This window comes from Rhinolophus sinicus, chromosome 18, assembly GCF_057876585.1.
Source record: "Rhinolophus sinicus isolate RSI-liver-muscle chromosome 18, RSI-T2T, whole genome shotgun sequence".
NCBI classification, from domain to species: domain Eukaryota; kingdom Metazoa; phylum Chordata; class Mammalia; order Chiroptera; family Rhinolophidae; genus Rhinolophus; species Rhinolophus sinicus.
The window spans coordinates 93,165,112-93,237,200 of NC_142518.1; the positions used below are offsets into that span (position 1 = coordinate 93,165,112).

At 37.2% G+C, this 72,089-nt stretch overlaps 1 pseudogene; it reads right to left on the minus strand.

Moving 5' to 3' along the window:
* Nucleotides 1-42,534: 42,534 nt before the first annotated feature.
* LOC141569740 (zinc finger protein 532-like) lies at nucleotides 42,535-46,415 on the minus strand (annotated as a pseudogene).
* Between the last annotated feature and the right edge of the window lie 25,674 nt (nucleotides 46,416-72,089).

A 72,089-nucleotide genomic window follows, 5' to 3' on the forward strand; every position in this document is an offset into this window, starting at 1 on the left:
CTTTATTTTGTCAATGGTTTCTTTTGCTGTGCAGAAGCTTTTAAGTTTCATATAGTCCCATTCGTTTATTTTAGCTTTTACTTCCATTGCCTTTGGAGTCAAGTTCATAAAATGCTCTTTGAACCCAAGGTCCATAAGTTTAGTACCTATGTTTTCTTCTATGCAGTTTATTGTGTCAGGTCTTATGCTTAAGTCTTTGATCCATTTTGAATTAACTTTGGTACATGGTGACAAATAGCAGTCCAGTTTCATTCTTTTGCACGTGGCTATCCAATTCTCCCAGCACCATTTATTGAAGAGGCTGTCTTTGCTCCATTGTATGTTTTTAGCTTCTTTGTCAAAAATTATCTGTCCATATTTATGTGGTTTTATTTCTGGGTTCTCAATTCTATTCCATTGGTCTATGTGTCTGTTTTTCTGCCAATACCATGCTGTTTTGATTATTGTAGCCCTGTAGTACAGCCAAAGTCAGGAAGTGTGATACCTCCATTATTGTTCTTTGTCCTTAAGATTGCTTTGGCTATTCAGGGTCTTTTGTGGTTCCAAACAAATCTGATGATTTTTTGTTCTATTTCTTTAAAATATGCCATTGGGATTTTGATGGGGATTGCATTGAATCTGTATATTGCTTTGGGTAATATGGCCATTTTAACTATGTTGATTCTTCCAATCCATGAGCACGGAATGTCTTTCCATTTCTTTGTGTCTTCTTCAATTTCTTTCAAAAAAGTCTTGTAGTTTTCAGCATATAGGTCTTTCACATCCTTGGTTAAGTTTATTCCTAGGTATTTTATTCTTTTTGCTGCAATTGCAAAAGGAATTGTTTTTTGTATTTCTTTTTCTGAGATTTCATTGTTAGTATATAGGAAGGCAATGGACTTTTGTGCGTTGATTTTGTAGCCGGCAACTTTACTGTATTCGTTGATTGTTTCTAATAGCTTTTTGGTGGAGTCTTTAGGGTTTTCTATATATAGCATCATGTCATCTGCAAAGAGTGATAATTTAACTTCTTCATTCCCAATTTGGATGCCTTTTATTTCTTTCTATTGCCTGATTGCTCTGGCAAGGACTTCCAACACTATGTTGAAAAGCAGAGGTGATAGGGGACATCCCTGTCGTGTTCCTGAGCATAGAGCAAAGGGCTTCAGTTTTTCTCCATTAATTATGAGATTAGCAGAGGGCTTGTCATGTATGGCCTTTATTATGTTAAGGTATTTTCCTTCTATACCCATTTTATTAAGTGTTTTAATCATAAATGGATGTTGTATCTTGTCAAATGCTTTTTCTGCATCAATTGATATAATCATATGATTTTTGTCCTTTATTTTGTTTATGTGATGTATCACATTGATGGATTTGCGTATGTTGAACCATCCTTGTGCCCCGGGGATGAACCCCACTTGGTCGTGATGAATAATCTTTTTAATGCATTGTTGTATTCGATTTGCTAGAATTTTATTTAGGATTTTTGCATCGGTATTCATTAGAGATATTGGTCTGTAGTTTTCTTTTTTTCTGCTGTCCTTACCAGGTTTTGGTATCAGGGTAATGTTGGCCTCATAAAATGAGTTAGGGAGTACTGTCTCTTCTTCAATTTTTGGGAAGAGTTTGTGCAGAATTGGTATTAGATCCTCTTTGAAGGTTTGGTAGAATTCACTAGTGAAGCCATCTGGTCCCGGACTTTTGCTTTTGGGAAGGTTTTGGATGACTGATTCAATTTCGTTACTGGTGATTGGTCTGTTTAGATTTTCCAGTTTTTCATGGTTCAGCCTTGGAAGGCTATATGTTTCTAAGAACTTGTCCATTTCTTCTAGGTTATTGAATTTGGTGGCATATAGTCCTTCATAGTATTCTTGGATGATCCTTTGTATTTCTGTGGTGTCCGTGATAACTTCCCCTTTTACGTTTCTGATTTTGTTAATCACTGTCTTCTCTCTTTTTATCTTAGTAAGTCTAGCCAAGGGTTTGTCAATTTTGTTAATCTTTTCAAAGAACCAGCTCTTTGTCACATTAATTTTTTCTATTGTCTTTTTCTTCTCTATTTCATTTAGTTCTGCTCTAATTTTTGTTATTTCCTTTCTTCTGCTGACCTTGGGTTTCACTTGTTCTTCTTTTTCTAGTTCTTTAAGGTGTAACATGAGGTTATTTATTTGGGAGTTTTCTTGTTTCTTGAGATAGGCCTGTCATGAGAACAATTTCCCTCTAAAACTGCTTTCGCTGCATCCCAAAAATTTTGGTAGGATGTATTTTCATTGTCATTTGTTTCTATGTATCTTTTGATCTCTCCTCTAATTTCTTCTTTGACCCAGTCCTTCTTTAAAAGTATGTTGTTTAATCTCCATGTATTTGTGTTTTTTCCCGCTTTCTTTTTACAGTTGATATCCAATTTCAAAGCCTTGTGATCAGAGAATATGCATGGTATGATTTCAATCTTCTTAAATTTGTTGAGACTGATTTTATGTCCCAATATACGGTCTATCCTTGAGAACGTTCCGTGTACACTTGAAAAGAATGTGTAGTCTGATGTTTTAGGATGAAGTGCTCTATAAATGTCAATTATGTCCATTTCATCTAATGTGTCATTTAGGGCTACTATTTCGTTATTTATTTTCTGTTTGGATGATCTATCCATAGCTGTCAATGATGTATTTAAGTCCCCTAGTATAATTGTGTTTTGGTCAATTTCTCCCTTTAGTTCTGTTAGTAGTTGCTTGGTGTATTTCGGTGCTCCCTGATTGGGGGCATAAATATTGATGACTGTTATGTCTTCTTGTTGTACAGTCCCCTTCACCATTATGAAATGTCCATCTTTATCTCTTGTTATCTTTTTCACCTTGAAGTCTGTTTCATCTGATATCATTATGGCTACACCTGATTTTCTCTGGGTACCATTTGCTTGGAGTGTCAATTTCCACCCTTTCACTTTGAGTCTATGCTTGGCCTTGTAGCTGAGATGTGTCTCTTGGAGACAGCATATGGTTGGGATCAGTTTTTTGATCCAATCTGCTACTCTGTGCCTTTTTATTGGTGAGTTCAGTCCATTTACATTTAGGGTGATTATTGATATGTGAGGATTTCCTGTCATTCTATCCTTAGTTTTCTGATAAGGCTGTGTCTCCATTGTTTCTTTGCCTTTTTGTTGTTGTCTATTATTTCTGTGTAGTGGTATTCTATGATGTTTCCTTCTGTTTCTTCTTTTATTTCAGTATATATTTCAATTCTGGATTTATTTTGAGTGGTTACCCTTAAGTTTATGAAAAAGAAAGTTTGATATTTAGAGTATTCCATTTTCTTCAGCACGCTTACTTTCTCCATTCCCATATTCCGGTTCAGGCCTTTACTCTCCCCCTTTTTGAGTTTTGTTTGCCACAAATTGTCCCTGTTGATGGTGGTCGAATAGCCTCCTTTAGTATTTCTTGTAGTGCAGGTCGTGTATTAGAAAATTCCCTCAGCTTCTGTATGTCTGGAAAGGTCTTTATTCTTCCTTCATATTTAAAGGATATCTTTGTTGGATATATTATTCTTGGCTCATGGTTTCTCTCTTTCAATAGTTTGAATATTTGGTTCCACGCCCTCCTGGCTTGTAGAGTTTCTGCTGAAAAATCTGATGATAATCTAATGGGCTTTCCTTTGTAAGTTACCGTCTTCTTTTCCCTGTCTGCCTTGAGGATTCTTTCTTTGTCGTTGATTTTAGACAACTTCAATACAATGTTCCTTGGAGAAGGCCTGTTGGGATTGAGGTAACTAGGTGTTCTATTTGCTTCTTGGATTCGAGGGTCCAGTTCTGTCCACAAATTTGGGAAGTTCTCATCGACAATTTGTTTGAATATATTCTCTGTTCCCTTCTCTCTTTCTTCTCCTTCTGGTATGCCCATTATTCTTATGTTGCTCTTTCTGATGGAGTCAGAAAGTTCTTGTAGAGTTCTTTCATTTCTTTTAAGTCTCAAGTCTCTTTCTTCTTCTATCTGTGTCATTTCCAGGTTTCTATCCTCGATGTCACTGATTCTTTCCTCCATCTGGTCAACTCTACTACCTAAGCTGGTTATTTCATTCTTAATTTCTTCTATTGAGTTCTTAATCTCCAGAAATTCTCTTTGGTTCTTTTTTAAAATTTCAATCTCTTTCGTAAAATGCTCATGCTGTTCTTTGATTGAGTTTCTGAGTTCATTTAACTGCCTATCTGTGTTTTCTTGTATCTCGTTGAGTTTTTTCAGAACTGCAATCTTGAATTCTCTGTCACTTAAGTCACATATTTCTGTATCTTTAAGTGCCTTCTCTGGAGACTTTTCACTTTCTTTCTGAGCTATCTTGTTGCCTTGGTTATTCATGGCGATTACTGGTTTACTATTTCTCTTCCTAGACATCTACAGGAGTGACTTCTGCAACAGGTTGATAGGAAGAGGTCTTTCTTTTGTTTTCCAGTACTTTTTGGTAGAATGTCTTATTATTTCTCCAACTGCAATTTATTTTTCTTCTCCCACACGGTAGTGCTGTTTTCTCTGCACTATTCCTGCTTCTCACACAATGGGGGGATTCTCTGGGAGACGGGCTTCTCCTCTGTTAATAGTTCGTCTAGGTCACAGGGCGCAGTGTCCCGGTGGGTATGCAGAGAGCTTTTGATGTTCGAAAGCTCTTCCAGCTCCTGATTCAGAGCCCGTATGTTTCAGCAGTTCTGTTTACTCCTGCAGGGATCCGCCCAGATAGGTGGGGTCAGGGGCGGGGTAAATTGTGAGAGGTGGCCCAGAGCAATGGCGGCGACCACCACCACAGCCGGTCCTGCTTCCACGGCTCCCTCCCCTTTGCCGGAACTAGTTGGGCTGTGAATTTGTCTCTGCGGCCCACAGTTTTCAAAACAGCAGATTTTCTGTTGTTTTGATCTGACACTGCTACTGTTTCGCTTCTAGCACCGGGCAGGTGGGGGCGGGGCGAGCTCTGGGAGGGTAGGGAGGGGCGGCTAGTCTCAGTGCCTAAGGCTCCGTTCTCTGCTCAGCAGTGTGGGCTTAAACCACCGTTTTCAGCCTTTTTCCCTCAGTCTTTTCTCCGAGGTCTCTGCCGTGAGCGTTGGGTTCAGCCGTGGTATATGCTGCCCCCTCAGCCCTGTGGAGCCCTGGCGGAGCCCTAGGAGTCCGAGTTCTTCCCTCTCCCGCAGCTGCGGTAGTTTCAGGAAGCAGCGAGCTCGGAGCACTGAGCTAGGTCTGCGTCCTGCGCCCACGCGGCTCCGTCTCCGCGCACTTCTCCCTCCACTCGCGCGAATCTCCCACCTGTAGGTGATTTCAGTTGGTAGTGGGCCTCTTCGTCTTGCCTGTCTGCTGTGCAGGGAGTCCTTTGTGGAGTTTTTGTTGTTCGATTCGTTGTAAATTCCAGGGGAGTTTTACAGAGGCTCACCTCACGCCGCCATTTTTCCGGAAGTCTTTTATTGCTTTCAGATTCACAATGAAATTATTTTTTTCTTATTTTATCTATCATATTCCAATGTCTGCCTTTCCAACTGATCCTTAATTATCATCTTGCTGTACTCATATCCTGTCTCCCATTTATCCCTCCGTCATCCCTTCTCATTTTCTCTTTCACTTTTCTCTTCATCCCTTTTCATGCAGGATGGATGCATTAATAGACAGACAGACAGATAATAGACAGTAGACAGATAGATAGATAGACAGATAGATAGATAGAAAGATATAGATATACACACACTTAATAACAACTTGGTCAACATTCTATTTTTACTTCGTATTTAACTAATTACCCTGGCAAAAATGCAATTCATCATAAAACTAAGATCTACAGTCTAGCAATAAACTGGGTTTTGTAAGTCAATTTGGTCACATCTCCAGGAATACCCTCTCCCTGGGGTGCACCTGTTTGCAGTAAAGCCAGTAGTTTCAGAGTTTTGCTGACAAATGCCTTGATGTCATCTTAATTGTCAAAGATTCTTCTCTCATATTCAGATAAGAAAGATAGCTTAGTGAATGGTTCACTTGGGGCTTCAGCTGGTAGTAGATCTTGCTCCAACTTTGTCTCTCTTCCATGGCAAGGCATAAGTCAGGTGTCAGCCCTATCTTTGCCTTGTGGAAAATCACTTGTTTTTCTTCTGAGCAGCTTGCAAGATGATTTATTTTTCTTTCCAGGTTAAGAAGTGTACAATTATAGGGCTGGGACTTTCAGTTTGAGGGGTATATTTGAATGGGGATCTGCAAATTCTCTCAGTATATAAATTGAGATCTATGTTTAGCTCTGGAACATTTTTTTCAATGATTTCCTTAATAATGGTTTCAAGATTACTCTCATTTTCTGCACCTTCAGGGATACAACATACACGAATATTTCACCTCCTTGATGTGTTTTTAAGATCCATCCCCTTTGTTGGTACTGTGAAGAGCTGTTTGCTTAAATTTCTTATCTTTTGAAACTGAAGCTCAATTTGGTCCTCATTTGTACTGATTCTCTCTTCCATGATATTTATTCGGTAATTTTCCTCTCTCAGGGTTTCTTTCAGTCCTGTGACCTCATTCATTGGTGTCCTGTAGTCTTTGACAAGCTTTTCCTGTGAGCTTTTCAAAATGTCCACATGGTCCTGTATCACTTTCAGGGTGGAAAACATCAGCTTCTTCTTGTTGGCCCTTTTTCTGGGTTCTGCCTGCTGCTCCTCCAGGCCAGCTAAATCTCTTGAAATCTTTGAGGTCCCTGGTTCTTCTACAGCATCACTGTACTTCTTGCTTGCTCCTAAGCTTGATGTCATCATTTTTCTCATTCTTTTTAAAGCTTAGGTAGGTTTTTTTTTCTTTTTCCTGCTCTCATAGCTGAGACTTCTGTTGGCTCCAAGTCGTTTCCGAAGCTCAGCAATTTGGTTCTGCACACAGCTGCTCTCTCTCTCTGTATTCTCCCCCAGAAGCTCATGAATTGGGGTCTTTTAATCAAAGTTCAACCCTATTTTAGGCTGAAATCCTCAGAAATACTATAGGAAATTAATGTATAATTAACTAATGTGCTCTCTTCTAATAGCATTGGGAGTAAATGCTTCATAGCCCTAAAGGTAAGATAAGGAAACACATTAATGCCTAAATAAAAAATAAACACACACACGTAAATATATAAGTACACTAAATATCTGAATACATAAATATATAAACACACCAAAAAACATAATATAAATGGAGGCATAGATACATAAACATGGAAATAAATATGTACCTAAAATGAGCCTCGTGTGTTCAGAATATTTAGCTTCTTCATGATTGAGGGTACAGAGAATATGTTTCTGGTCAAGCAGAAACCAGGTGCATTAGAATTATAAAGTAGAGAGTGAAAAGAGTTTATCTAAATGTTTTGGTGTTTGTGGAAAGAGATTTTGACTTTGTGTTGGGGGGCTTAAATTTCAGTCCTGGCATAGCCACTTACTAGCTGTTTAATCGTGTTACATTTGGCAAGTTACTGAATGTTATGTGAGTTTCCATCTCCTCATCAGTCAAATGAGTATTCAATAACTGTGAGTTAAATCTGAATATAGACCTTTCTGTTAGCCTCAGCCTAACCATGTGTTTGGTTTTTTTCAATGTCTCTTTACAGTGATATCTGGGATTTAGATGGGTGATGATGGTGCAGGTGGAGACAGGACAGTGATGGGGAGGGGAAAATTTAAATAGAACTCAAATGGATACTCTCTTGGGTCCCATGGCATCATCTTTCTTTTTGAACAATTAAAAAATATGCATTCAGCTTGAATATATCTAAAATATTGTAGAAAGTGATAAACTAGATGAGAAAATAAACTCTGCCTTCAAGATTATGATCTAATGGAAGATACATCCATGTTCACAGTTAAGTATAATATAATGCAAAGCATGGTAAGCTTTGAAAGACAGAGTATCAAACAAAGCATTATGGGAACATAGAAGGGAAAAAGTTAATTCTGATTGGTAGTACTTAGGAAGTTCTTCATTCAAGTTCCCAAGACTCAAGCATCATTAGGCATGGAGAAGTCACCTGTAAGGCTTCCTACTCCAAAACATCTGCCTCACCCACCTGATGCCTCCCTGACATTCTGCCACATAATTCACTTTTCTGGAATTCAGGACAAAGAAGTACAAAGTATGGCAGCACAAGGTGTGTGGAGAGTGGTTGGAAATGAGGTTAGAGACATGGGCAGCAGCCAGATCATTACTGGCCATATGTGCCCCCACAGCACTTTTTAGTAAAATCTCTTATTTGTGCAAAATTGAAAGGCTAGGTCATGATCTAGGTCCAAAGGGAGGGCTTCTAACCAAGCAGAAAATGACCTCTATCTCCTAATTCTCCCTGACATTATGCTATCCTGGGCACAGATCCTTAGTGACAGGGCTCAGAGGCCACTTTTTGAGCTGACAGTCCACCTGTCCCTCTAATTCAGACTCCTAGTAGTTCAGGTTTCTGTTTCAATAGAAAACAAAAAACCAGATTGTTTGCAATTAGAATTATGCATATTAAATACCGATACATGAAAAGGCCTTTTCAGAGGCCCGATAATTTTCAAATCAGGGTCTGTCTTAGACTCCAATGTGTACAAGCAGATAACTTTTCTTATTTTTATTTATTCATTTATTTATTTATTTATTTTAATTTATTGGGGTGATGGGCACAGCTCACAGTGGCCCATGCAGGGATCGAACCAGTAACCTTGGTGTTGTTAGCACAACACTCTAACCAACTAAGCTAACCGGCCATCCACAAGGACATAACTTCTAATGGGGTTGGGAGAAGGACAGTTGAGAGTGGGAGATAGCGTGTAGGAAGTAGAAAATCCAAATTAGATGCAGTAAATGCAAACGCAAAAGTTAATTTCATCTGATTCTCATCTGAATTCTCTGAAATACTCAAAATTGATATAGGAAATTAGTATAAGTACTGGATGGGATTTACCTAATAAAAACTAGAAAAGTTATTTGGTACCTCTGCATTGAAAACAACTAAAACATAGTCTTAGTGCTCATAGTGCTTAGGTACTATAATATCTTATGAGATTTATTCATTTGTGCATTTATTAAAAATATTTGTTGCACACCTACTATGCTTTCTAGTTATGAGGATACATCAGTGAACAAAACATAAAAAGCTCCACATATTGATCAATGAATATTTTTACTAAGTATATGGGTAAATATATTTTCTAATGCTTGAATATAAGAAGATATTTTCTTATAACTTTACCATTACTAAAGATACAGAGCTGAACTTTGCTGCAAACTTTGGCAACTGAATTTTTGGATGTCATTTAGTAGTGTCTGGGATTGGCTGTGTGGATGACTGAAGAGATTCTTTGTCCTATCAAATCTCCTTTCCCCAAACCCCTTTATTCAGAATCAAGTGAGCAAGTGGGGGAGGAAGGGAAGGGGTGTAGGAGAAAGATTACAGAAAGACTTTTATATGTTTAGAAAGGAGTAGAGGAAAAGGTTTGGCCACTTGCCATTACAGATCTTTTTAATTAACTATGTGACATTTACTTACAGAAGACTTTTTCTTAGTATTTTTAAAAAGATCTCCAGAAACTTAAGAAGACATAATTCAATGGGGAAATTGCAGTGCCAAGGAAATCTACACTACAATTGTCGTTAGGCACTATGATGTTAAAAATATATATTAACTAATGGAAATAGTGCTGGACACTAATTAAAGTATCCAAATGACTTGTCATTATTAATAACTCTGTACTTCACCAAGGAGCACTTGCTGTGTAAGTTCTGTGACTATCCTGGGCACAGCATGACAATATTTTAAAAATATGTACCCCACGAAAGAATCCCACTTGAAATAGCTGTGAGATGGTGCCAAAAAGTTACCAAGTGGAACTTAGCACAAACTCAGAATGAAGTGAAAATTTGTTCTTATGACTTCAAGAAGTAATTTAAATTTTATACTTTTGAAAATATATGAGACAGACTTAATAACATATGGTTTCCTGAATTTCAGATGGTTAACTCCAATGCTTATTCATAGCCAACATTTATTGAGTGCCCACTATAAACAAGGAACCCTCAAATATTTAGTGGTATAAGATGGGAGAAAGATGGAGGGAAAGAAGGAAGGAAGGGAGGGAGGGAGGGAGGGAGGGAGGGAGGGAGGGAGGGAGGACAAAAGTGTGCAAAACCTTTGTATGTGTGTTGGCAGCTAAAAGTGTAATAAAATATATTCACTGCCCTTGTAATAACTAAACGTCTAGAAATGGAGCAAAGACATGTAAACAAAAACAAAAGTACAATGTGCTAAAGTTTGATAAGAAAAGTGCAGAAAAAAATGGTCATGGAAGTTTAGTAAAGGGTAATATTCTTAATATTCTTTCCAGGTGAGGGGATCAGTGAAAGCCTTGTGGATAAGGTCACATTTGAACTGAACTTTGAAATATGGTTGGATTATTCTGGCAGCTGTAAGTACTAGATTGTTAGTTCTCCAAGTGTAGAGAGGGTGATTTACTCATGTGTGTATACCCTACGCCTAATGCAGAAATAACACTAAATAATTGCTACTATATGCCAGGCAGCATGTTAAGCATTTACTATTTGCCAGGCACCATATTAAGCATATTTCCATCCATTGTTACATTTACCAGCAGCAGCAGCAGCAGCAGCAGCAGCAGCAGCAGCAGCAGCAGCAGCAGCAGCAGCAGCAGCAGCAGCAGCAGCAGCAGCAGCAGCAGCAGCAGCAGCAGCGATATTTGTTGAATGTTGTGAGTCAGGCTCTGCTTTAACAGCTGTATGTTGCTATTAGTATCCCTTTCTTATACATGAGAACTGGAGGTTCAGAAAGGTTAAGAAATTTGCCCAAGATCACACAACTTAGTGAGAAGTAGAGCTGCATGTTAAATCTAGTTCAACTGATTCCAAAACCTGTGTTATCATAGTTCAGAACCTGTTACCTAGAAAGGAGTTAGGAATTTTGAGAAAATAAGTGAATGAAAATTGAAACAGGAAAGAATAGAGATATTATGAAGATGGAAACCATTGAATCTGTAAACTGTGGCAGAAAGAGTGAGAAGCAAAACTCCCACTGCTTTTTTTTTAGCCTAAGCTAAAAAATGTAAATAGTTTTCCTTCTAAAAGATGAGCTACCATATACTGGATTTTTAAAAAATGATTTTTATGAAGCATTTGAGAAATGTTATGATGTGTTTTACATATATATACATATATATACATATATATGTATATATGTGTGTGTATGTGTGTGTGTGTATATATATATATATATATATATATATATATATATATATATATAAAATGATATCCCATAAACGTTACATAAAAAAGAATTCAAAGAAAACAGGCAAAGTGTTCATGTAGTCATATTTTATGTGGTTGACCATTATTGGTGATGCTGTTCTTTCTTCTTCATCCCTGTATTTTCTACTGTGACAACAAGTAAATTATGATATTTTTTTTAAAAGTAGTGTATCATTTTAGGGCAGATTTAAAACATAATGAGAGTTCCTTATTGTTAGGATATACACACTTAAATATTTAGAGGTGACGTGGATAGTACATTTTCAACTTACTCATAAGTGGTTCAGAAAAACATATATATATATATATATATATATATATATATATATATACACACACACACATGTTTATATACTTATATATACACACATATATGAAATATAATAAAATGTCAAAATTTAGGGAAACTGAGAGAATGGTATTATCTAGGAATTTTTTATATTAATTTTGCAACATTTCTTTAAGTCTAAATTTATGTTTCAAGTAGAAAAACACACCAGTTTGAATAGATAAAACAAAAAAAGCCAAGAGGAAATGTGTGTGCATAGTGTGTGTATAGTTTATAGTATATATGTATATATGTATATATAGATATATATACACATATAATACAATTTTGTATATAATAAACACAATCACTATAATCATAAAATTTCTACTTTTCCTATAGCACTTATTTCTGTTGCCTTTCTTTTGGCACTTCCAACCTATCCTTTCTAAAGTTGCCAATTATACCAGAAGAAACCCATTCCTAGTTTGCACAACTGGCCATGTTACCTACAGTGTTATTTCAAAGGCTAACTTCTGTTCAACTTCTTCAAAATCATCTTGAGATAGTCAAGTCTCAATGTATTTTAACCATTTTTACTGAGCTAACTAGTTGTTTATTTGAATTTACTTGGGTATTTGGTTAAATAGACAGTTGATAGGGGGCTTTTGGAGAGTGAGGTGGAGAGAAAGGTTGGACTAATGGAGTAATTAATTCCAATGGTGAATCTTTCATGCAAATACGGATTGCCATAGAAACAAAACAATAAAACAAAAAGAAGAAGAAGATAGTTGTCAAAGGTTTGTGAAATTGCTTTCAGTTCTGCCGTCTAATTTCCATCAGGTCAGATCTGATGACTTATTATTTTTATCGTCTATGTATGGCACCATTGTTCCTTTCCTCCAATGTGCTCATAGATCCATTTTGTTCATTTGCATTCACAACAATGCTGTTAAATAGAGCTAAGATACATGGGACCAATGCTTATTTCTTAGCTAGCTCAATATATAGCAATTAATTGCATTAAAAACACTCTGTTCAGAGGCGATGGTAACTTTGAATGTTGACATGCCATATATAATATAGCTATTATAAATGATAATGGACATAACAACTTATGATATGTTTCAAAAATGTTTTTGAATAGTACTCTTCTTTGTAATTTATTGGGGTGACAATTGTTAGTAAAATTACATAGATTTCAGGTGTACAATTCTGTATTACATCCTATATAAATCCAATTGTGTGTTCACCACCCAGAGTCAGTTCTCCTTCCATCACCATATATTTGTTGCCCTTTACCCTCATCTCCCACCCACCTTACCTCTGGTAACCACTAAACTATTGTCTGTGTCTATGAGTTTGTTTCTCATTTGCTTGTCTTGTTCTTTTGTTGTTTTTGGTTTATATACCACATATCAGTGAAAGCATATGGTTCTCTGCTTTTTCTCTGACATATTTCACTTAGCATTATACTCTCAAGCTCCATCCATGTTGTCACAAATGTTCCTATATCATCTTTTCTTACCGCCGAATAGTATTCCTTTATATATATATATATATATATATATATATATATATATATATATATATATATATATACAAATACTTCTTTATTCATTCATATATCGAAGGACATTTTGGTTGTTTCCATGTCTTGGCCACCGTAAACAAAGCTGCAATGAACATTGGAGCACACGTGTCTTTATGTATAAATGTTTTCAGATTTTTTGGGTAGATACCCAGGAGAGGGATTGCTGGGTCATATGGCAAATCTATTCATAATTTTTTGAGGAACCTCCACACTGCCTTCCATAATGGCTGCACCAGTCTGCATTCCCAGCAACAGTGTGTGAGGGTTCCTTTTTCTCCACAGCCTCTCCAACACTTGTTACTATTTGTCTTGTTGATGATAGCCATTCTGACTGGGGTGAGGTGATATCTCATTGTGGTTTTGATTTGCATTTCTCTGATGATTAGTGATGTTGAGCATTTTTTTATATGCCTATTTGCCATTTGTATGTCCTCTTTGGAGAAATGTCTCTTCAGGTCATCTGACCATTTCTCAATTGGGTTGTTTGTTTTTTTGTCGTTGAGTTTCATGAGTTCCTTGTATATTTTGGATATTAGCCCCTTATCGGAGGCACTGTTTGCAAAAATCTCCCATTCAGTAGGTTGCCTCTTTATTTTGTCGATGGTTTCTTTTGCTGTGCAGAAGCATTTAAGTTTCATATAGTCCCATTCGTTTATTTTAGCTTTACTTCCATTGCCTTTGGAGTCAAGTTCACAAACTGCTCTTTGAACCCAAGGTCCGTAAGTTTAGTACCTATATTTTCTTCTATGCAGTTTATTGTCTCAGGTCTTATGCTTAAGTCTTTGATACATTTTGAATTAATTCTGGTACATGGTGACAGATAGCAGTCCAATGTCATTCTTTTGCACGTGGCCATCCAATTCTCCCAGCACCATTTATTGAAGAGGCTGTCTTTCCTCCATTGTTATGTTTTCAGCTTCTTTGTCAAAAATTATCTGTCCATATTAATGTGGTTTTATTTCTGGTTTTATCAATTCTATTCCATTGGTCTATGTGTCTGTTTTTCTGCCATACCATGCTGTTTTGATTATTGTAGCCCTGTAGTACATGCTAAAGTCAGGAAGTGTGATACCTCCATTATAGTTCTTTTTCCTTAAGATTGCTTTGGCTATTCGGGGTCTTTTGTGGTTCCAAAAAAATCTGATGATTTTTTGTTCTATTTCTTTAAAATATGCCATTGGGATTTTGATGGGGATTGCACTGAATCTGTATATTGCTTTGGGTAATATGGCCATTTTAACTATGTTGATTCTTCCAATCCATGAGCACGGAATGTCTTTCCATTTCTTTGTGTCTTCTTCAATTTCTTTCAAAAAAGTCTTGTAGTTTTCAGCATATAGGTCTTTCACATCCTTGGTTAAGTTTATTCCTAGGTGTTTTATTCTTTTTGCTGCATTGCAAAAGGAATTGTTTTTTGTATTTCTTTTTCTGAGATTTCATTGTTAGAATATAGGAATGCAATGGACTTTTGTAAGTTGATTGTGTAGCCAGCAACTTTACTGTATTCGTTGATTGTTTCTGATAGCTTTTTGGTGGAGTCTTTAGGGTTTTCTATATATAGCATCATGTAATCTGTAAAGAGTGATAATGTAACTTCTTCAATCCCAATTTGGATGCCTCTTATTTCTTTCTCTTGCCTCATTGCTCTGGCAAGGACTTCCAACACTATGTTGAAAAGCAGAGGTGATAGGGGACATCCCTGTCGTGTTCCTGAGCATAGAGCAAAGGGCTTCAGTTTTTCTCCATTAATTATGAGATTAGCAGAGGGTTTGTCATATATGGCCTTTATTATGTTAAGGTATTTTCCTTCTATACCTATGTTATTAAGTGTTTTAATCATAAATGGATGTTGTATCTTGTCAAATGCTTTTTCGGCATCGATTGATAAAATCATATGATTTTTGTCCTTTATTTTGTTTATGTGATGTATCACATTGACGGATTTGTGGATGTTGAACCATCCTAGTACCCCTGGGATGCACCCCACTTGGTCGTCATGAATAATCTTTTTAATGCATTGTTGTATTGGATTTGCTAGAATTTTGTTTAGGATTTTTGCATCTGTATTCATCAGAGATATTGGTCTGTTGTTTCCTTTTTTGTGTTGTCCTTACTAGGTTTTGGTATTAGGGTTATGTTGGCCTCATAAAATGAGTTAGGGAGTACCTTCTCTTCTTCAGTTTTCTGGAAGAGTTTGAGCAGGATTGGTATTAGATCGTCTTTGAAGGTTTGGTAGAATTCACTAGTGAAGCCATCTGGTCCCGGACTTTTGCTTTTGGGAAGGTTTTGGATGACTGATTCAATTTCGTTACTGGTGATCGGTCTGTTTAGATTTTCCAGTTCTTCGTGGTTCAGCCTTGAAAGGCTACATGTTTTTAAGAACTTGTCCATTTCTTCTAGGTTATTGAATTTGGTGGCATATAGTCCTTCATAGTATTCTTGGATGATCCTTAGTATTTCTGTGGTGTCCATGATAACTTCCCCTTTTTCATTTCTGATTTTGCTTATTGGTGTCTTCTCTCTTTTTATTAATCTTTGCAAAGAACCAGCTCTTTGTCAGATTAATTTTTTCTATTGTCTTTTTGTTCTCTATTTTATTTAGTTCTGCTCTGATTTTTGTTATTTCCTTTCTTCTGCTGACCTTGGGTTTCACTTGTTCTTCTTTTCTAGTTCTTTAAGGTGTAACATGAGGTTATTTATTTAGGATTTTTCTTTTTTCTTCAGATAGGCCTGTAATGATACAAATTTCCCTCTTAAAACTGCTTTGCTGCATCCCAAAAATTTTCGTAGGATGTGTTTTCATTGTCATTTGTTTCTATGTATCTTTTGATTTCTTCTCTAATATCTTCTTGACCCAGTCGTTCTCTAAATGTATTTGTGTTTTTTTCCTGCTTTCTGTTTGCAGTTGATATCCAATTTCAAAGCCTTGTGATCAGAGAATATGCTTGGTATGATTTCAAACTTCTTAAATTTGCTGAGGCTGATATTATGTTCCAATATATGGTCTATCCTTGAGAATGTTGTGTGTACACTAGAAAAAAAAATGTATAGTCTGATGTTTTAGGATGAAGTGCTCTATAAATGTCAATTATGTCCATTTCATCTAATGTGTCATTTAGGGCTGCTATTTCGTTACTTATTTTCTGTTTGGATGATCTATCCATAGCTGTCAATGATGTATTTAAGTCCCCTGGTAGAATTGTATTTTGGTCAATTTCTGCCTTATTTCTGTTAGTACTTGCTTGGTACATTTTGGTGCTCCCTGATTGGGGGCATAAATATTGATGACTGTTATGTCTTCTTGTTGTATAGTGCCCTTCACCATTATGAAATATCTGTCTTTGTCTCTTGTTATCTTTTTCACCTTGAAGTCTGTTTCATCTGATATCATTATGGCTACACCTGATTTTCTTTGGGTACCATTTGCTTGGAGTGTCAATTTCCACCCTTTCACTTTGAATCTATGTTTTTCCTTGTAGCTGAGATGTGTCTCTTGGAGACAGCATGTGGTTGGGTTTAGTTTTTTGATCCAATCTGCTACTCTGTGTCTTTTTATTGGTGAGTTCAGTCCATTTACATTTAGGGTGATTATTGATATGTGAGGATTTCCTGTCATTCTATCTTTAGTTTTCTGGTAAGGCTGTGTCTCCATTGTTTCTTTGCCTTGTTGTTGTGTGGTGGTATTCTATGATGTTTCCCTCTGTTTCTTCTTTTATTATAGTATCTATTTTAGTTCTGGGTTTGTTTGTTTTTTGAGTGGTTACGCTTAAGTTTATATAAAAGAAAGTTTGATATTTGGAGTATTCCATTTTTTCAGTTCGCTTACTTTCTCCATTCCCATGTTCCAGTCAGGCCTTTACTCTCCCCCTTTTCATGTTTTGGTTGCCACATACTGTCCCTATTGATGGTGGTCGAATAGCCTCCTTTAGTATTTCTTGTAGTGCAGGTCATGTATTAGAAAATTCCCTCAGCTTCTGTACGTCTGGAAAGGTTTTTTTCCTCCTTCATATCTAAAGGATATCTTTGCTCAATACATTATTCCTGGCTCACATTTTCTCTCTTTCAATAGTGTTAATATTTGATTCCACTCTCTCCTGGCTTGTAGTGTTTTTGCTGAAAAATCTGATGATAATCTAATGGGCTTTCCTTTGTAGGTTACCGTCTTCTTTTCCCTGGCTGCCTTGAGGATTCTTTCTTTGTCGTTGATTTTAGACAGCTTCAATACAATGTGCCTTGGAGAAGGCCTGTTGGGATTGAGGTAACTAGGTGTTCTGTTTGCTTCTTCCATTCGAGGGTCCAGTTCTGTCCACAGTTTGGGAAGTTTTCATCGACAATTTGTTTGAATATATTCTCTGTTCCCTTCTCTCTTTCTTCTCCGTCTGGTATGCCCATTATTCTTGTATTGCTCTTTCTGATGGAGTCAGAAAGTTCTTGTAGAGTTCTTTCATGTCTTTTAAGTCTAAGTCTCAGTCTTCTTCCATCCGTGTCATTTTCAAGTGTCTGTCTTCGATGTTACTGATTCTTTCCTCTATCTTGTCAACTCTACTACCTAAGCTGGTTATTTCATTCTTAATTTCTTCCATTGAGTTCTTAATCTCCAGAAATTCTATTTGGTTCTTTTTTTGAAATTTCAATCTCTTTCATAAAATCCTCATGGTGTTCTTTGATTGTGTTTCTGAGTTCATTAAACTGCCTTTCTGTGTTTTCATGCATCTCGTTGAGTTTTTTCAGAACTGCAATCTTGAATTCTGTGTCATTTAAGTCACATATTTCCGTATCTTTAAGTTCCTTTTTTGGAGACTTTTCACTTTCTTTCTGAACTGTGTTGTTGCTTTGGTTATTCATGGCAATTACTGATTTATTATTTCTCTTCCTAGACATCTACAGGAGTGGCTTCTGCAACAGGTTGATAGGAAGAGGTCTTTCTTTTGTTTTCCAGTACTTGTTGGTAGAATGTTTTATTTTCTCTCCGACTGCAGCCTTTTTTTTCCTCTCTCACACGTTAGTGCTATGTTTTCTCTGCACTCTTCCAGCTTCTCACACAATGGTTGGATTCTCTGGGAGACGGGCTTCTCTTCTGTAAATAGTTCGCCTGGGTCACAGCGTGCAGTGTCTGTGGGTGTATGCAGAGAGCTTTTGAAGTTCTAAAGCTCTTCCTGCACCAGATTCAGAGCCCGAATATTTCAGCAGTTCTGTTTACTCCTGCAGGGATCCGCCCAGATAGGTGGGGCCAGGGGTGGGTTGAGTTGTGAGAGGTGGCCCAGAGCAATGGCAGCGATCACCACCACACCCCGTCCTGCTTCCACAGCTCCCTCCCCTTTGCTGGAACTAGTTGGGCTGTGAATCTGTGTCTACTGTCTGCAGTTCTCAGAATAGCAAATATTCTGTTCTTTTGATCTGACACTGCTACTGTTCTGCTTCTAGCATCGAGCGGGTGGGGCCAGGGTGAGCTCTGGGAGGGCAGGGAGTGGGCGGCTAGCCTCAGTGCCTAAGTGATCCGTTCTCTGCACGGTAGTGAGGGCTTAAACCACCGTTTTCAGCCTTCTTCCCTCAGTCTTTTCTCTGAGGTCTCTGCCATGAATGTTGGGTTCAGCCGTGTTATATGCTGCCCCCTGAGCCCTGTGGGCCATAATCGGAGTCCTAGTAGTCCGAGTTCTTCTCTCTCCCACAGCTGCTGTAGTTCCAGGATGCAGCGAGCTCAGAGCACTGAGCTAGGTCTGTGTCTTGTGCCCGCGCGTCTCCGTCTCTGCACTTCTCCCTTCCCTCCTCCCCTGCTCGCACAATTCCCCCACCTTTAGGTGAATTCAGTAGTTGGCCTCTTCGTCTTGCCTGGCTGCTGTGCAGGGAGTCATTTGTGGAGTTATTGTTCTTCGATTAGTTGTAAATTCCAGGGGAGCTTTACAGAGGCTCACCTCACGCCACGATTTTGATGACATTTCCGTATTCTTACCATTTATAAAGACTAGACATAAATGGAAGATAACTGTAAATATACTAATTAGGCAGTGTAGGTTGAGAAAGTTTTGTTTGAATTTGTGTTCCCTCAGAGTTTAGGGAGTGACATGGAAGCTAACAACAACTTGAATTTTTCCTTAAAATGAGAAGATCATTCTATGATTTTATAAATCCATCACCTTATAACTTACTTAATGTTACCTGCTGGATAGCAATCAAATGGAAAACGTAAACAGAGAGGTTTTTTTAAGACTTATGTTTATCACAAGGTAATAAGATTAGACTGAGATACTTTAATATAATTTTAATTTTGTTTCTAAATAACTTCTATCTCTTCCAAGGTTAAAAACACAGAAAGTACACATAAACACAAAGTAAGATCTAAACATTTCTTGAAGTGCATTAACCATTCCATATATATAACAAATACCTTGCTTGTTTGTGACCATCTCAACATCAAACTAGATAAATAAATGCAACAATGAAGGGACTTTGCTCCGTGGTGCTGTCCATTGCCCTGCAACACGGGACTATGGTTTTTTGCAGGGTAGCAATATTTTAGGAGGCTGGGACAGTCTAGGCATATGCTATTTTTTCCACCTAAAAGTGAAACAGGCAGAAAAATGAAGAATTTAAATCCATTATTTGTCAACAGGTTACATTTGATGACATTTACATTTTAAAGATGAAGTTTGAAAATCTAAATGCCCTTGAAATCTTAATTATCTGTTCCTTCATTCTGAAAATTAATTTTCAGAATAAAAACAAAACAAAATATGATATTTACTTGACTTCAAAATTGATGAGAGTTATTGTTACAAACTCTGAAATAAGCTTAGTAATACATATATCAAAAGTAATTTTTAAATGTTCACAAACTATGGAATATAAATGTGAAATCTTCATTTGGGTCCATAAACAACCAGATGCACAAGCAAAGGATGAGATGTGGCTAAGTAGCAACACACACATACAAAAAAGATTTAAGGGTTTTCAGGGACTGTAATCTCAGTATTAGTCAGCTGTGTGTTGTTGCTGCACAAAAAACTAAATTCATCTTGATCTGCATTAATGGGAAGATAGAGTTGGAAACAAGGGGGGTGATAGTACAACCCAACTCTGTGTTTGGCAGACCTGTACTTGAAGTGTTGAATGAAAATAGCAGGATGGGAGGAGGGACATTTGTCCAGCAGCCACAAGCTAAAATGTGTCTAGAAGGGAAAGAACAGGATTCTAAAGACTCTGGAAACTGTGCTGGTGAGGGACTGCTGAGAGGCCTGGGCTTCATAAAACTGGAAATGAATTTTTTCTGAGGAGGAACAAGAGGTAGAAGTTGTCTTTGAATCCTCCTTATCTCCATTATCTCTTCCTCTCATCCTTAACCCCTTTGCTTTCCCCTTCTCTCCTCCTCTCACTTCTTCTTATCCTTCCTCTGTAAAGTTATTTCTCAAGCTAGTGATGTTCTAATTTCATTCTTTGACACTGGTATTATTTCCCTGCATACTGTAAACACCACAATTTCCTACAGCCCCTTTTTACTTCCTCCTTGTTTTTGTGCTTCACCACTCATAGCTAGCAAGACCAGACCACAGTTAGAACCCCCCCACCTCCACATTTTATTTTTAGGAAGGACTTCATGACCCTGAGAAAGGAAACAGAATATGAGTTAACTAGCACAGACTTTTAAGCCAAGGCCATGTGAAAAAGTGCCTAGGTACAAAAGGAGCAACTCTAATAAAGCTATAAAATGAACTTCTTTAGTCCACCTAATGCTCATTGGCATTAGACATGGGAATCTGAGCACAGATGCTCATGGGTGGGCTGAAAGTGCACCTGTAACACTAATCTAGGATGCTTAAATATCAGGTTCCTATTTAACGAGAAAAATAAAAGGGGAAGTTTGTTAATACAAAGGTTTGAACATAGAACACCACCTGAATGATTAAACCTATTTCAAAGTGCTGAAATACTAATGACTCCAATTTGTCAAAACATAGCAGTTTTAATGAGGGGGCAGGAAGAGTTGGCAGTGGTATGCAGCATAGGAATCAACAACTGCATACTTTAAAGCAAAACATAGCTCTATCAGACTGAAATTCTCAGAACCACTATAGGAAATTAGGTGTAATTGACTGATGTGATTTTATGTAATAGAAATGAGTGCTTAGCATACTCATAGTTAAAACAAGTAAATTAAGTGAATTGGCGGAACACAAAATGTTTATGATGTGCAACAGTTCATGAAAATTGGTTACATCCTTGATTTAAACATTTTGTAAATATAAATTTTTATGCTAGAAAATGATGTTGAAGGGAAAAGTTAACAGAAGGAAAAAGAGAAAGACGGTAATAAGGAACGGGAAGGACAAATAGAAAAAATAAAAAGTAAGAAAGGGAAAGAAGGAAAGTAAGAAAGGAAAAAGGAGAAAATAGATACAGAAATATGGGGAAATAAATTTAAATAGGGAAATGCAGAAAATGAGGAAGAGAGATTTGTATAGATGATGTGTTACAGAATTGTACACCTGACACCTGTGTAACTTTATTAACAATTGTCACCCCAATAAACTATATATATATATATATATATATATATATATATATATATATATATATGACTGCAGTGTATCTGTATTTACAAAAATCTTCAATTAAGTAATGAGAAATCACTGTTTTGTTTTGTTTTTTAACTTGTGGTCACCAATAATAATAACGTTATAATAGTACCAGTGAATTATACTGGATGGAGGAGGAAAGGATTATTAAGTCCTGATGGATTCTTGGTCCAACAGTGTTTTCCAAAACCCAATTCATCTCTTGCCAGTCACCTTTGCTCTGAGTTGAGGGACTAGGCAAGTACACAACCACTGCTACTTGAATGTTCACAGCAACTTTATTCATAATAGCTCCAAACCAAACATTCCAAATACCCATCAACTGGTGAATGGATAAATAAATTGTGCTACATTCAAAGTAAAGTATACTACTCAGCAGTAAAGGGGAACAGAATATTGATACATGTAACCAACATAGATGAATGTTAAAGACATATTATGCTAAGTAAAGTAAGCCAGACCTAAAAGGCTGCATATTGTATAATGCCATTTATATGGCATTCTAGAAAAAGTAAACTGTAGGTATGGAGAATAGATCAGTGGTTGCCAGAAATCATGGTTGGGAGTTTGGGATTTCTGAAAAGGGTAATGAGGGGACTTTTGGGGATGAAGGAACTGTTCTTTATCTTGATTGTGGTGGTCTATGAACACATGTCTATGAACATTTGTCACAACTCATAGAACCGTATACTTACAATTGGTGAATTCTAAATTATACTTCAAAAATGGCTCATTAAAAAAACACAAAAAATTTGTCCAAGGTTAACCCAGTAATAAATGTTGCTGCTTTGGCTTTTTTTCTCCCTTATTCTTCAGGAGGAACAGCGTTTAAGAAGCAGATATTTGGGAGGCCAAAGAATATATTTGGGGGTCAAAGCAGAGACTTAAACATGTTTGTTTGCAGAATTTCTTGTAGCCTTTTTCATTAAGCTGTAATTCTTTACTCTGACATTCAAGGTCCTCCATGTTCTGACTGCACTCTGCCTCTCCAAAATTGACTGCATATATATATGCTCTTGACTACTATCAAATAGCTCTGCTCACTTCATGCAACAGGCCCTCCCTGCTTATTCCCCTAACATACATATACCATGCTTATTTCAATCTATTTTCCTTTGATGATCCTGGTATAACTCCATGTTTTAGTATGCCTTATTCTTATCTATTAAACTACTTCTTGAGTGCCTACTATGTGCCAAGTAAAGTATTAATAACTGGATATACATTAACAAGACTGTTAAACTCTCTGTCTTCACACAGCTCACAGGCTAATAGAATAAAGAGATAGGTGAGCAAGTCGTCACTCTGTAGTATGGAAAGGGTAATATAATAGTGTAAAATACAGGATATTTGTACCACAGAGGAAAGGAACCAAACACAGATTTGGGGACGGAGTGGTTAGGAATGGTTTCTCAAAGGAAATAACATCTATGAGGAGACAAAGAAGATACAAATAAATGGAAACATATACCATGCTCATGGTTAGGAAGAATTAGTACTGTTAAAATGTCCACACTACCCAAAGCAATCTAGATTCAATGCAATCCCTATCAAAATAAAAATGGCATTTTCCCCAGAAGTAGAACAAATAATCTTAAAATTTATATGGAACCATAAGAGACCCCACATAGACATGACAATTCGGAGAAAGAAAACAAATCTGAAGATATCATGCTCCCTGATATCAAATTATACTATGAGGCCATAGTAATCAAAATAGCATGATATTGGCATTACAAACAAACGTATAGGTCAATGGAACAGAATGGAGAGCCCAGAAATAAATTCATGCCAAATATGGTCATTTAAACTATGACAAAGGATGCAAGAATACACATTGGGGTAAAGAGAATCTATTCAATAAATGGTGCTGGGCAAAGTGAAGTGGACAGACACATGAAAAAAGAGAAAGAAAGAAAGAAAGAAAGAAAGAAAGAAAGAAAGAAAGAAAGAAAGAAAGAAAGAAAGAAAGAAAGAAAGAAAGAAAGAAAGAAAGAAAGAAAGAAAGAAAGAGAAAGAGAGAGAGAGAAGGAAGAAAGGAAGGAAGGAAGGAAAGAAGGAAGGAAGGAAGGAAGGAAGGAAGGAAGGAAGGAAGGAAAGAAAAGAAAGATAAACTGTACCACATTCTTATGCCATATACAAAAATAAACTCAAAATGGATTAAAGACCTAAATGTAAGACCTGAAACCATAAAACTCCAAGAATAAAATATAAGAAGTAAACTCAGGTATTACCTTTAGTAATATTTTTTATTGCTATATCTCCTCAGGCAAGGGAAACAAAAATAAACAAGTGGCAGTACATCAAACTAAAATTTTTTTGCATTGCATAGAAAACAATCAACAAAACGAGAAGACATCCTACTGAATGGGAGAAGATATTTCCTAATGACACATCACAAAAAGGGTTAATATCCAAAATGTGTGTGTGTGTGTATATATATATATATATATATATATATACACACACACACACACACATATGTATATATATATATATACATATATATACATATATATACATATATACATATATATACATATATATAAACTTGTACAACTCAACACCCAAGAAACAAACAATCCAATTAAGAAATGGGCAGAGGATCTGAATAGACATTTCTACAAAGAGGACATACAGATGAGCAATAGACATGAAAAGTTGTTCACCATCACTAATCATCAGAGAAATACAAATGAAAACCACAATGACATATCACCTCACACCTGTCAGAATGACAATGATCAATAAATAAACAAAGAAGTTCTGGCAAGAACATGGAAAAACAACAACAACAACAACCTTGTGCTCTATTGGTAGGATTACAAATTGGTACAGCCACTATGGAAAACAGTATGGAGGTTCCTCAAAAAATTAAAAATAGAACTACCTTATGACCCAGCAATTCTACTCCTGGGTATTTATCCAAAGAAATCCAAAACAGTAATTCAAAAAGATATATACACACTTATGTTTACTGAAGTACTATTTACAATAGCCAAAATGTAGAAACAACCAAAATTCCCATCAGTGGACGATTGGATAATGAAATTGTAGTACATATGTACAATGGAGTATTACTGTGTCATAAAAAACAACGATATCTTACCATTTGCAATAACATGGATGAACCTAGAAGGTATTATGCTGAGTGGAAATGATAACATATAAAAGAGACAATAAACTTCTTGATAGATCAAGAAGAAATATTCAATCTGAAAAAAAAGAAAAATATTCAAGAAAAATGAACAGCCTTAATTAATTGTAATGCCAGATGGGCAAAGGTGCAGAAAATATATTTGGGAAATAATACCCCCAATTTTCCACAATTTGATGAAAGATATAAATTTACAGATTCAAAAAGTTCAATGAATCCAAAGCAGAATAAATACAAAGAAAACCACTTGTAGGTCTATCACAGTTCAACTGTTGAACAGCAAAACTATGGAGAAATATCTTGAAAACCACCAAAGAAACATGACACATCACATAAGGATGAACAATGATTCAAATTACCGTGAATTTCTGATCAGAAGCTATGGAGACCAGAAGATTGTGGGATGGCATTTTAAAGAAATAAAACAAACAAACAAACAAACAAAAAGCAAACAATCAACTAAGAATTCTACATCAAGTAAAAACATTCCTCAAGAATAAAGGCAAAATCAAAATGATTACATGCATAAGAAAACTAATCAATTAGTCATCAGCAGACCTACACTAAAAGAACTGGTAAAGGAATTTCTACAAACAAAATGGAAATAATACTGGTTGGAAATTCATATACTCAGGAAGAAATAAAGATTATCGAAAAGGGTAAAGATCTTAATACATATAAAAGAATTTTCTCTTAATTAAAAAATATAGGGAATTCCTGGTTTCAGCCTGAACAAGTAAAAAGCTTAGAAGTTGTCATTCCCATTCGAGAAAATGCTGGACAAATAACAAATCAATGACTTTTCTTGGACTCAGAGAATTGAGGTGGCAGGGCAAACAAACACGTTAAAATATAGAGTGGCAGGTGCCTCCAGATCTGCTTACCTGAAGACCTGCTGGAAGCCATTAACAGTAAGACTACGTAATTCACTAGTCATTATAAAAATAAAAAAAAATGTTAGTGGTTAAGTGTGGACTAGAGTGGGAGTGAAAAATTCCCAGGGGTCGCCCTATACTTGTTTAGATTGTTTTTCCCCAGGAATCCCTTAATATTCTCAAAGTGAGGTCAGAAAAAATCCTGTAGAGGCTCTGGCAGGGGGAGGGGAAAAACAAAAAAAATATGAAAAATCTATGGGACAGTAATAAAGGACTTATAATATACATGACTAGAATGCCAGAAAGAGAAGAGAGAGCAGAGTAGCTTATACTTATAAGTGTGACTATATGAAGAACTATTATAACTCAATAATAAGGCAAACAACCCTATTAAAGGCTTAGAGAATGATTTAAATAGACATTTTCCTAAAGAAAATAAACAAATGTCTAATAAGTACATGAAAATATACTAAATATCATTAGTTATTATGGAAATACAAAATGAAACCACGATTAAATACCAATACACAGTGTTTAGAACATATATTATGAATAAAACAGGACATACCAAGTATTGGTGTTGATATGGAGAAATTGAAACCCTAATGCATTGCTGATGGGAATGCAAAATGGTTCAGTCACTTTGGAAAACAATATAGCACTTTCTTTTACATTTAGCTTATACTTATAAGTGTGACTGAACAATTACACTCACAGGAATTTACCCAAGAGAAATAACAACATATGCTCAAAGACATGTAAAGCAATAGTCACAGCAACATTGTTCATAATAGTCCCAAACTGGCAACATTACAAGTATCTGTTAACTGATGAATGGGTAAAAATGATGTAGTTTATCTATACAGTAGAATGCTTTTTGGCAATTTAAACAGTGAACTACTAATATATGCCATAACATGGATAAACTTCAACAACAGTATGCTAAGTGAAAGAATCAATACACAAAAATTGCATATGTATGATTCTTTTCATATGAAATACCGATTAAAAGTAACTTTTTAGAGACAGAAAGCTGGTGAGTGGTTGTCTAAGGTTAAGATTAACTATAATTCTAGAATTACATAGGAGAGCTAGGATTAACTATAAATGGATACAAGGGAACTTTTTAGGGGAATGAAAATATTCTAAAACTGAATTGTCATAATGGCAGCAAAAATCTGTAAGTCTAGTGAAATAATTGAATTATTACATATACGTTGGGTGAATTTTTGATATGTAAATTAAATCTCAATAAAACTGTGAAAACAAAGATAATAAGAAAACATTATGAATAACTAAATACCAATAAAGTAAGGTAACATATTCACAGGTTTCAGGGAATTGAATGTGGACATCTTGGGAGGGGGCATTATTCTGCTTGCCACAGGAGGAATAGTAAAATAAAACCTGTAGTGCTGGATTAGAGTCAGAGATAGTTTAGATTCATAGTCATGTTAATGTACACACAGATGGATACAGAATAAAATACAGATATGTGTGTATATGCATAGATTTTCTTGCTCTGTCTACCAAGAGGGCCGAGAAATGGTAACACCCCAGTAGCAACAAGCAGACCTAGGCACGGATCTTGTTTTCTAAATACCATTCTATAATAAAAGCAACCAAAGCTCCTTGGAGAAATGGACGATTCTAGAGCTGCAGCAGGGAAACTATGAAATGAACCTGGAGTATCTTGTAGTGATAGAAAGTGCTTTTAAAAACCTGAAAACAATAGGGCCATGTGAAAAGAATATAAGACCCAACTTGAAAGAGCTCCCAATAGCCTAAGCTGGACAAATTGGAGCACAAACTAAATAATGGTATTCTTGTATTGTAACTCAAAGAATGAGTCATTGCTGACATAAAGAAATAATTGAATAATGGGGAAGAAATGGCAACTCTTTCTTACAGAAGAATTCCAATTAATAAAAGTAGAAGGAATGAAAGAAATAGAAAATCACCATTATGATAGCACAATAATTTCTGTAGGCAAGATGCACTGATGAATGACAAAATTAGTGAATGTAACCTAAAGGAGAAATGAAATATTTTGCATCTCCCTCAAATAGTATATGTTTCTGTGGTTAAGATACTTCTTTTTTTTTTTTTTTTTTAACAAATTCTTTGGTACTCCTCCCTCTAGAAGGCAGAGATTAATTCTCTGTTTAAATATGGGCTAGACTTAGTGGCTTGCTTGTATCAGAAAGACTGAACTATAACCGAGCATGCATGTATGTATGTATGTATGTATGTATGTATGTGTGTGTGTGTGTTACAGTAAAGAGTAACTTCACAGTAAAAAACCTAGAAGACGCTACCTTGACCAAGTGACCAAGGTTAACATCATTAGTGATAAATCCAGTGGATATATCATGTACCCCCTGATATGATATACTGAGAAGAGCACTTTGCCTATGTGGTATTGTTTTCCTTAACATAGAACCGCAGCCTAATCTTGAAAAAACATCAGACAAAGCTAAATCAAAGAACATTGTACAAAATAACTGACTAATACTCTTCAAAAGTTCCAAGGTTATAAAAGACAAGGAAAGACTGAGAAACTGTCATAGATTGGAAAAGTCTAAGGAGCTATGACGAGTAAATGCAATGTGGCATCCTGCATTTCATCCTGGGGCAGAAAAGGACATTAGTGGAAACACTGATAGAACCCTAATAAAGTCTGTAGTTCGGTTAATAATGTGCTAATGTTAATTCTGGCAAATGGATCATAGTTATGTAATGTGTTAACATTAGGGGTGGCTGGATGATGATTATACAGAAACTCTCCACATTATTCTTGCAAGTCTTCTATAAATCTAAAGTTATCTTAAAATATTTTTTTAGGGGACAAGAGCTTTGAACAGACATTTCACAAGGGCAAATATATAAGTGGCCAATATATACAAAAAAAGCACTCAATATCATTAGTCATCAGAAAAAGGCAAATTAAAAGTACAATGAGATATCAATGCACACACGTCTAAACAGTTAAACTTAAGATAACTTTCAACATCAAATGTGGGCAAGAATGTGGCGCAATCAGAACTTTCCTATATTTGGGTGGGAATATAAAAGGATACAAGTTTGGAAAATGGTCTGCAATTTCTTGTAAAACTAAATTGTCCTATGACAAGCAACTGCAATCTTACATATTAGCTCAGTATAAATAAAAATTGTATGTCCACATAAAAACTTGTACATGAAAATTCATAAAAGATTTAGCCATAATAGTTAAAAGCTGGAAATATATCAGGGGTCTATCGGTATGACAATGGATAAACAAACTTTGGTATATTCATAAAACTGAATATTATTCACAGTAATAAGGAACAAACTACAGACTACATGGAACAATATGGATTAATCTCAAAAACATTATTTTGTGTCAAAAAACCTTCACATATAAAAGTACTTACTGTCTTATTATATGCATATGAAATTCTGGAACAGACAAGATTAATCTATTGTAGGAAAAAGAGCAGAACAGTGTTTGCCTCTGGGGGATGGCGTAAGGATTGATTGCATTGGGAAATGAGAGAACTCTGGGATGATGGTAATGTTCTATATGTTGAAAGGTATTTAGGTTACACATATGTATGAATTTGTGAAAACTCTTCAAATGTGAATTTAAGGCTTTTACATTTCATGGTATGTAAAATTCATATCCAAAAAAATCTATAAGCAAATATTTAACTCTAATTAATTATATAAATTCTGAAAGATTTATGAACAAGTGTATTGATGTTTACAATTTACTGTGAAATGTATTAAAGAATAAGATGGATTGATGAATGGAGAGGGCCACTGATGTATAATCTGAAAAAACAAGTACAGTAAAATTTTAATGGTAGAATCTAGGTTGTGGAATTTTAGGTACTTATTTTTAAATATTTTGAACTTTGTGAAAAATATGAAGATTTTTACAATAAAATTTTGAAAATTATAGTTATGAAATTAACAATTTCAACTGAACAGTATCCATGGAACATCAAAGAAATGGTAATGTTCAGTACACGTCTTTAATAAAACAGAGTACATTATGGACATAATACTATTAAAACAGATTAAAGTAAAAATATGGCACCTAAAAAATGGTCAAGACAGAATCAAGAAAATACATACGACATGAAATGGTAACCAGCTGGATGTCAAAGGTTCGGTGTCAGAGTGACTGGTGGTGAGGGGATTTGAGGGTGGCTTGAACTTAAAAGGTAGCCAAAGATATTATGACCACTGGACAATATCAAATTGTTACCAAGCTACTGCTATGTGTAAGACAGTTGGCCTATCTTGAGAAATAAGTTATTTCATGGGTCAAAAAATGTGCAGAATCAGTGAGACAGTGATGAATTGGTAATGAATATTTGAGAGGATAAAATAAGACTAGAGTAGCATTTGAGGGAGCAAAGGTTATTACATGGTTGTTCGGTTGATATCACTATCAGGATCTCAACATTGTGTCTCAGAGTCCCCAAAATGAGTCACCAAAAACGTTGTAAAGACAGGGAATTCTAACCCATGGAGATTCCCACTTCCTAAGAAAGCAAGTTCCATGACTCTTAGAAGATTTGCCTTTCCCTTAGTAATGGGTTTCCACTAGAGTACTGGTTCTGAACTAAAGGAGTTCCATCCATTAGGATGTGTTTGAGAAATTGTGGGGACATTTTGGTTGTCACAAAGTTTGGGAAGTGCTAGTGACATTTAGAAGATGGAAGTCAGTGATGCTAGTTTTCTGAAGTTCATGGGATAATCCTGTATAATGAAGAGTTATCCTGTATCCCACACAGTTTTCAAATATTCCAATGAATCTTAATAATATGGGTGAGGTAAACACTATCATTATATGAACCCTGTCTTATCTCAACAGCAGCTTTTATCTTACTGCTTTCCAAAATATCTGTTTTTTATGTTTTCCGTTCTTATATGTAATGGCTCCCAATCCTCTTATTTTTTCTTAAATATAAACTTACTCATTTTAAGGTGGTGCAATCATTATGTATTCCATTGTGTTTTCTGATGTAGTCATGTCCTTGCATTTACATATTGAAATACACATTTTATTGTAAATTGCTTTTCTTTCATTTCTCATTTATATTTCAGTTAGGTCACCATAATGATTTTTTGAAATTATGTATGTAGGTAAGTTATATTATCTATGAGCATCATTTCAGAATAGTGAAGGGAGAGTCCCAAAATATTTGTTATAAGAAGGAGTATAAAATTTTTTCTGGTCAAGAGGGTGGAGCAGGTAAACGCTGTGCCTGCATCCTCTCATGACCACATCAAAATTACAACTAAACTACAAAACAACCGTTATTGAGAATTGCCGGAAGTCTAGCTGAACAGAAGTCCTATAACTAAGGACATACAGAAGAAGCCAAGTTGAACCTGGTTGGAGAGGCAGAGATGTAAAATGGCTGGTCCCACACCCACGTGTGACAGACAAAAATTGGGAGTGATATCTTGACTGTGGAGGTCCCTGCTGAAGAGTGAGGTGTCCCAGCACCACACACACCAGGTTCCCCAACCCAGGGTTCCAGTCCTGGAAAGAGAAGTCCCCACAAATTCTGACTGTAAAAAACAGTGGCAATCGTGGCTGAGTGAGACAGAGGGCTGCTGGAGTCCCAGGCGTTCCCGTTAAAGGGCCCGCACTTACTCAATGACAGACTCACTCGCTCTGAACTCCAGTACTGGGGCAGCAGCTTGAATGGCACCAGGGACATGTGGGGAGGAACTGAGTTGTCTGGATTCAGAGCAAGGGCTGGAGGGACAGCTTTCTCCCAGACAGATGTGCTAGCAGAAACTATTGTTACTTTGTTGAGCCCTCGCACCACTCAATGTGCAAACTCAGGCAGCTGCCATATCTAAGTCTTCATCAATATGGTTAACACAATTTGCCTTGCTCTGGTGATTAACTGAGACCCCACCTCACCCAATTTTCAGGCCCACCCAAAGCACTTCCAGTGATTTTTCCATACAAATGACCTCTCTTGGCTTATACTGTGGACTTCCCTAAAAACTCTCAAAGGTTCACAAGCCCCAAGCAAGCAGTGTCTGGACTGGCATGCCCTGTACCTGTTGCTAAGCAGCCCGAAGCCAGGCACTAATGGCAGCTGGCCTTGATTTGAGGCTTGGCCTTTACTAGGCACCTCCAAGCCAAGCACAGTGGCACCCTTCTGCAGATTGCTTTATGGCTCATTCCATAATGAGCAGGGAGCAGGCTTCACCTGAACTTGGCCTGTAGTGTGGCCTCTCCCAGAAGGCTCCAGTGCTGGCATGCCTAGTGGCCTGCTTTGGATTGAGTTTGAACACGATCCAGCTGGCTGCCTTGGTGGATGACACACCCTAAAGGCAAACTGGACAGGCATCAGGGCACAGCCTGAAACAGATTCTGCTCTGTAGTGTAAGCCTGTGCACAACAGCTCCTCCACTGTAGTTACAGCCAGTCCTCACAACAAAACAGCCTGAGGGTAAGTCCCTCCTATTGATGTTCAAAGAGCAACCAAGGTTCAACTACAATAGAAGGGAACACACAACCCACAGATGGGACATATTGGAACACTCAGCTCAGGTGACAAGGGAGACTGCACTACTGGGTCCCACCGGACACCTTCTACATAAGGCCAGTGTGCTAAGACTGGAAGACATGTGTCGTGCGGGGTGGCCTGCGGGGTCTCTGCTCCGGCTCCCCATATAAGAATGCAGGATATGGTGAGGCCAAAAAGGAACACCCATGGAGCCATAGGTAGGGGAGTCATACCACTATGGTCTCACTTGAGGATGGGTTCACACAACATGCGACCTGCTGTCCACTTTGCTGCCAACCAACCAACTCTCCTCGACTCTCCTCCGTAGCCGCAGCACTTATATTAGTGGCCAATGGCACAATTGTTACAGCTGATGGCCAACCAGCCACAGCTGACGGCCATCTACTACCCGAGCCAGCATCCCTCCACGTGCGGCTGAGAGCCTGGAAACAGCTCTCTGGGGCTCTGTCCCCAAAACATGGTAGCTCTACCTAACACATAGAAACAAACACAGGGAGACAGTGAAAATGGGAACACAAGGAAACATTTCAATTGAAGAAGAGAGAAAAACTCCAGAAAAAAGAACTGAAAAAAATAATAATTGAGACACGCAATCTACCAGATGTAGAGTTCAAAACACTGGTTATAAGGATGCTCAGTGATCTCAGGGAGAACTTCAACAAAGAGATAGGAAACATAAAAATGGAGATAGAAAACATTAAAATGAACCAGTCAGAAATAAAGAATGCAATAACTGAAATTAAGAATATATTACAGGGAATCAAGAGTACATTAGATTAAGAAGAGGATTCAATCAGTGATTTAGAAGATAAGATTGCAGAAAACACCCAATCAGAACAGCAAAAAGAAAAAAAATATCCAAAAAAATGGGGATACCTTAAGGGGCCTCTAGGACAAAATCAAGCATACCAACATTTGCGTCATTCATATACCAGAAGGAGAATACAGAGAAAAGGAATTGAAAAACAATCTAAAGAAATAATGATGGAATACTTCCCTAACCTGGTGAAAGAAATAGACATACAAGCCCAGGAAGCACAATGAGTTACAAAAAAGATGAACCCAAAGACACACATCATAATTAAAATAACTAAAGATAAAGAAAAAGATAGGAACTTAAAAACAACAAGATAAAGAAGTTAGTTACCTACAAGGGAGCTCTCACAAGTCTGTCAACTGATTTCTCAACAGAAATTTTGCAGGCCAGAGGGATTGGAATGAAATATTCAAAGTGATAAAAAGCAAGGACCTACAACTAAGATTACTCTATCCAGGAAAGTTATCATTTAAAATCGAAGGCCAGATAAAGAGCTTCCCACACAAGAAAAAGCTAAAGGAGTTCATCACCACTAAACCAGTATTACAAGAAATGTTAAAGGGAAAACATTCTACCAAAACCTACTGGGAAAAAAAAAAAGAAAGACATCTTCCTATAAACCTGTTGCAGAACCCACTCCTCTAGATGTCTGGGAAGAGAAATCATAAATAATTAATTGCCATGAATGACCAAGGTAACAGAGGCAGCTCAGAAAGAAAATGAAAAGTCTCCAGAAAATGAACTTAAAGACATGGAAATATGTGACTTATGCGACAGAGAATTCAAAAGTGCATTTCTGAAAAAACTCAATGAGATGCAAGAAAACACAGACAGTTTAATGAACTCAGAAAAACAATCAAAGAACAAAATGAACATTTTACTAAAGAGATTGAAATTTTTAAAAAGAACCAAATGGAATTTCTGGAGATTAAGAACTTGATAAAAGAAATGAAGAATGAAATAGTCAGCTTGAGTAGTAAAGTTGACCAGATGGAGGAAAGAATTCAGTGACATCAAAGATAGAAATCTGGAAATCACACAGATAGAAGAAGAGAATGAATTCAGAGTTAAAAGAAATGAAAGAACTCTACAAGAACTTTCTGACTCCATCAGAAAGAGCAATATAAGAATAATGGGCATACCAGAAGGAGAAGAAAGGGAAAAGGGAACAGAGAGTATATTCAAACAAATAGTCCACGAGAACGTCCCAAACATGTGGAAAGAACTAGATCCTCGAATCCAAGAAGCAAATGGAGAGACCTAATGACTTCAATTTCACCAGGCTTTCCCCAAGGCACAATGTATTGAAGCTGTCTAAAATCAACGACAAAGAAAGAATCCTCAAGGCAGCCAGGGAAAAGAAGACAGTAACCTACAAAGGAAAGCCCTTTAGATTATCATCAGATTTCTCAGTAGAAACTCTACAAGCCAGGAGGGAGTGGAATCAAATATTCAAACTATTGAGAGAAATTATGAGCCAAGAATAATATATCCAGCAAAGATATCCTTTAGATGTGAAGGAGGAATAAAGACCTTTCCAGACATACAGAAGCTGAGGGAATTTTCTAACATATGACCTGCATTACAAGAAATACTGAAGGAGGCTATTCAACCAGAAACAATAAAGCAAAAGAATACAAAACCATGAGTAGTATTACAAACAGACAGAAGCAAGAAATGGCAACCCCTATACCAAATAGGACACTATACACTTAAACATAATATACAGGGTACAGAAGGGAGAAAAAAAAAAACACTTAAAAAAAGAGGAAAAAGACAACCTGCAGCTGCAGCGCAAAAGTCAACTCACAGCATAAATAGGGATAATTTGTGACAACAAAAACATAAAAGGGGAGAGAGTAAAGGTCTGAACCAGCACAAGGGAATGGAGAAAGTAAGCATGCTGAAGAAAATGGAATACTCTAAATATGAAACTTTCTTTGACATAAACTTAATGGTAACCACTCAAAAAAAATCCAGAACTGAGATATATAACATAAAAAAAGAAGAAATAGAGGGGAAAATCATAGAATACCATCACACTGAAATAATAGGCAGCAACAAAAAAGCAAAGAAACAATGGAGACACCATCCTACCAGAAAACCAGAGACAGAATGATAGGAAATTCTTATATATCAATAATCAACCTAAATGTAACTGGCCTGAACTCACCAATAAAAAGGCACAGAGTAGCAGATTAGATCCAAAAATTAAGCCCAACTGTATGCTGCCTCCAAGAGACACAACTCAGCTACAAGGACAAATATAAACTCAAAGTGAAAGGGTGGAAACTGACACTCCAAGCAAATGGTATTGAGAGAAAAGCAGGTGTAGCCGTAGTGATACCAGATGAAACAGACTTCAGGAAAAAAATTGTAACAAGAGACAAAGATGGACATTTAATAATGATAAACAGGACTATACAACAGGAAGACATAACAGTCATCAATATTTATGCTCCCAATCAGAGAGCACCGAAATATACTAAGCAACTACTAACAGAACTAAAGGGAGAAATTGATCAAAACACAATTATAGTAGGGGACCTAAATACATCATTGACAGCTATCGATAGATCATCCAAACAGAAAACAAATAATGAAATAGCAGCCCTAAATGACACGTTAAATGAAATGGACATAGTTGACATTTGTAGAGCACTTCATCCTAGAGCATCAGACTATACATTTCCTAGTGTACATGGTAAATTCTCAATGATAGATCATATATTTGGATATAAAACTAGCCTCAGCAAATTTAAGAAAATTGAAATCATTCCAAGCATATTCTCTGATCATAAGACTTTGAAATTGGATATCAACTGTAAAAAGAAAGCAGGAATACCCACAAATATCTGGAGATCAAACAACATACTTTTAAAGAAAGACTGAGTCAAAGAAGAAATGAGAGATCAAAAGATACATAGAAACAAGTAAGAATGAAAACACAACCTACCAAAAGTTTTGGGATGCAGCGAAAACAGTTTTAAGAGGGAAATTTATATCATTACAGGCCTATCTCAAGAAAGTAGAAAAAAATCCCAGATAAATAACTTCATGTTATACCTTACAAAACCCGAAAAAGAAGAACAAATATAACCCAAAGTCAGCAGAAGGAAGGAAAGAATAAAAATCAGAGCAGAATGAAAGTAAATGGAGAACAAAAAGAAAATAGAAAAAAATTAATACAACAAAGAGCTGGTTCTTTGAAAAGATTAATAAAATTGACAAACCTTTGTCTAGACTCACTAAGATAAAAAGAGAAAAGACACAAATAAACAAAATCAGAACTAAAAGAGGGGAAGTTACCATGGATGCCACAGAAATGCAAAGGATCATCCAAGAATACTATGAAGGATTATATGCCATCAAATACAATAACCTAGAAGAAATGGACATGTTCTTCGAAATATATAGCCTTCCTAGGCTGAATCATGAAGAATTGGAAAATCTAAATAGACCCATCACCAGTAAGGAAATGTAATCAGTCATGTGAAACCTTCCCAAAAGCAAAAGTGCAGGACCAGATCCCTTCGCTAGTGAATTCTACCAAACATTCAAAAAGGATCTAATACCTGAAGAAGAGACAATACTCCCTAACTCATTTTATGAGGCCAACATTACTCTGATACCAAAACCTGGTAAGGATAACACAAAAAAAGAAAACTACAGACCAATATCTCTGATGAATACAGATGAAAAATCCTAAACAAAATTCTAGCAAATTGAATGCAACAATGCATTAAAAAGATTATACATCACGACCAAGTGGGGTCATCCCAGGGGCACAAGGATGGTTCAACACATGCAAATTGATCAATGTGATACACTGTACAAACAAAATAAAGGACAAAAATCGTATGATTATATCAACAGATGCATAAAAACCATTTGACTAGATGCAACATCCATTTATGATTAAAACACTTAATAAAATGGGTTTACAAGGAAAATACCTCAACATAATAAAGGCCATATATGACAAACCCTCAGCTAATATCAGAATTAATGGTGAAAAACTGACGCCCTTTGCTCTGCACATGCTCTCTATTGTCCTACTGAGGCTCTCCAAGATCAAGTGGACAAGAAAGTACTAGATATCCCCATCCTTCTCCAGAAGAATCAGCCTGTGAAGATCAATAAATGGGGAACTTTCAACATTTTTTGAGCGCTTCAAGCTGTGCTAAGAAATCAGAAAAAAAAAATAACACAGAAACCTTTCTCACTGTGAATTTCTAACCTAATTGGATACATAAGATGTATAATAAGTCCAAGTTTAAATTAAAGGAAGGGGAGAAAATGGTAGTAGCTGGGAGAACAGTAAGGATAGGTATGTGTGTGTGTGTGTGTGTGTGTGTCCCATTGTGTGCCATATGTGTCTGAAGGAAATTTCAACAAAGATTTACTGAGTGCCTACTATGTGTATGGCAAAAAAAGAAAAAGGAAAAAAAAAACAGGGAAAGAGAATAAAGACATAGTGAAATGCTGGGGAAGAGAACCAGCCCTTGAGGAGATGGGAGGGGAAAGGGCCAGAGAACAGGTAAAAAGGCATACCTATTTGTCGGAGGCCATAGGCCCAAGGGAGAAGAAGATTGCAATATTAAGAAAATTTGGGAGGCAAAGTAGGGGGGCTTCAGCTAGCCCTGATGTGCAAGGATCAGGATGAGGTCATTCTTATTCACTGAACAAGAATTGGAGAGAGGAGAGGGTAAGTTGAGAGACCAAGAAGAACAGAAAATGTTTGGGACAGGCTGTGGGGATGAATAAGGCCAATGAGTCAACAATAAATGAATAAAAGATTGTGGAGCTGCCTACAGGACTCTGGTGAAGTTAAACTGCAGGGATTTATGCATTTGTTGATTATCTACTTTGTGTGGTACACACAGTAAATATTCAACCCCAGACTGTCACCTCTGCAACTTCCACACTCTTAGCCCCCCAGCCAATGTTCTGTCTCATTTTTTTGTAAGTTGTGAGCAACAAATTATGAAGACAGAGCATACACATACAAGGTTTGCTGTTATAATCAAAATTTACAACTAAATTAACCTGACATATTTATTGATGTGCATAATTGTTATTGTCCTTGCTGGAAATTAGGCATAAATTGTAAACAGTTTACATAAATGCCTGTAATTAGAATTACTTCCATACAGTTAAACCAAATTCTGTTTCTTCCCTCAGTTTGTCAGCTCTTGTATATCCCTCATCTGTATCCACATTAGCAGTACAGATGCTGAGTTGGCGTTAATCATCACCTTCAAGTACCTGTTATTGCTAGAAGGTAAGATCTGGGGTCTTCTTGCCCAACAGTTATCTCTGGCTGCCATCCATATGGCTCTTTCATCTGAAGTGCCCATCAAGAGCCAGCCCTCTCTTATGAGGTCTTCTCCCAAACTCAGAGGGTGCTCCTTGCCCCCTTCCAAAGGATTTCAGTTGTGGACAAAGGAGATAAACCTGACTGGTGGTGGCAAGATAGGGGGAAAATGAGTTCTGAATCTCATTACCTGGAATTGCAGGGGCAAGTGGATCACAAGGTAGGAAAATGACTGAATTTAGGATACACCTACCCCCACTCCCTGCCCCAGATCCTATGAGATGACTAATATATAACCATCTTCACAGCTGTCCTTAGTGGGACAGATTCATACTAAAAAGAAAAACCTGCTTCCACCTATTTCTTGAAACATCTCTCCTCATTCAATGAAGCTATTGCCTCAAATGCCTTTAAATTCCAGACGTGTGTTGTTTTTTGCCATTAAAAATAAATGGTTTTAAAAAACTCGCAAGGAAGCCAGCATATTGATGGGTATACTTGTCAGTAGACTAAGCTTTAGAGTCAGAAAGACCTGGATGCTACAACTTGCTAGCAGTGAAATTTTGGTATTTACCCTCTTTGAACCTCAACTTCCTCATCTGTAAAATGGTGATAATAATAGTGTCTATCTCATATTACTGTTACAAAGATATGATGGGATCATCTACGTAAAACATTAGTACACTGACTACAGCAGAGTAAAATTTGATTAACTATTAGTTGCATTTATTATTACTGTGGTTATTGTTGCTTTTAGCTATAGTCTTGGCTTCCTCATTACTGTGATACTGTGATCATCCCTCAATGTGTTTACTTTTGTAATAAGCAGAACTGTAGGAAACAAATGTATGAAATGCTAGTGGTAAAAGCTGGATTGTAAAGCCGCAGATGACCTTAAATCAAACAGAACAGAACAGATGGCTCAGACCCTCATCTATATTCCAATTTTGTTGGAGGAAGTTTGGTGCCGACCTGGTACATGGTGAAAGCTGACATTTAGAGGAGAGTAAAGCCAGCTTAGATTAAAATGATCTTTAGAAACATTCATTTAATCACCAAAAAAATGTATTAATTAAACCTCAATGCAAGGCACTGGGAAGACAGAAGTGATATAGACAAGCTATTTTAGGAGAGGAGGGAGAACATGTGCAACAAGTATAACAAGGACACTAATAGAGGGGCATCCACGACACAATGGTAGCACCCAAGATGGGTGAAGTATGATACTTCTCTCTGCTTGGGAGGAGCAGGAAAGCTTCTTTCAGAAGAAAAAAACAAAACAGTTGTTTAAGTGAGTGTAGAAATGTATGAAATGGTATAATACGTATTTTTCAAAAATCTAGTGTCAGTAAAGATGCATTTTCCCATCCAGCTGAATTTCTTGAACGTATTTTTTGCCTCCTAAAATAACATGGATTCCATGGCCACTATTCTAATTACCATTCCTCCATAACAAAGTACCCCAAAATTAGTGGAATAAAAATAATTGAATTATCAGTGAAATCACATGGTTCTCTGCTTTTTCTGCTGATATGTGGTATATAAACCAAAAGCAACAAAAGAACAAGACAAACAAATGAGAAACAGAAACTCATAGACACAGAGAATGGTTTGGTGGTTGCCAGAGGGTAAGGGGGGTGGGGGTGGGGGGTGGGAGATGAGGGTAAGGGGGATCGAATATATGGTGATGGAAGGAGAACTGACTCTGGGTGATGAACACACAATGGGATTTATAGATGATGTAATACAGAATTGTACACCTGAAATCTATGTAATTTTACTAACAATTGTCACCCCAATAAATTTAATAAAATAAAATTTAAAAAAAATTGAATTACACTTATGAATTCTGTGGGTCTGGAATTTGGACATGTCACAGCAGGGATGGCTTGTCTCTGCCTCACAATGTCTGGGTCCTCAGCTTGAAAAATTTTATGACCAGATGGGATCAGACAGTTAGGAAGTGGGATCATTTAGAGGCATCTTTAATCACCTATCTAGCAATTGATGCTGGTTGTCACTGTCACCTTCTATTAGTACTCTGGTCATGCTAAATAGGTCAAAATGTCACAGCTCTTTCATATTTAAAGGAAAGGAACATAGAGATCCCACTTTTTTTTTGAGGGCCAAATGTCTGCATTTATTTACATGTGAAATGTGTTTAATACAGTTATGATGGATATAGTGCATAACACCTGACAGCGGCAAGACCTTTTGAAGAACCCAACATTGACAACAGTATACCATGCAAGTATCCGTATATACACAAAAGAATTTCTTTTCTTAAAAAAAAGTACAAAACATGTTTAGGGATGAATACAAGATACAAAATGCCAAAGTAAACACAAACCAAAAACCAAAAATTAGAACTCTCCCAGAGAACTATAAATGGAAGCGACACTTCAATAACTACCGATAGTAAATATATTTATGAAAATGACCGAATTAATCCTGGGTGGCTCAGTGCTGAATCTAACAGCCAGTTGCCATGCACAGGCTGCTGCATTGATAAGTTGGTGGGTGAGGTTGTGCATCTCAACTCTAAGTACCAGAATGTTTTTCAGTAGCACCCAGAACAGGAAACACCAACTCTTTTTTTTTTAATTAAATTTATTGGGGTGACAATTGTTAGTAAAATTACATAGATTTCAGGTGTACAATTCTGTATTACATCATCTATAAATCCCATTGTGTGTTCATCACCCAGAGTCAGTTCTCCTTCCATCACCATATATTCGATCCCCCTTACCCTCATCTCCCACCCCCCACCCCCCACCCCCTTACCCTCTGGCAACCACTAAACTATTGTCTGTGTCTATGAGTTTCTGTTTCTCATTTGTTTGTCTTGTTCTTTTGTTGCTGGATGGATCTTGAGAGTGTAATGCCGAGTGAAATAAGTCAGACAGAAAAAGCAGAGAACCATGTGATTTCACTGATATGTGGTATATAAACCAAAAGTACAGCCCTTTCATTAACTTTATCTCCTTGTACTCTTCAAGCCAGCCTTGCAAATTTGACCAGAAAACAACCAGCCCCCATTTTTACCTTTAGAATACCCTTCTTCCCCATTCTAAGATGGAGTTAAAGAAATCCACATTCCTTACTGGATTTCTGACCAAAGTTTTTATTCACCACCTGCAAAACTGCTTTAAACACCAGTTGGCATGGCTTGGAAAAGATGCCACAAGGGGCAAGAGTGCAGATATCTGCAATGCTCACCCCTGGACTTAGAACAGGTGTATTGAGGGTAGTGCTAAGACGATTAAATGTCCCCAGTGTTTTGAGACCCACAACCACCTGCAATTTATGTAGTGAATTCTAAAAATTAAAAACACTGAAAAAGGCATTATCTTAGCCTGTAATTAGTTAACTCTTTTAAATCCGTAACATACAAAATGGTTTATTTGAATTCAGGAACTGCCCCTGTTACTAAGAAATCTGTTTTAAAGAAACAGTACAAAAAGAAAAATTCTAACCCCCAAAAAGAAAAACAAACAAAACATTTTCTACTAAATACTGATACAAACATGTAACAAAGAGTATAAAAAGTTATTCATTTAAATATATACAAATTCTTTTAAACTCAAATACTGTTGGGTTTTTTTAATTAAAGTTAATTGGGGTGACAATGGTTAGTATCATAAGTTACATAGGTTTCAAGTGTACAATTCTGTAATATATCATCTACATATCACATTTTGTGTTCGCCACCCAGAGCCAGTTCTCCTTCCATCACCGTATGTTTGATACCTTTTACTCTCATCTACTACCCTCATTCCCCTTACCCTCTGGTAACTACTAAACTGTTGTCTATGTCTATGAGTTTTTGTTTCTTTGTTTGTCTTGTTCCTTTTTTGCTTTCAGTTTTATATCCCACATATCAGTGAAATCATATGGTCTCGACTTTTTCTGTCTGACTTATTTCGCTTAGCGTAATAATCCCAAGATCCATCCATGTTGTCGCAAATGGCACTATTTCATCTTTTCTTATACTTATCGAGGATATACACGATGAGGTGAAGAAGGTACCTTGAAAGAGAGTATGTTACAACAACCTAGACAATACTGTTAACTCTATTATACCGAAAACTTTTTGTAACAAAAATATCTTTTTTATTCCAGTGTGGACAGGTGTGTGGCTATTTTTCAGCCGAACTCACCCTTTTAGATTTAATGAAGGCCATGCCATATGTCTGCATGTGAGCATAAGGCAGCTTCAATTACAAATGTTTTTGCTCATACTTTACACTTGCTGTTGGACACCATGCTGTTAGACGACTTGTCCTCATGGCTGGGCTTGTTCTCTTGCTGGTTGTCTTCCCCTGCCCCATTCTGCTTGGACACTGGCTGGGGCTTTTTCAGCTAGTGCACAATAAAGAGGTGCCTGGACAGGGAGATGTATGATGTATAGCACAGGCCACACTCCCAGCACTGGTAGGAGAAGCTGTCTGATTTGTGTTGAGGGATGTGTTCATGGAACTGCAACAGGTTTTTGGTGGTGAAGCACACGCAGCACATTTGTGTACCTTAGAAACATTTATCTTTAGCTTTGTCAGTGGTTGAGTAATTGCTCAGAACTCTGAAACTGGTTCTTCCAACTTCTGCTTGGGACTGGGAACCTTGGTATCTTCTTTTATTTCTGTTTCCTCCTTGTTGGCAGCTTCCGTCGTTTCTTTTAAGTCAGGATCCTTAAAACTGCATGAGCTGGAAATGTTTCTCCAGCATCAATCGTTTCGTAAAGGTCCACCTGGAGTCTGGGTAGTGAGAGCAGGTATAAACTTTCCTGATGCCTTTGTGCTTGTTCCAATTGTGACTGTACAGACTGTGTGATGAGCTGAAAGATTTGTCACACTGCTGACAAGGGTGTGCTTTCATTTGCTTCCTGTGTTCCTTCCTCACGTGGGAAATGTAAACATCTCTTTCCATGAACAGGAGGTCACAATCCCAACACGTCCACCCAGGATTGGCCACTTTCTTCAGTTTCACTGATTTCTAAACAGGAGATGGAGATTTCTTTTCCAATTTCTCTTTCCCATTCATGGATCTGGTGTCCTCTTTATTTTGATTTGCTGAATTCTGAGTTGCAGGCTTAATGCTCAAAGGCAAGTTTACACCCACGTTTGGAGGCATTTCAATACTTTTCAATGTTCCATGTGTAGACTTGATATGATCCATCATAAGTTGCTTCTGTGCATGTAAAAAAGAACAGTTTAGACACTTGAAAACAGACATCTTCTGGTTTTTGATGTGTTGGTCAAAGTATCAATACAGTAGGGTTTGCTGGGTAAACACAGTGTCACACGTGGACCACCTATATATTATTTTTGGTTTTTCTATCTTGATGCCAGGATGCTGTGTGTAGGTATGGGAATGTGTGCTTGGGGCAGACTTAAATGCTATTGGACAAATAGAATACTTGTAGAAGACTTCACAGTGAGAACCTTGAATGTAAGATTTTGGTGCAGCCACATCAGAGTACTCAACATTATAATGCACACATTGAAAGCCAGCTCTCCACGTGTAGTGCAGACAGTTGTTGGTGATATGGATCTGGAAGTGCACCTACCTGCAGACGGCCCCACACTTGGGGCAGGTGTAAGGAGGTCTGTGCTGATGGATTCTCTGGTGTGATTCATTGCTGCACTGGTTAGGAAGTAGCATCTGACAGATAGTGCAAGTGTTGTGCCCACTTGTATCTGCAATCTGCTGGAAATGTGTAGCCAGCAATGTCTCAGCCTGGAAAACTTCATTACACTCCAAACGTTTCAGACTATACATGCCGAGCTTGTATGGGTCTTCATCCAGAGGAATAGCTGGGATGATGGGTGTGCTTGAAGGAGCTGATATGATGGTCCCAGTTATATCAGACTGAATTTTTGTTGCAGTGTGTGTGCTGGCCTCCACAGAGCTTGGGGAGTGAAGTTGCTGCAGAAGTATTGCTTGACGGAGAAACAATCACTTGATCTGCTGGGACTGACTTTAGAATAAAGTGGGGGCACTGCACAATGACTCTCTTTTCCTTTTGCCTATGGGCATGGGAGAGGAGACTGCACTTGTAAAATTACAAGTATCTTTGTACAGTGGTTACATGTTACTTTCATTCACATGCTGTGTCTGTCATAGTGTTGAGTCAGGCTCTTTTCAAGAGCAAAGGAGTCGCCACACTCCAAGCATTTGTACCCACAGGTGGGTAACGTTGATGCCTGCATTAGCAGGAGGACTGAGGTTGGGGATGTAAACTGGAACTGGGTTGATGCTACTCAGCACCTTGTTGAAAGTTTCCATCACAGAACTCTGCAAGGAAGACACCACCTGGACTCCAGACACCTTTGTGGGTGGTTGTGAGGCTGCTGCATTGATTATTGCCTGCTTTATTTGCTTTTGAGGTTTGGTTAGCACTCGGCGGAGCTCAGAAGTGGCCTGGGTGCTCTGAGGCAGAAGGTTAAGGTTGGTGAGGTGCACAGTCTTTGGCATGAGTTTGGCATTGGCCAGCCTGGATGCCAGCACCACAATAGTTTGCTGCTGGATGGCGTTGGGCAGCTTTAATGATGGTGCTGCTGGTCCTCTGTACAGAGGCAGCAGAGATGATCGTGGCTTTCACCATTGTGTTCTTAGTGAACTTCAGATTAATGATTTGAGATCCCGCCATCTTCATGGAGGACACTGGGAGGAAGGCAGTGGCCACAGACTTAATAGTGATCTGTTTGGGGTTCAGCTCTGCAGGGACCACTGCGTTGGTAACAACTACTGACTGCAGAGGTGCTCTGGGGGGAGAGGAAAGGATGGCAGCTGAAGTTGGAGATGACAGAAGCAACCTCACAGACGCCATCACGGGCCCTGACTGCTCAGGAGGCTTTTTGCTAGAGGCAAAATCGACTTCTGGCAATACTCTTGTCACTGTTCTCTTTATTTCCCCAGATGATGTCTTAATGGTTTTTATACGGACTTTGGGAATTGCTGGTGTCGATCCTGCAAGGGATGATGGAGATCCCTTGCTGCTGTTTTCACTTGAAGCACTCCTGGAGCTATCCGGCTGCTTTAGGGATGCTGTTTTTCGTCCCATCAATGAGACTCTGGGATTCAGGAAACTTTTCAAGGGCTCTAGGACTATCATTTACTTCCTTTGGTAAAGGAGAGGATTCCGGTGAGTTGCTCACTTGTTCTTTACAGGAGTCTGAAGCAGCCTTTTTAGCACTAAAGGCTGCGATTGTAGCTATGCATGAAGAAAGCTTGGAGGATGACTTTGACCTTGACGGTGTCGTGCTGTCAAGGGTGGTATCATTCTTCTGAGAGCTGAGCTTCCCATCATGGACCCTGTTTTCAAGCACCTTTTCAGAGTTTTCCTTCAATTCATCCTCCACTTTTATAACTTTAAAACGTTCATAAACACTCAGATTTATAGAATTTGTTTTTGTTTCTCTTAACAACTTTGTTTTTATCAATATTGCCTGAAGTAGAGATTTCAGTTTTGCTTAAATTTTCCCTTGCAAATGCCTTTAGTTTATCATAGTCCTGTTGGGGAAGCAACCCTCTCAACACATTTGATCTAAAAGTTGAACACATGTCCTCTTTATCAGGGGGGTCATCCACCTCTATCTTCTCATCATCATCAAACTCTTCAGCACTTGAGATAGGGATAAACTGGTTGAAAGTTGAGTCTTTTAAAGTCACCTCTGAGGTAGGCGTATCTCCTTTCAAGGACTTCGATCCATTTTTACTGTAACTGTCAAGAGAGTACGCTGTGAGAAACCCATTATGTAAGCCACTGCCTGTGGGATTGTGCCCATCTTTCATCACACCCCCAGAGGAATTGATTTTCTGAATGTTCTTCACAATAACACGGATGCCAACGTCAGAAAAGGATGGCAGTATGGGAGTTATCATCTACATGAGCATTCTGTTTGATGTGGCTTTCCTGCTCATCATGTCCAGATTCAATAGCTGCTTTAGGATCGACCACACCTGGGATGTCAAATGCTCCCAGGAGGTTGTCAAAGTCTGGGGTCTTCATATCCCCCATGGTTATGAATTTGATCAGGTATTCTTATGAACTTTGACCTTTGGGAAATACTTTGGACCAATGGTTCAGTTACTGTCACACGGTTGCATTCTCTGCAAACTTGAAAGAATTAAAAGCAGCCCCAGTCAACAGGCCTTTTGGCCTTCATAAAAGTCAGAAGTATCCCCAACACCCTTTAGTAGCTTTTAAAAGGAAAAGCACAAAATAGAACATAGCCCCCTTCCTGGGGTTGGCTTTTGCATCCATCAAGTCTAGGCTTCTGGACCTCAGCTTTGATGAACTTTGTTCAGCACAGTGCCACCGGCTGCTACTGCTGTGGCTGCTGTTGTCATAGTGGTGGCGGTGGCTGCAGCAGCTTCCATGTTATGGGCATGTCATCTGCATTTCTGCTGCCTGGGTCTGTGTGCTTGTGTTGTGGAGCAGCCTTGCCATTAACCTGACCTGGGCCCTGCAACTCCCCAGGCACTGCACTCTATGCTGCACCTCAGCAGCAGCAGCTTGACAGCTGGCCACGCTGGGGTCTACCGCTGGGGATGTGGGCCTGGGCGGTGGGCTAAGATCCCACTTCTTAACAGGAGGAATATTGAGGACTTTGAAGATGTAAAATAAACCCTATGGACCTTGTATAGATGTCACTTCTGTCTCCCCAGGGACTGTGAACCAGAACACCTCTATATAGCTTCTCCATGTAATTGTTTTTCCTTTACATTATGGTGGCCTCAGCATAGTTGGACTTCTCACATGTTATCTAAGTGCCCCCAAAGCAAGTTTACAGCACACAAGGCAAAAGCTGCATCACTTTTTATGAATAAGCGTTGAAATTCACTCCCTACATTGTAGGTGCTACTGTTGTGCCCAGTGCCCTTGTCATGCTCTATTGGTCCAAGCTATCACACGCCCTTTGAAATTAGGAAGAGGACTTCAATCCTATCTTTTGATAGAGGGATATCAAATAACTTGTGGATATTTTTCAAAACCTCTTTAGCCACTCACCTATCAAAACCACAACCACTGAATGGCCACCCATTGACTAACCAAGGGGTGAGAATTCAAAAAGCATTTATTCATTTATTTATTAAATACGAAGGTCAGACAATTCGGTTTGTGAACTTATCCTAGAAACAGTGTTACACACCTCATTGCTGAATATCACTATGGTCACCTTCGCAGTACTCCCCGTGGGAAGCTATGCACTGACACCAGTGCCTAGTCCATTCTTCAAAGCAATTTTGGAACTCTTTCTGGAATGGCCATCAGAGCTCTCATTGTATTACCCTTGATGTCCTGAATGCCTTCAAAATGTCTTCCTTTCAATATTTCCTTTATCTTCAGGTAAAGAAAGAAGTCATTGGGGGCCAGATCAGGTGAGTAGGGAGGGTGTTCTAATGCAGTTATTTGGTTTTTTTTGTTTGTTTTTTGTTTTGCATCAGCTTTATTCAACTGTTTCCCTTTGTTTCTTTTTTTATTAGTTTCAGGTGTACAAATCAATGTAATAGTTAGACATTTATCATTTATATCCCTCACAAAGTGATAACCCCCCTCTCCCAATCTGCTACCCCTCTGACATCGCATATAACTATTACATTTTCACTGTCTCTATTCTTAAGGCTGTACTCCACTTCTTGTAACTATATATATCTCTATCTCTATCTCTATCTCTATCTCTATCTCTATCTCTATCTCTATCTCTATATCTATATCTATATCTATATCTATATCTATATCTATATATACAATTATAGTTGACATTCATTATTGTTCAGCTTCAGTCAGACAGAGAAAGAAAAATACCATATGATCTCACTTGTATGTGGAATCTAAAGAAAAGAATCAATGAACGAACTAATCAGAAACAGCCTCAGAGACATAGAGGAAAAACTGAGGGTTGCTAGATGGGAGGGGGTTGGGGATAAGGGGGAAGGTGAGGGGATTAGAAAGCACAGTCCATAATCACAAGATTGCCATGGGGATATGAAAGTCAATTTGGGGAATGTAATCAATAATGTTGTAAAAATTTTGTAGGGTATCTGATGCAGTTATTTGTTTACTGGCTAAAAACTCCCTCACAGACAGTGCTATGCAAGCTGGTGCATTGTCATGATGCAAGAGCCATGAAATGTTGGTGAAAAGTTCGGGTCGTTTTTGTCTATTTCACATAACCTTTCAGCACTTCCAAATAGTAAACTTCGTTAACTGTTTGTCCAGTTGGTACAAATTCATAATGAATAATCCCTCTGATATCAAAAAGGTTAGCAACATCATTGCAACAAGTTCACAAACTTAATTGTCAGACTGCATATGATGAAGTTGGGACAAACTCTTAGCAATTTAACAGGTCCATTCCTCCTTATCCTGCCTTCTACTTCTATCAGGCAGCCCTTGTTTCTCTTCACATTACTTATTGTCAGAAGGATTTTAGTAAGGGAAATGTGGCAATTAAGTAAAGAGAGAAGGAAATATGGTTCTTGCAGAAAGAATAAGGTAGATCCAGTCTGGTCTTATTGTTTGGACTTCCAGTGAAAGCTAGATGTTGGACAGCAGGATGTAGTTTCCAAAAGTTGCTCAATCAACTAATATGTGAAGTACCTGGGTGCTCAGCTTGTGTATTGCTTGCCAAAGATGATAGGAAACTGAAGTGCTGACAAAACTGACAAGCCTCAGAAGTTTGGCTCCTGTCTTCTACTTTCAGGTGTCAGATTACTATATAGTGATTCAGATACCTTCTTGGTCAATATTTCTTTACTATATCAAAGCATGAATGGGTCCAATGACATACAATAATGATGTTAAAGATGATCATAATGATGATAACTACTAAAATAATAACATGTATTGAATATCTCTATGTGCCCAGGATTTTAGCATGCATTATCTCTTTTAATCCTCATAACATCCTAGTGAGGTAAGGTAGATATTAGTATTCCCATTTTACACATGAAGGATTTAAAGATCAGGGAGGCTATTTTAGTTTAGTTATCTAAGGCTACAGAGCCAGAACTCACAAGCTAGTCTGTCTGACTGGTGAGCCCACTCTTTTAAGCTTGATGAAATATTGTAATTCTTCCAGATAACGAAATATACAATCAGGCACCTGAAAATTTTGCACATGGAATGCCCCTCAAGCTGAATGTTTACCCTAATTTGTCACTTTTATCCAGACACCTGGCTTCATGTAGGCCAAACTGAACTGCGACATTTGCAAATGTATCTACCCTTTCCCAAGGCGTTGCCTTCACACTGTAATTCAGGTTTTTCTCCAAGGATTTCTTTTTTTTTTTAAATTTATTGGGGTGACAATTGCTAGTAAAATTACATAGATTTCAGGTGTACAATTCTGTATTACATCATCTATAAATCCCACTGTGTGTTCACCACCCAGAGTCAATTCTCCTTCCATCACCATATATTTGATATCCCTTACCCTCATCTCCCTCCCCCCACCCCCCTTACCCTCTGGTAACCACTAAACTATTGTCTGTGTCTATGAGTTTGTTTCTCATTTGTTTGTCTTGTTCTTTTGTTGTTTTTGGTTTATATACCACATATCAGTGAAATCACATGGTTCTCTGCTTTTTCTGTCTGACTTATTTCGCTCAGCATGACACTCTCAAGATCCATCCATGTTGTCACAGATGTTCCTATATCATCTTTTCTTACTGCTGAATAGCATTCCATTGTGTATATGTACAACTTCTTTATCCATTCATCTATCGAAGGACATTTTGGCTGTTTCCATGTCTTGGCCACCGTAAACAAAGCTGCAATGAACATTGGAGCACACGTGTCTTTATCTATAGATGTTTTCAGATTTTTTGGGTAGATACCCAGGAGAGGGATTGCTGGGTCATATAGTAATTCTATTCATAATTTTTTGAGGAACCTACACACTGCCTTCCATAACGGCTGCACCAGTCTGCATTCCCACCAACAGTGTATGAGGGTTCCTTTTTCCCACAGCCTCTCCAACACTTGTTACTATTTGTCTTGTTGATGATAGCCATCCTGACTGGGGTGAGGTGATATCTCATTGTGGTTTTGATTTGCATTTCTCTGATGATTAGTGATGTTGAGCATTTTTTCATATGTCTATTTGCCATTTGTATGTCCTCTTTGGAGAAATGTCTCTTCAAGTCCTCTGCCCATTTTTCAATTGGGTTGTTTGTTTTTTTGTTGTTGAGTTGCATGAGTTCCTTGTATATTCCGGATACTAGCCCCTTATCGGAGGCACTGTTTGCAAAAGTCTTCTCCCATTCAGTTGGTGGCCTCTTTATTTTGTCAATGGTTTCTTTTGCTGTGCAGAAGCTTTAAGTTTCATATCGTCCCATTCGTTTATTTTAGCTTTTACTTCCATTGCCTTTGGAGTCAAATTCATAAAATGCTCTTTGAACCCAAGGTCCATAAGTTTAGTACCTATGTTTCCTTCTATGCAGTTTATTGTGTCAGGTCTTATGCTTAAGTCTTTGATCCATTTTGAATTAACTTTGGTACATGGTGACAAATAGCTGTCCAGTTTCATTCTTTTGCACGTGGCTATCCAATTCTCCCAGCACCATTTATTGAAGAGGCTGTCTTTCCTCCATTGTATGTTTTTAGCTTGTCAAAAATGGTCCATATTTATGTGGCTTTATTTCTGGGTTCTCAATTCTATTCCATTGGTCTATGTGTCTGTTTTTCTGCCAAGAAGAATTTCTTATTTGCATTCTGGTTTAAGAAATAAGACCTTAAGCTTACACAAACCACCATTTCGAGCTTCAACTGTCCTTGGAAAGCATGGCATGTAATCAGCCTCCTTAAGTACTTTGAATTAAGCAATATGCTGAGAACAGCTTGCTTTTAATAGATTTCCTTACCTGATCTCAATGGGGACCTGTCTCAGGTATGAAAAAGAAGAAACCCAATTAGCTCTAATTGCTGCTCTCCATGGATGTGTTGCCTTCTCATTGGCGGATGGTAGCTTGTGTTGTGGAGGAGGCAATGACTCTTAAATTTTCCAGGTAAAGATACCCTCACCCTTTTCCTTCACCACATTTCTTCCCCCCAGACATTCTACAACCCGCATATCTCCAAACTTATGACTCCATAGTTAAGAATATGGGTATTAGAAATTGATGATCTCCCCGAAAGAGTTCACTTCCATCCCCAGAAAGTCAGGACATTCAATCTTTCCTTGGCTTAGTTTAGTTGAACAAATATTTAGTGGGTGCAAGCTGTCTGTCTGAGACTGTGATAGACTGGATAATTTTCAAGGTAAATACACATGAACCTTATTCTTTTTGTTCCCGGAAAAATGTTACATACATAGTAGGCTTTTACATTTAAATTTAAATTTATATTTTACATATTTATAAGTTAAATTAATATTTAACAAATATGTTAAAATATTGATGGATGATATCATAATAAGTATGTATGGTGTCAGATGGGTATTAGATTTATAAGGTGATCACTTCATACGTTATATAAATGTCTAATCACTATATTGTACACCTGAAACTATTAGGTTGGTGTAAATGCAATTGCAGTTTAAAAGGTTAAAAATAATTGCAAAAACTACAATTCCCTTTGCACCAGCCTAATAATATATTGTATGTCAACTATAATTGAAAAATTAAAAAAATATATGGATAGATGGATGGATGAATGAATGAATGAATGATTTAGGCTGCCTTTCCAAAAGCAAAGTAATCCTCTAACTCTAAGAGAAAAATGCTGAATATTTTCCACTCCTCACTATAAATTCTACCATTAAATTTGCCCCAAGACAAGTCTCAGACATTGAGAACTGGAAGTACCCTTAAGACATTATATAGCTCAGCCTCTGCTTTAGACAGGTAAGCAACTACCCTGTAGGACAAATAGTAGCACTATATTATAGAAGAACAATTGACTAGGAGTCAAACAGAGGTTTGACCCATCCACTAACTTTAGTCAAGTCATTTAATAATTGTATTTATTTTTAAAATGCTTATTTGAATACCTATTCTGTGCCAGGCCCCATTCTAGGTGCTGAGAAGAGCTGGAGGTGAAAGTGGGGGTAGAGACAGAAACGAATAAGACACGTTCTTTGTCTTTAAGAACTCATTATTAAGTGGAGAGCCAGACACACAAGCAAAAAAAAAATACTGTATAATGTGATCAATGCTAACATAGAAATATATGCAAAGTGCTTTAGCAAAATAGGGAAAAAAGGTTTAACTTTAGAGGTGTGGTCAAGGGTCAGGGAATGCTTCACAGAATTTGTGACACTTGACATTTGATATTTGAGTTGGGCTTTGAAGGATAAAAACAAGTTAATCCAGGAGAAGTAAGGCAGAGGTAAAAGTAGAAATAGTGTGTTTAAAGTCATGGAGTCATAAACAGTATGAGACCTTTATTCTGTTCTTAACTGGAGATCTTTGTGGCAGAGGTTGGTTAAACACAGGAAGAATGTAGACAAATTTCCATTGCATGAAGAGCACTCTGGTGACAGTGTGAGGAAGAGACTAGGAAACCATTCTCACTTCATGCCCAGTCCCTTGGCAGCCTTTATGGTTGTACTGCTATGATGGACTGAGAAGAACATCAGATATACAGCTCATAGTTTCCATCCACTCTGGTTTTCCATTCTAGAAATGGGCACACTTCAAGTTATTTGGAATTGTTATGCTCAGTGGATGTTGAGCTCCCTTATTTTGGATGATTGTAACAAATGTTAAATTAAACATCTATGCCAAGCACGTTATTTGATATTAGGGAACTGTGGGGAAAATACAAAAGTAGTAACAACAAGATCCATGCCCTAGAGAGCTTATAATTTACCTGTAAGAGAAGAGAAGCCTCTCAAGTGTCTAGAATTGCTTCCATGCTGCTATATAAAAGTGGGCTGTTTAACAGTTCTACTTTTTGTATAATTTACAATGATTTGTTAAACTTTGATGACTTTTCAATAGGTAATTTATTTACAAGATTTCCACCTCAAAAGGTACACTTTCCTGCCATTTAGTTTCTCTACCAAGAAGCAATTGATAGCACCTAATTCATATGCATCTTTCTAGAATACTATGTGCATCTACAATTAAGTATATTGTTTCTTTTAACTGTTGTTACACAAATGGTGCCATATTAATTATACACGCTGCATTATGACTTGTTTTTTGTACTTACAATATATCATAGAGATCTTTCCTTATCAGCACATGCAGAGCTGACTTTCTTTTATGTTGTTTTTGTTTGTTTATGGATGTATTGTATTCTATTGTGTGAATGTGCTTTAATTTATTGAACTAGTTAGTTTGATTTTAATCATTTGTTTTAATAAATAATGCTGGACTGAAAAACTAAAACAAGTTAATCTCATGACATTTTTATCTCATGCATTTTTATCAAGACTTTTGGTAGAAAAAAGAGACTGACTGTGATTTAGGTTGCATTGCATTACTTTTCTCCTTACCTCACATCTAGCTCATGTTCCCCTAAGAAAAATAATGTCTTCCATGGTCCAAGACAACCATTTTGGATACTCCAGAATTCTGGGTTCCCCTCTGTTAGCAGAAATATCATGAATTTGGTGCTAAGCAAACCTTGGGCTCAAATTCATTTTCTGGATTAATTACTGTCTGGCTGGATGGTCTAGAGCAAGTGAATTAATCTCTGGGACTCATTTGTGATATCTATAAAATGGGGATAATAACGGTAGTTAGCTCACAGTGTTGCTGTGAGTATTTAGCACAATAATCCATGCAAAGAACTTAGCATAGTGCCTGGCATCTACAAAGTGTTCAACAAATGAAAGCTTAGCACACTTCCTGTTCATTAATATGGAGAAAGTTGATGGAACAAAGAAAAAACCATCAATTTAACAGTAACTATTCATGATACTATGGAAAGATTCCCACTTTGTTGGGGTTTTCAGAAAGTTCCGAGAACCAGCATAAAAATTAAATTTTCTTTTGATAAGGTATATCTTCCTCATTACACCAATTCTCTCAGAGCGACCTTTACATACTTTTTCCTTAGGGTGTAAATAATAAGATTGAGGGCAGAGGTACTCACTGTATACAGAAGAGAAAGTAACTTCAATAAGTCTTCATACTGAGGCCCTGATGGGAAGCCATAGACAATGCTCAGTGTCCCATAATACAGACTGACCACTGTCAGATGAGAGGAACAGGCAGAGAAGGCTCTTTGCTTCCTTGTGGTAGAAGGAATCCTCAGAATGGTGGAGATGATGTGAGTACAAGAAGCCAGAGTCAGCAGGAAGGGGTCTAAGGCAAATAAAGAGGTACATATAAAAGAGGTAATCTCAGCTACTTGAGTATCAATGCAGGCCAGTTTCATGATTGGCTTCAAATCACAGAAGAAGTAGTCAATCAATCTAATTGGCAGCACAGAATGTTAACCAAAACATGAGGACCATAAGAAAAATTGGTGCCAGAAATTCAGCCACCCAAGAGGCACCAACTAGCTATAAGCAACCCCAGTGGTCCATGATGCTGGAGTAATGCAATGGGTTACAGATGGCTCTGTAGTGATCATAAAATATGACAGCAAGGAAGATGCTTTCTGTATCCACTAGGGCAGCAAAAAAATAAAACTGACAAGCACAACCTGGGAAGGAAATAGGCACTTGAGCTGATAGCAATGTCCTTAACATCTTGAGCCCATAATGGTACTGGTGTCACCAATCTCTAGGAAGGAGAAGTGGCCAAGAAAGAAGTACATGAGGTATAAAGGGAATGATCAGCTGACACCACAGTTAGGATTACAATGTTGCCAATCACAGTCACCACATAGATGACCAGAAATACCTCCAAAAAGAAGAAACTGAAGGCCATGGAGATGCCCCAAACCCAAAGGATAAATTCTGACATTTGAGTCATATTCTCTTCTTTGGTGCTAGCCAAGACTTGGATCTGAAAATAAGTAAGTAAATAAATAAATAAATAATATTAAGAATGATATTTTTAGGAAAAAATCAAACTGCTTAGAGGCATCATACATATGAAGCATAACTGGTTTCTTTCTGGATGTTCAGAATTCTTAATTAATAAATTTGACCACAGTTCCACAGGTGCTATTTGGTGAGTTAATCCATGACTTCAATTATCCCATCATATATATATAGAATCATGGGCCATTGAAACTGTGAGTATGACACATAAATATGCACATTTTTCTTGATATGTAATTTGAAAAAAATAGAGGGAAAACTTTCTATCTCTGGAGATCTTACTCTGGTTATTTCTACTGCTACTAGTGGTATTATCATTAGCAATAAATATTCTGAATCACTTATGTTTAAGTTGTATAAGTTCTATGATTAAATCTGTTTCCAGTTTTAGAAATTACATACCAATTAAATTATATGAATTGTATTTCATCATGTCAAAGGATGTCTAATCCTTAAAACTTATTTTATAACAAGTTCTCTAAACACTAGGAGAGAAGGCATAGTGGAGTAAGGGTGAACTAGTTATGGTAGGTAGATGGTATGGTATAGTAGGAAGAGACCTGATTTCAAATTCCAGCTTACAACTTAGTGGCTGTGTGTCTTTGAGTAAGTCACATAACTTATTTGACAGTCAGTTTCCTCATCTATACAATAGCACATTAATTCTGTGGAATATGTTTTGCACAATCATCGGTCCATATTAGGCATTAAATGCATTCATCTACCCATTAAACCATATTTACTGAGTACCTACTATGTGTCAAAGTCTTTGAAATGTGCTTAGAATAAAATAGTGAAAAAATCCATAATTTTTTGAAGTCAGGAATATTCATTGTGTCTCATGGGGTTAACATTTTAGTGGGAAAGAAAGTGTAAAAACAAGGAAAAAGACCCATAAAACAATTTTGAGGTGTCTACTATGAATATAAAATAAAACAAGGACTCAAAATAGGAAATATGCTGCATGTATGTGTATTTGGGAGAAGGGTATTCTGGTTACTGTGGTTAAGAAAAGCCAAAATATTGAGAACTAAAAAAATGGGAAGGAGACAGTCACGGAAGAGTTGGCAGTGGGAATGGGGAGAATATTCTAGTCAGAGGAAACAGGCCTTAAGGAAGGAATAATTTAGAGTGTTAGAAAAACTGAAACAAACTGAAAAAAAAAAACCCAATATATAACGGAGGGAAGAACTGGAGGGAAAAAGACAGAAACAGAGAGAGATAGAGACAGAGAGATAAAGAAGAGAGTAGCAGGAAAAATAGGAAAGGGGCAGAGCATTCAGGTCCTTGTAGGCCATGCTACCTGTAGCACATGAACTATCAAAGGTAACTCCTGGGTTTCTGGTTTGAGTAACTGGTACCATTTACTTAGGTGGTGATAATGTGGAGGGAAAGTTTAGGAAAAACACAAGTTCAACTTGGAGGTATTAAATTTGAGATGTTTATGAGAATTCTGAGTGGAGAGGAACGACAGACAGCTGGGTTTGAGAGTATGTAGCCCTGAGGAGAAGGCTGGGATGGGATATAAATTTATGAATCTTCAGAATACAGATAATATTCACAGTCATTAGAATGGATAATATAACATGCAAAGAGATTATGGGTACAGAAGGATGGCCTACCCTGAGCTTAAGATCCTCTTTGTCTTAGGCCTGACAGAAGATTGAAAAGGAGGAGTCAGTGAAGTAGGACAAAAACCAGGAGTAAATAGAATACAAAAGCCATGTTTCAAGAGAATTGCTGATTGTGTTAAAAGCCTTTGTGAAATTAAGTTGAAGATACAAAATAGTCTCATATTTGGTTACACAGATAATAGATTCAGTGGGTAGTGGGAAGGGCAACAGAGAAACTGAGTGGTAACTACAGAGAAATGAGCTTTGATCCTACCTTTTTTATGCTGATGAGAATAACCCAGCATAGAGGGGATATTAATGATGCATACATAAATTAGGAGCTAATTTTGGGAGAGAAATCTTTTAAGAAAGTGAGAGGGTATGGGATACAGAGCACATGTAGAGGGGTTAACGTTTGGTAAGGGCAAGAACACTGCCTCTTTTTAACAAGATTAAAGCTAGAGAAAATAGATGTAATTGTAGTTAAGTTGCTACATATAATCCTAGGAAAATTTAGGCGTTTGCTTGTAATGGTTTCTGTTTTCTCAGGGAAGTAGGAGACGAGGTCATCATATATGAAAGTGAAGGTAGAGGAGGATGTATGGGATATTTGAAAACTGAGGAAAAATTGTAAAATAGTCATATGTGGAAAAGAAAAGGCTATCTATCCTACAAGAACAAACACTACAATTTCCAGAGAGTATGGAATGGCAATTTGATCTTTAAGATCATAAATTTAAGAGGGTGAAAACAGACTGCTTTCTTGCATGATCTTCTCTGACAATGTTTAGCTGCCAGGGTTGAGTAGGCAAATAGTTGGTTTCAATCAGGTTTGGAGTTTGCCAAATAAAAACAATGGAAGAAAAGATGGGCAAAAGTGTTGGAGGATATTTGGGGAAAAGTCGTGATGAAGACTATATGATAAGTGTTAAGTCACTGTCACTTCCTTCCACTATTATTAAAGATAGAAAGTAGTTTAAAAGCATCATTTGACCAACTCTTTAATTTTGTAACTGAAAAAGAAGATTTAGGCAAACAAACTATTTTTTTTAGGATCTCAGATCTAGTTAGTCAGTAACAGAGCAGAAACTGACACCCAGTTCTCATTTTCCAGGTCTTGCTCCTTCCATTATAGCATGCTCTTATACTTTTCACTCTTTTCATCTCTCTTCAGTGTCCTGTCCTTAATGTGTAATATGTAAGTACCAAAAGGAAAACTTACCTTCAATTTAGTAATTTACATGTCAGGAGCTTAATACTTTTCAAATAATTTTCAGATCCGCTGTCCTTTTTAATCTCCCGAACTATCTTGTGAGGTATTTGGGTGTGGGTTTTTGATTTGTCTCATTTGGTTTTTCAGATGAGAAAACTGAGAATGATGACTACTACACCACCACATTGTACTTGTATTTCAATTATAACTCTTTCTACTAGAGATTAAAAAAAGTTAATCTTATGCATATTCCGGTAAATGTGAATTTACAAAATGCTAATTATGTTATGAGCCAGTAGTTTTTGATAGGCAATTGGATAATAGGAACCATATGGAGATTGCCATATGAGCAACAAGTATAAGAAATTGAGGTAGATTTCCATGACAGAGATGTAACAAAAAAATCTGCTTTAGGAAAAATGGGTTTGAAGGGCAGGATGAAGCAAACTGTTTCAGAGCTATGGTGGATGTCTAGCAGAAGAGGTACCTTCTTAGAAGAAGAAGAGAGAGAAGGCATTCCAGGAAGAGGGAATAATGTGAGAAAAGGTCCAGTAACCTGAGGCCCATGCTGGCCATTAATTTCAGAAAGATTGAGCAAAATGAGTAGGGGGCTGAGGAAAGAAACGGAGGGGAAGTACACATATTTTTGGAGAAAGAAAAATGAGGAAAAGATTTAAAAATGGGTCCAAGGAAAGAAAGGAGCTATCAGAATTGTTACTAAAGAAGGCACCATGAGTATTAGAGTGGTGGGACAAGAATCCTGACAGCACTGAGGTGGGTTGGCGAAAAGTAAATATACAACAAATATTTCAAGAAGACTGTTGAAAGGGGAGAGTCAAAGATATGGTGATGGAAGGAGAACTGACTCTGGGTGGTGAACATACAATGTGGTATACAGATGATGTATTATAGAAATGTGCACTTGAAATCTATATACTTTTGCTAACCAATGTCACCCCAATAAATTTAATAAAAATATAAAACAAACAAACAGACAAAGTAGACTGTTGGTGAAGTAAAGCAGAGGGAGAGAGAGCCAAAATACTAGAGGTAGAAGAGAGGATTGAGAAAATATATTCTTGTCATTTGCTTTTTAGCAAAGGAGAAACTTGACCAGGATTCTAGGCAAAGAGTCTAAGTCCAAAGAGGAGGAAATATGAAAGACATGCAAACAGATGAGTGGTGGAACAAGGAAGGTCTCAGAGGAAGTTAGAGGGGAATGGGATGGGGAAATACATAAGTGGAGGCATTATCTTCAGGCAAAAAAGAAATATCATCCTTTAAAAAAAAGAGGGTAAAAATGGGTGTGGATAGTGATTATCAAGATAGTTACCTCATCTTTTTCCTTCCACTTGAGTTAGGAAACTTAAGCCATCCTTAGATGCCTAAGATGAGTCCATGGTAGAGATGTTCACTTTGCTTCCTCAGATCCTGTCTTCTTGTTCCATCTGTATATGTGAAGCCCAAAATACTCATCAGAGACCAAAGTGGATTGTTAACATGGGTAGCTGGTTTGCTGTATCACTACTGTGTTGTTTGACCAGGAGTAGATCCAGCAACAGCATGACAGGCACGCTATTATGTGTCCTTTAAAAAGATCTGACCAAAAAAAAGAAAAAGATCTGACGAGACAGGACTGTGAGAATCATAGCCTTCTAACTTTTCCTTCTATATCTTCACAATTATACTTTTCTCTCTAACTTCCGTGGAGCCCACCAGGCTTCCAAAAAGAAGAACTAAGAATATGTCAACTAAAGATAGTTTTAGTTTTCACGTGTTTGTGACCAAAGCATTTTTAGCTCCTGCAGCGACTTCTTTTGGGTTTAGAAAGAGCATAATGTTTGTCAGTGTTATCTATCTTTTAAATACTCCTACAGCCTTCTGCAAGCAGGGACTGATAGATACAAGAAAACCAATTATCTTTAAATTTGGCTCCCAGGGGAGCTTTGCTTTTTAATTGAGAGATCAATGCTGGACTCGCATGACTCCATTCAGTGAGTGCTGACTAATGGTGTGAAATTTGGATATTGGAGTGTTTGACATGTCACATGGGTCAGAGCCACAATCCATCTAGGCCAGCCTCCAGAGTCTGCTGAAAGCACCAAGCAGTAGCTTGGGGAGGGTACAATTTGAAACATACTGAAATTAGTGACAGAAACTCTTGAGTTCTAGATTTGGATCTCCCACTGCACATGCAGTCTGGTGTTTCACCTATCTTTACTGAAACCCAGTTTTTTCTACTTTGAATGGGGGCAATAATCCATGTCGTGCTAACCTCACAGGTTTGTGGGACTCAAATGACATGATGTGTAGGAAACCCTTTATCCACTAGAAATCTACGTGCTTCCTGCTAATATCATACTTGAGAAGCATGCTAAAGATGTTGCTGATCATAAAAGTTGAGGATAGTTTTTACATTCAAAGATAGCTGGACTCCAAAAACTGGAAGTAAAACTCTTACTTTTTTACATCATTAAATAAAGCCTGAAAACATCTAAATCCTCTTCCCCCAAAGTCTTCAGTCAACTTTACATGAATTCTACATTCTAATTAAAAGCACAACTACTACAATTTGATTTTAGTAAAAAAATTAAAAGTACTCTTACATAAGCTGTCAGAGGTAGTTTTTCAAACCAGTTACGGTGTCATTTTTTCATCCTTGGTGGACAAATCGTATCTGGCCTCCTGAGTACGTTTCTTCAATGCTGATTTGGTATGCTTTATCTACTTTCCAGGCTGTACAGAAAAGAGTCGGTTGAGGGTAGTAAAACTATTTGAACGGCACTTAGTGAGGACTCTCCCCCATTTATTTGCTAGCTGTGTGGACATCCTGTAATGTTATGTGAGCATAACATAAAACAAAGCACTTGCAGAGATCTGACCATCGCCTCTCTTATCCCAGGCCATCATCATTGTCACCATTTGGTTATGAAGTTCAGGACCCTCCTCTATGTCAGAGAGTACTCTAAATGCTAGGGACATAAAGGTGAAGAAAAGCTGGGAAGCTGAATCCGTAACTTAGGAGCTCAATGACTAGAGGAATTGACAGAGATGAAAACCAAACAACGGAATTACAGCTTGATAAATGCAACAATAGGACACAGTATAACATGTAGATGTAGCACAGAGAAAGCAGTTTGAGGGTCAGTTTTCAGGGGAAATAGTAACGGTGAAAGTTTGCAGGGGAAATAGTAACGGGCCTGCCATCTGCATTGGGATGTTTTTGGTTTATTTTTTCCGAAGCACGTTTCCATGCACTATTTCACTAATCTTCAAAATGCCTTGAGTTTTGAAGGATGAATAGAAGTCTTTCAAGACAATAAGGGGATGGAGAGAGTTTTAGTCAGAGGGACTAGCATGTGCCATAAGGAGAGGAGCTTGGAGAAATAGGCAGGCACAGAAGATGGAGGGCCCTGTATACCAACCTAAGGAGTGTGGATTTTATTCTGAGGTAAATGAGAAGCTATTAAAGAATTTTTAAATAGGGAAGTGTCTAGAGTCATGTTTGTGTCTCAGAAAACTATATACTTTGGGTAGCTATGCAAATGGTAAGTTAGAGCTAAAGGAAGAGACTAGAGGCAGGAAGTCCAATGAGGAGGCTGTTACTTCAACTCAAGAGAGAATGGTGGTCATTTGAAAAGGAGAGGAGGCAATGGCTTCAGGCAATAAAACATCATTCATTTTCACTAAGATCATATTCTCCCTTCATCAGCATTCAAATTTATCAAAAGTCATTTGTGGAAGAAAATTATTTTTCTGAGTATTCACAAACATGAATGAATCATAACCCTGAAGTTCACATGTGATTTGGTTATTTGATGTCAACTCACATTTCCCATAGAAACAACAGCAGTCCCAAATCTCTGGCCATCCAAGAGAAATCTATTTAAAATACAAACTACTTGAAAAGCTTTATTTTTTTATTTTATTTTTTTTTAATTAAATTTATTGGGGTGACAATTGTTAGTAAAATTACATAGATTTCAGGTGTACAATTCTGTATTACATCATCTATAAATCCCATTGTGTGTTCACCACCCAAAGTCAGTTCTCTTTCCATCACCATATATTCGATCCCCCTTACCCTCATCTCCCACCCCCCACCCCCCGCCCCCGTTACGGAAAAGCTTTATGTTTGCAGTAAAAACAGTTGTTCTTTAATAATATTTGTTGCATGAATAAGTGAATGAACCAATGAAGGAATAAATGTATGGTATAATTTGCTAACACAAGTAAGGGTCTGTACTAGGTTTGGTGGGAGATGCAATGATGTCACAGATATAGCTCTTGGCCTTGAGGAAAATGAAAAAGAATCTTTCAGCTGGACGCTCACCAAAGTGAAACCTGCTCCCTAATTGCCAGCTTGCTCTTCAGTCACTAAGGCTCAGCAGGAAATTTTATTAAAAGAAAATCCAATAAATGTTATGTAATCTTCAATACAAAAAGAATACTAACCTGAAGATCACACAATGTGTTGGGTCTGATTTTAAGTTCATGAATTAAAAAAAAACCACATAAGTTTAATGAGCAATACAGAATCTGCACATGGTAAATAATTAAAACCATACAACTAATTCACTGTCCAACTCCAGACTACTAGTCCCTCTCCCCAGAAACAACTACTATAAACTGTTTTTGTGGGTGCTTCAAGAAATTTTCTCTGCTTATACCAGCATTTATCTACATTTAGATTTTTCATATTTATGCAAAAGTGATTGTGCAGCACATAATAATTTTACAGAGCATTTTAATTTAATATATCTTGGAGATCTTTCTGTATCTGCATACATAGCTCAATCTCATTCATTTTTAACATTTGCATAGTGCTCTGGCATACTACAAAGCTGGTTTTCTAAGAAATAAAATATTATAGGTACAGTGAAAATACCTTGTGTCCCACCCCCATTTTTCTTGAGCCCCAGAGGCATCCACTATCCTAAAGTTGATGTGTGTCCTCCATGTTCATGCTTTTATCCTTCTATCACAGATGAATGTATCCATAAACAATCTGTGGTAACATTTTTTATGTTTTGAATTTTACACAAATACCATCAGAACTTTTTGTAACTTGCTTTTCCCCCTCAGTTCATATTTGTTTTTTCCAGATCTATCCTTGTTGATACATGTAGTTCTCATTCACTCATTGTTGATTTACCTCCTCATTATACTGAATACTGTGGGTCTGTTTGTTTGCTTCTCCTTATAGCTTACTTGCTAACAGTAAGGGTCCAACTGCAACTGAAATTATTTTTCTTAGATACTTGCTTTGAGGTTGCACTGAATGGATTAATAAAAAGTTGGTGATTCTTAAAAATTGAAAACCTGGCATTTTTTTTTTTTTGGTATAGAAAATGATGGATATTTATGTTAATAAATTGTAGTCATCACACACAACGTTGCAATGAATAGACCTGGATTTGTTTATTGTATTTCTTTAAGACACATAGGAGTTGAATTCCTAGCTTGGAGTGTATTCACACTTTCATATTTACTAGGTACTACCACATTGCTCTCTAAAGTGGACGTAAAAATAAACATTCCCATAGGCAGTGTATAACAGTATCCATTTCCTCACATTCTTGCTGGCATTTGGTCTTAGCAGATGTTTTTATCTGTGACAATCTGATAGCTAGGTAATAGTAGCTCCGTGGTAATTTAATTTGCATTTCCCTAATTATTAGTGAGGATAAAAGCATGTTTTCGTCTATTTACTGACCAATCAAATGTTTTCTTCTATGTATTTTCCAATAATATTTTGACCATTGTTAATTTGTTTTTTTTCTTACTACACGTAATCTTTATGTAGGCTGCATCTGTTATATATTTGTTGCAAACGCCTTCTCCAAGTCTGTCACTTGTCTATTAACTTTATTTATTAAAATATAACATACAAGGACAGAGGCTTTTTCCTCAATGTAGTCAAATTTATCAGTCATTTACAATTTGTTCTTTTCATGTCATAGTCAAGAAATCCTTTCCTACCCAGTTATCATAAATATACTTTTAAAAAAATTTTTGTTAAATTTATTGGGGTGACATTGATTAGTAAAAATATATAGGTTTCAAGTGTACAATACTATAATATATCATCCATGTATTGCATTGTGTGTTTAACACCAAGAGTCGGTTCTCCTTCCATCACCATGTATTTGATCCCCTTTTTCCTCTTCTACCGTGTTTCCCCCAAAATAAGACCCAGCCAGACAACCAGCTCTAATGAGTCCTTTGGAGCAAAAATTAATATAAGACCCTGTCATATTTTACTATAATATAAGACTGGGAATATAATATAATATAATATAATATAATATAATATAATATAATACCCAGTCTATAATATAATATAATATAATATAATATAATATAATATAATATAATATAATATAATACCGGGTCTTATATTAATTTTTGTTCCAAAAGATGCATTAGAGCTGATTGTCCAGCTAGGTCTTATTTTCGGGGAAACACAGTACCACTCCCCCTCTCCCTTAATCTCTGGTGACCACCAAAATATTGTCTGTGTCTATGAGTTTTGGTTTGTTTGTTTGTCTTATTCATTTGTTGCTTTCACTTTTATATTCCAACAGGAGTTAAATCATATGCTTTTCAACTTTTTCAGTCTGACTTACCTTGCTTAGCATGATAATCTCAAGATCCATCCATGTTGTCACAAATATATATGTACCACATCTTTATCCAATCATCTATCGAAGGACACACTGGTTTCCATGTCTTACCCACCATGAATAATGCTGCAATCAACACAGGGATACACATATCTTTGTGGATAAATGTTTTCAGATTTTTTGGAGGGACACCCGGAAGAAGGATCCCTGGGTTGTATGAGAATTCTGTTCTTAATTTTTTGACGAAACTCCATACTGTTTTCCATAGTAGTTATACCAATTTACATTCCCACCAGCAGTGTATGAGGGTTCCTTTTTCTTCCACAGCTACTCCAACTTGTTATTACTTTTCTTGTTGATTATACCAATTCTACCGGAGTGAGGTGATATCTCATTGTGGTTTTTATTTCCATTTCTCATATAATTAGTTTGTTGAGTATTTTTTCATATGTCTATTGGCCATTTATATGTCCTCTTTGCAGAAATGTCTATTCAAGTCCTTTTCCCATTTATTAATTGGATTGTTTGTTTGTTTCTTTGTTTTTGTTGAGTTGTATGAGTTTCTTACATATTTTGGATATTGCCCCTTATCGGAGGCATTGTTTGCAAAAATATTCCATTCGGTTGGTTGCCTCTATATTTTGACGGTGGTTTCTTTTCATGTGCAGATGCTATTTAGGTTGATGTAGTCCTATTCATTTATTTTAGAACTACTGCCTTTGCCTATGAACTGAAATTCATAAAATGCTCTTTCAACACAATGTGTATAAGTTTGGTACCTATGTTTTCTTCTATGCAATTTATTATTTCAGGTCTTATGCTTATGTCTTTGATCCATTTTGAATTAATTTTGGTACATTGTCACAGATAGCAGTCCAGTTTCATTCTTTTGCACATCACAAGGCTTTCCAATTCTCCCAGCACCATTTATTGAAGAGGCTCTTTTCTCCATTGTATGTTTTTTACATTTTTGTCAAAAATTATCTGTCCATATTTCTGTGGGTTTATTTCTGGGTTCTCAATTCTATTCCATTGGTATGTGTCTGTTTTTCTGCCAATACCATACTGTTTTGATAGATAAAAATCAGAGCAGAACTAAATGAAATAGAGAAAAGAAAAGACAATACAAAAAATTAATACAAGAAAGAGCTGGTTTTTTGAAAAGATTAATAAAATTGACAAACTCTTGGCTACACTCACTATGATAAAAAGATAAAAGACAAAAACAGAATCAGAAATGAAAGGGGAAGTTATCATGGATGCCACAGAAATACAAAGGATCATCCAAGAATACTATGAAGGGCTATATGCCAACAAATTCAAAAACCTAGAAGCAATGGCCAACTTCTTAAAAACATACAGACTTCCTAGGCTGAATCACGAAGAACTGGAAAATCTAAATAGCACAATCACCAGTAAGGAAATTGAATCAGTCATCTGAAACCTTCCCAAAAGAAAAAGTCCAGGAGCAGATGGCTTCACTAGTGAATTCTACCAAACATTCAAAGAGAATCTAATACCTGATCTACTTAAACTCTTCCAAAAACCTGAAGAAGAAAAACACTCCCTAACTTATCTTATGAGGCCAACAATACCGTTGTGACAAAACCTGATAAGGATAACACATAAAAAACAAAAATTATAGACCAATATCTTTGATAAATACAAATGTGAAAATCCTAAATATAATTCTAGAAAATCAAATGCAACAATGCATTTAAAAGATTATACAATCAAAATGGTGGCGTGAGGTGAGCCTCTGTAAATCTCCCCTGGAATTTACAAAAAATGGAACAACTATAATGTCACAAAGGACTCCCTGCACAGCAGAGAGGCAAGATGAAGAGGCCCACTGCTGAATTCATCTAGTGTGGGTGAATCGCGCGAGCAGAGGAAAAGAGAAGGGAGAAGTGCGGAGACGGAACCGCGCGGGCACAGGACGCAGATATAGCTCAGTGCTCCAAGCTCGCTGCATCCCGGAAGTACTGCAGCTGCAGGAGAGGGAAGAACTCGGACTGTTAGGGCTCTGCTTATGGCCCACAGGGCTGAGGGGACAGCATATAACATGGCTGAACCCAATGCTCACAGCAGAGACCTCGGAGAAAAGACTGAGGGAAGAAGGCTGAAAACAGTGGTTTAAGCCCTCACTGCTGAGCAGAGAAGGGAAGCCTTAGGCACTGAGAATAGCCACCCCAGTCCCTACCCTCCCAGAGCTCGCCCCGCCCCCACTGGCCCAATGCTAGAAGCGGAAGAGTAGCAGTGTCAGATCAAAAGAACAGAATATTTGCTGTTCTGAGAACTGTGGACAGCAGACATAGATTCACAGCCCAACTACATCCAGCAAAGCAGAGGGAGCTGTGGAGGTAGGACCGGCTGTGGTGGTGGTTGCCGCCATTGCTCTGGGCCACCTCTCAAAACTCACCCCACCCCTGGCGCCCGCTATCTGGGCGGATCCCTGCCAGAGAAAACAGAACTGTCAAAACACAGGGGCTCAGAATCTGGTGCAAGAAGAGCTTTGGAACTTCAAAAGTTCTCCGCATACGCACACAGACACTACGACCTGTGACTCAGGCGAACTATTAACAGAGCAGAAGCCATCTCCCAGGGAATCCCCCCATTGTATGAGAAACTGGAATAGTGCAGAGAAAACATAACACTACCGTGTCAGAGAGAAAAAACAGGCTGCAGTCGGAGAGAAAATAAAACATACTACCAACAAGAACTGGAAAAAAAAAAGAAAGAACTCTTCCTATCAACCATTGCAGAAGCCCCTCCTGTAGATGTCTAGGAAGGGAAATAATAAATTGGTAATTGCCATAAATAACCAAGGCAACAAGACAGCTCAGAAAGAAAATGAAAAGTCTCCAGAAAAGGAACTTAAAGATACGGAAAACATTTAGAGATAAAGACACGTGTGCTCCAATGTTCATTGCAGCTTTGTTTACGGTGGCCAAGACATGGAAACAACCAAAATGTCCTTCGATAGATGAATGGATAAAGAAGTTGTGGTATATATACACAATGGAATACTATTCGGCAGTAAGAAAAGATGATATAGGAACATTTGTGACAACATGGATGGATCTTGAGAGAGTAATGCTGAGCGAAACAAGTCAGACAGAAAAAGCAGAGAACCATGTGATTTCACTGATATGTGGTATATAAACCAAAAACAACGAAAGAACAAGACAAACAAATGAGAAACAGAAACTCATAGACACAGACAATAGTTTAGTGGTTGCCAGAGGGTAAGGGGGCGGGGGGTGGGGGGTGGGAGATGAGGGTAAGGGGGATCGAATATATGGTGATGGAAGGAGAACTGACTCTGGGTGATGAACACACAATGGGATTTATAGATGATGTAATACAGAATTGTACACCTGAAATCTATGTAATTTTACTAACAATTGTCACCCCAATAAATTTAATAAAAAAAAAAGATACGGAAATATGTGACTTAAATAACAGAGAATTCAACATTGCAGTTCTGAAAAAACTCAACGAAATGCAAGAAAACACAGAAAGGCAGTTCAACGAACTCAGAAACACAATCAATGAAAAACAGGAGGATTTTACGAAAGAGATTGAAGTTTTAAAAAGAACCAAATAGAATTTCTGGAGATTAACAACTCAATAGAAGAAATTAAGAATGAAATAGCCAGCTTAGGTATTAGAGTTGACCAGATGGAGGAAAGAATCAATGACATCGAAGATAGAAACCTGGAAATGACACGGATGGAAGACGAAAGAGATTTGAGACTTAAAAGAAATGAAAGAACTCTCCAAGAAGTTTTTGACTCCATCCGAAAGAGCAATATAAGAATAATGGGCATACCAGAAGGAGAAGAAAGAGAGAAGGGAACAGAGAATATATTCAAACAAATTGTCGATGAGAACTTCCCAAACTTCTGGACAAAACTGGACCCTCGAATAGAAGAAGCAAATAGAACACCTAATTATCTCAATCCCAACATGCCTTCTCCATGGCACATTGTATTGAAGTTGTCTAAAATCAACGACAAAGAAAGAATCGTCAAGGCAACCAAGGAAAAGAAGACGATAACCTACAAAAGAAAGCACATCAGATTATCATCAGATTTTTCAGCAGAAACTCTACAACCCAGGAGGGAGTAGAATCAATTATTCAAACTATTGAAAGAGAGAAATCATGAGCCAAGAATAATATATCGAGCAAAGATATCCTTTAGATACATAGGAGGAATAAAAAACTTTCCAGACATAGAGAAGCTGAGGGAATTTTCTAATACAGAACCTGCACTACAAGAAATACTAAAGGAAGCTATTAGACCACCATCAACAGGGACAATATGTGGCAACCAAAACATAAAAAGGGTGAGAGTGAAGGCCTGACCAAGAACATGGGAATGGAGAAAATAAGCGTGCAGAAAATGGAATACTCTAACTATCAAACTTTCTTTTACATAAACTTAAGGGTAACCACTCAAAAAAAATGCAGAACTGAAATATGTACTGTAATAAACTAAAAAACAGAGGGAAACATCATAGAATACCACCACACAGAAATAATAGACAATAACAAAAAGGCAAAGAAACAATGGAGACACAGCCTTACCAGAAAACTAAAGATAGAATGACAGGAAATCCTCACTTATCAATAATCACCTAAAATGTAAATGGACTGAACTCACCAATAAAAAGGCACAGAGTAGCAGATTGGATCAAAAAACTAAACCCAACCATATGCTGTCTCCAAGAGACACATATCAGTTATAAGGACAAGCATAGACTCAAAGTGAAAGGGTGAAAATTGACACTCCATGCAAATGGTATCCAGAGAAAATCAGGTGTAGTCATACTGATATCAGATGAAACAGACTTCAGGGTGAAAAAGGTAACAGGAGACAAAGATGGATATTTCATAATGGTAAAGGGGACTATACACAAGTAGACATAACAGTCATCAATATTTATACCCCAAATCAGGGAGCACCAAAATATACCAAGCAACTACTAACAGAACTAAAGGGAGAAATTGACCAAAACACAATTATACTAGGGGACTTAAATATATCCTTGACAGCTATGGATAGATCATCCAAAAGAAAATAACGAAATACCTGCCCTAAATAACACATTACATGAAATGGACAAAATTGACATATTTAGAGCACTTCATCCTAAAATATCAGACGACATATTTTTTCTACTGTACATGGAGCATTCTCAAGGATAGACCATATATTGGGATATAAAATGAGCCTCAGCAAATTTAAGAATATTAAAATCATACCAAGCATATTTTCTGACCACAAGGCTTTGAAATTGGATATCAACTGCAAAAAGAAATCAGGAAAAAACAGAAATATATGGAGATTAAACAAAATACTTTTAAAGAATGACTAAGCCAAATAAGAAATTAGAGGAGAGATCAAAAGATACATAGAAACAAATGACAATGAAAATACATCTTACCAAAATTTTTGGGATGCTGCAAAAGCAGTTTTAAGAGGGAGATTTATATCATTACAGGCCTATCTCAATAAATAAGAAAAATCACATATATATAACCTCACGTTACACCTTAAAGAACTAGAAAAAGAAGAACAAATGAAACCCAAGGTTAGCAGAAGAAAGGAAATAAATAAAATCCAAACAGAACTAAATGAAATAGAGAACAAAAAGACAATAGAAAAATTAATGTGAGAAAGAGCTGGTCCTTTGAAAAGATTGACAAAATTGACAAACTCTTGGCTAGACTCACTAAGATAAAAAGAGAGAAGACACTGATTAACAAAATCAGAAATGAAAAAGGGGAAGTTATCACGGACACCACAGAAATACAAAGGATCACCCAAGAGTACTATGAAGGACTATATGCCACGAAATGCAATAACCTAGAAGAAATGGACAAGCTTTTAGAAACATTTCGCCTTCCAAGGCTGGGCCATGAAGAGCTGGAAGGTCTGAACAGACCAATTACCAGTAACGAAATTGAATCAGTCATCCGAAACCTTCCCAAAAGCAAAAGTCCGGGACCAGATTGTTTCTCTACTGAATTCTACCAAACCTTCAAAGAGGATCTAATACCAATCCTGCACAAACTCTTCCAAAAAATTGAAGAGAAGACAGTACTCCCCAACTCATTTTATGAGGCAAACATCACCCTGATACCAAAACCTTGTAAGGACAACTCAAAAAAGAAAACTACAGATCAATATCTCTGATGAATACACATGCAAAAATCCTAAACAAAGTGCTAGCAAATCGAATACAACAATGCATTGAAAAGATTATTCATCATGACCAACTGGGGTTCATCCCCGGAGCACAAGGATGGTTCAACATCTGCAAATCCACCAATGCGATACATCACATAAACAAAATAAAGGACAAAAATCACATGATTAAATGAATTGAGGAAGAAAAAGCATTTGACAAGACACAACATCCATTTATGATTAAAATACTTAATAAAATAGGTATAGAAGGAAAATACCTTAACATAATACAGGCCATATATGACAAGCCCTCTGCTGAACTCATAATTAATGGTAAAAAAATTGAAGCCCTTTGCTCTAAGTTCAGGAACACGACAGGTCTGTCCCCTATCTCCTCTGCTTTTCAACATAGTGTTGGAAGTCCTTGCCAGAGCAATCAGGCCAGAGAAAGAAAAAAACGAATGAAGATGTTAAATTGTCACTCTTTGCAGATGACATGATGCTATATATAGAAAACCCTAAACTCTGCCAAAAAGCTATTAGAAAAAAATCAACGAATACAGTAAAGTTGCTGGCTACAAAATTAACATAAAAATTCTATTGCATTCCTATACACTAACAATGAAATCTCAGAAAAAGAAATACAAAAAACAATTCCTTTTGCAATTGCAGCAAAAAGAATAAAATGCCTAGGAACAAACTTAACCAAGAATGTGAAAGACCTATATGTTGAAAAGTATAAGACATTTTTGAAAGAAATTGAAGAAGACACAAAGAAATGGAAAGACATTCCGTGCTCATGGATTGGAAGAATCAACATAGTTAAAATGGCCATATTACCCAAAGCAATATACAGATTCAATGCAATCCCCATCAAAATCCCAATGGCATTTTTTAAAGAAGTAGAACAAAAAATCATCAGATTTGTTTGGAATCAGAAAAGACCCCAAACAGCCAAAGCAATCTTAAGAAAAAAGAACAATACTGGAGGTATCACACTCCCTGACTTTAGCTTGTACTACAGGGCTACAATAATCAAAACAGTATGGTATTGGCAGAAAAACAGACACATGGACCAATGGAATAGAATTGA